The following is a 72,089-nucleotide window of genomic DNA, read 5'->3' on the forward strand; positions in this document are numbered from 1 at the left end:
ATTGACTGTAGAAGAAAAAGTGGCACTGCGGTGCTGTCGAATGCGCGCGAATGCTGGCATGTGGGTAACTATTTAAAGGTATGCTGTGCAGCTAAAGGAAGTAACACGGAATGTGTCGGAAATGGGCGCAGCTTCACCGATTGTTTAATTTCGGGTGCCATCGGCTTCAGCCGGGTTGAGTGGTGGGGCAAATTTGAAGGAAAGCAAGCCTCTCTCTCTCGTTGCAGTAGCGGCGCTGATCTCTAGATAATGGTATTCATGGGAAAAAGCTTCTTATAAAGACACAGTGATAGCGTTTTTTTTGCGAGTAGGCTACAAGATAAATATGTAGCAGAGGACATCAATTGAGTATAACAGAAACCCACATATCCTCTAATGCTGCATGTGGCAGCACATGTGCTAGAGTAATTTTTTTTTCGTTTTTGTAATGATTCACTTCGTGGAGATGCGCGGATTTTTTATTGCGATAGCAATTATATGAACACTCAAAAGCAGATTTCTGCCGTCGCCGTCGCCGTCGCCGTGAGGTTCCGTATGACGTCAATGGAGATGAAATCGTCGCCGCGTGCCGCCGAACGCTGTATGTGCGAGTGAAAGGGCGCGAGGGACGCGCGCTTTCACGGGGAGTGAACGCACGGCGTAGAACAAACGCGCGTTCTGTGCCGTGCTCCCTTAAGGGCTGCAGAAGTAGGCGTCTCTTTCCTCCTTTACAATCACCATATATGTAGAGCAAACGCGTCTTCTTCTGACGCACGAAAGGCCGTGGCGGGGGGGGGGGGAGGGGGAGGGAAGGGAGCGGACGTTTAGCTGCGGCACCAAGTGCCTATTTATTCAGAGGCTCCGTCAACAGTCACCAACGCCGCACGCATTTTGTGCGAACGCGGGCAAAACGCCGACGGCGTCGATTTGTCTGCACCTATGAAAACTGCCCAGGTTTCTCGGCCACTACATTACCTTTTAAATCTCTGTGGTCGGATAGCATAGGGTAGGGATTTGACTGGTCATAGAAGTGGAACATAGCAAATTTTCAAGCTCATTAAAGACAGCGTTCTGGGTCATCGCGAACTCATTAAAGCTCAAACAACTCTGAGTGAGTTCGTGAATACAATATTTTTTTTTTCGTTTTTAAGCGACGCGTTATATGCTCACAAGTGTCGGCGGTGGTGGTGGTGGTGGCCAACGTTTATAGATATAAACGTTGGTGCTGGCGGCGGCGGTTTCACACTGAAAAGTGGGCCGATCCTGGCGATAGTGCAGAAAGGGTCCAAGCTCAATGGCACATACCAGGGACCAAAAAGAAGAGGGTAAGGGAGAAAGAGAGAAAGAGAGCAAGAAAGAGAAAGGGAGAGACAGAGAAAAAGAAATAGAGAGAGAAGGAGAGAGAAGAGAGAACGAAAAGAGAGACAAAAAGAGAGAAAGCGAAAGAAAGAGATAGTAAAAGAGAGAGAAAAAGAGAGAAGGAAAGAAATAGAGAGAGAAAGATAAATAGAGAGAGAGAGGAAGAAAGAAAGAGAGAACGAGAGAGAGAGAGAGACAGAGAAAGAAAATCATCACGAAGGTCAGATACACACACGGCAAGCTTCGCTTACCCCATTTTCTAGACAGGGAAAGGGCTGTTGACTTATTTAAGGCCACAGCCTTATATCCCCACGAAGTGGAAAATTCGGTGAACATCCGGCGTTAACATCCGATGGCAAGAAAGCCAACATGACCAAGTGATGACGTCACGTTACCGACGCTGGACCTGCTACGGCTCGCACTGTGAAATACCACGATGAACAGCCACGGCGTCGGACGCACGCCGTGGTCCACACCCCGAAAAATTGAATTTGCCTAATTCGAACATTGAGTTGACCGGCGCTGAGCCGTGCTCCCTCAAGGGCTGCAGAAGATAGCGCCAACCTTTCCCTTTCCCTCAAGAACCACTTATCATCCACTTTCAAAACCGAACAGACCCACTCCCAAAATTGACTTGGCCTACCCCCAAAATTTGGGTAACCCACACTGAGAAAGTTGACTGCGCAATTCGAAAATTGTGCTGACGCTATCAATCCGACGCTATCACACCTGTAGGTTGGGGTTAAGTCGTACTTTACGATTTTTCTGACGGTTTTTACTTTGAGAAATTCCCTAACACCTTGCGTCAAGCAGAGGGCCTGTGTGGGCGGGGTGGTTCGGCATGATTATTACCGCCAGACGCCGATTCTTAACGCCGACGCAGGATTTTCTGCAACACGGGGCCATTAACGCTATCATGTTAAAACTTCGCGTTCATGGACAGACATGAAGGATGAGTTCTGCACATTTTAGAGCGAAAGCTCTACTAGTCTACGTCTCGCAAGGTCATTCATCGTGTCGCAATGACCTTGATCCGCCGGAGCGCGAGCCGCCGGAGCGCAAGTGTGGCAGGTGTGACGTCACGTCACGTGATCCGCTGCGGAGAAGCGTCGCGGCTGCGCTCGCTCGGAGCCTCGCCTCTGCGGTACCACGTGACTAGGCGAGGTTTTAACGACTGCTTCGCCGGCGCTTGGTCGCTCAGTCTCGCCATGGATGGCAGCGGACAAAATTGATGTAATATACGTGGCTCTCATACACGCCACTAATATGTGAGTAAAACTTTTGCAAAACCCTTGTAAACTTTGTAACTAATTCACGTAAAGTACAAATTGAGATGTCAAATTTTTTCCGCTTGAGGCGCTCCAACGGATGCAGGTTACAGAACTGCAATTCCTGTTTTTTGGGGCAGGGTTACGGGTTCGTAAACTTCGTGATTCATTTTGTTGCGATAGCAATTATATGGACACTCAAAAGCAGATTTCTGCCGTCGGCGTCGCCGTCGCCGTTGCCGTGAGGTTCCGTATGACGTCAATGGAGATGAAATCGTCGCCGCGCGCCGCCTAACGCTGTATGTGCGAGTGAAAGGGCGCGAGGGGCGCGCGCTTTCACGGGGAGTGAACGCACGGCGGAGAACAAACGCGCGTTCTGCGCCGTGCTCCCTTGAGGGCTGCAGAAGTAGGCGTCTCTTTCCTCCTTTACAATCACCATATATGTAGAGCAAACGTGCCTTCTTCCGACGCGCGAGAGGCCGTGGGGGAGGGGGGGAGGCGACGTTTAGCTGAGGCACCAAGTGCCTATTTATATCAGAGGCTCCGGCAACAGTCACCAACGCCGCACGCATTTTGAGCGAACGCGGGCAAAACGCCGACGGTGTCGACAACAGTTCTGCGTGTTGCCGGTGCTGCTCTATGTCCAAGTTTATACAGCTGATAAAGCTAATATCATTACTCTGTATAGCTCTCTACAAATTTGCTATCGCAATTGGTGCTTCGCCTTTTAGGTGAAACTGCGACAACTTTTTTTTTTCATACTTACCAATTTTCAGCAATTTTTGTAAAAATATTCAGGCCCTAAATGAAAATTTACGCCTCCAGTAATCACTAAAATTTAACACACTCTCTCAATGCAATAGTTTTCATTATATCTGCCAATGAGGTACCTCAAAAAAGTTGTCGCAGTTTCACCTGAAAGGCGAAGCATCAATTGCGATAGCAAATTTGTAGAGAGCTATACGGAGTAATGATATTGGCTTTATCAGCTGTATAAACTTGGACATGCAGCAGCACTGGCAACGCGCAGAACTGTTGTCGACGCCGTCGGCGTTTTGCCCGCGTTCGCTCAAAATGCGTGCGGCGTTGGTGACTGTTGCCGGAGCCTCTGATATAAATAGGCACTTGGTGCAGCAGCTAAACGTCGCCTCCCTTCCTTCCCCCTCCCCCCTCCCCCCCTCCCCCACGGCCTCTCGCGCGTCGGAAGAAGGCGCGTTTGCTCTACATATATGGCGATTGTAAAGGAGGAAAGAGACGCCTACTTCTGCAGCCCTTAAGCGAGCACGGCGCAGAACGCGCGTTTGTTCTCCGCCGTGCGTTCATTCCCCGTGAAAGCGCGCGCCCCTCGCGCCCTTTCACTCGCACATACAGCGTTCGGCGGCGATAGCGCCAACCTTTCCCTTTCCCTCAAGAACCACTTACCACCGCGCGGCGACGATTTCATCTCCATTGACGTCATACGGAACCTCACGGCAACGGCGACAGCGACGGCGACGCCGACGGCAGAAATCTGCTTTGGAGTGTCCATATAATTGCTATCGCAATAAAAAAGTATTTCTGTGTTTTACATGTATTTGAATAGACGGCATCGAGGTTGGGCCCGAGCTAAGGCTTCCTCTTAACTTCAATATTTGGAATGTAAGAGATTGAGCACCAAATTATTCATTTGCTTTTTCCCCTCTCTTATCACTCAACTTTTCTTTTTAAATATTATTCAGCGCTGACATTACCTTTTTCTATTTGTGCTGTTCTGTTGATGTATTGTATAGTTCCATTGGCTATGCGGCTACCTATGTATTCGCTCCGAAATACTTTTTAGAGTGCGCCTACTAATGCCCGTAATGTACTCCACAGCTTACTTCGTTTTAAAAATGAATGAATGAATGATGGAATGAACAAACGCCCTAGTCTGTTTACTGAGAAGCTTGCGCACATGACCCATGCATTCCACATAATCATGAGCTTTAATATAGGGGACCCAAGCTTAGCGGATATTATTAGTCATGTGCATAGAAGAATGTAAAACGCGTACAAAGAAGTTCGAGTTTTTGGGTACGCAGAATCGGTTGGGGTCGCTAGTTCTAAAACTGCCGATTTTTCTTATATATTTTTCGTATTGTTCACACGGAACTCAGCTACAATCTGCATACAGGTATTTCTCACCATTTCCATATATATATATATATATATATATATATATATATAGAGAGAGAGAGAGAGAGAGAGAAACTTTATTTGACTGGAAAATATTTTAAGGAGCGGTGGTCGGAGCCCGTCAGTCCAGGGCCCCACTGGCCTCTGCCGCCTGCCTGACCTGGCTAATTAAAGGCTTTTGTCCTGCCAAGTCGGAACGGGCGAGCTGTGCCTCCCACTGCTGCGTTGTGATATTATTAGTTGGCCTATGAGGGTGCTTAGTACACTCCCAGGTTACATGTATTAGTGTAGGTATGCCACCGCACCAAGGGCGCGTGGCCCTATAGCGGGTGGGATACATGGCGTTTAGCAGTTTTAGATGGGGGCGTACCGCGTTCTGTATTTTGCGCCAATCGCACCATTTCCATTAGATTTCTGAGACGAAGGTGCGAAAGTGTTGCACCGGTTAAAAATTTTTCAGTTTGGATATGTACGTTTTCTTTTTTTTAATATAAATTGTAAGGAGACTCCTATGAAAGGAGACGCTGGCGTCTCGTAGAGGCACCGCCCACTCATCTGCTTCAACATGCAGTAAAAAGAAAAAAAAAACACCGCCCAAGCACTCCGTACAGATGGTTAACTAGCGAAGCTGGAACGTGCTTCCCGGTGTTTCGCAGTGGGTTAATCCCGACACTGTATTGAAACGTTTCTCAATTATTGGTTACACATTTGTGTTTCTAGTGGAAAGCAAACTCCAATGGCGGGTGGATGCTGCTAACCACGACGCCGAGCTAACTCGATATCGAACGCATGCGAAAACGGCGAGCCGAGGAGCCGGCGTTGCGGGATGAGCAGGTACGACGCAGAGAACGAGGTCACTATAGCGGCGCTGCCAATGGCATGCGCGCTTGGGTGCGACGTAGAGAACGACCTAACTGACGGCGCAGCCAATGAAGACGTTTAGAGAAACATGGGACGAACGGTTTTTAGTTTCGCCGAGCCATATACACCTTCCGCTGTAAAAAGAGAAACACTCTGACTATAGCAAATCCATCGCGATAGAAAAAGCACCGAAGAACGAGTTCCTGCGAAATGGTCACAAGTCCTGACACGTAAGACGAAAGTTGGCAATCCCGGTTAACAACCTAGAACTTTCCTTCCCTTTTCATTCACTGCCTTTGAGAGCGCTGCACGCTACTTCTGCAAAATATCGCCGCAGGAGCGCACTGCCTACGTTGTGCACGGAACACGCGTCAAGTTCAGCGCGCGCGCGCGCGCGCTATTACGGCGCGTATCCTGAAAGGTAGGCGGCGCCGCCATACGAACCAGTTCGAAGTGTCAGGAGGGGCGGCGGACCGATCCGGCGATCTCGCGAGATGCTTCCACAAGATGCGAGTCAGAAAGCTACGAATATCCGTATCATCGACGAACAGTACGGCCAAGTTCCACGGGTGCGCCATTTTCTGTCCAAGGCGTTGTTGTGCGTGGAAGCGATCGCCGGAGGACACACACACACACACACACACACACACACACACACACACACACACACATATATATATATATATATATATATATATATATATATATATATATATATATCGTCCTGAGACCCGAATACAGCCGTGGGACGTAATCGCTCTTCAAGGTGGTTTTTAGTGTCTACTGTTGTGATACGAAGGTGAAAAACAATTTAAAAAATTAATATACCCCGGTTCAATGCCACAAGCTGCGTCTCCATGTGCGTGAGAACAAAAATAACAATCTCTATCATCTCCTTATGTTTGCTATGGTAAAAATGCATTTCATTGCCTAAACGCAGAGATGAAGATGTAACTACGTGTCATGTTGCTGCCGCGTCCAGTATTTTCTAGCAATCTCAGTGAATTCGAAACACACCTCAAGCTTGCTTTCGGCCGTCTGAGACGACACAGACGTCTAGATCAACTAAGTGTCAAATTTCTAGAAAACGGATGACAAGAATATCAGTAAACTACATCTTTATAGTTACACATGCACCGTACTTCATACCCAGAATGAATATGTTTCCGAGTGAATCTCGAAATAACATTGAAGTCAATGTGCAATGTACTTGTACAAGAGGTCTTAGGAGGATGTGCATGTGCGTGTGTGCATGAGTGCGTGCGTGCATGAGTGCGTGCGTGCGTGCGTTCGCGCGCACGCGCGCAGTAGACCCGAAACCTTTACGAGGCACGGACTTTCCGACAAAGCTTAATTCCCGCAAAGCGTCGTCCCGCTGCTTGCCCGTGTCTGCAGCCGTGTCTGTCGCCAGCAGGGAAAAACAACTTCCCAATATCCACACTTCCACCTTGCTAGTAATTACATATAGTTTCAAAGAAGAATTTGCATCCCCGGGTGTCGTTCGTCCTACTTGTATTGTTTATTCGTTAGTTCGCCGTTATCTCTCTCGTATACTTAGCTAGTTCATTCGTTCGTGCATTGGTTTGTTTGTTCGTTCATCATTTGGTTGATTTGTTCATTCGTTTGCTTGTTTGCTTGTTTGCTTGTTTCCTTGCTTGTTTGTTGAGAGAACCGGAAAAGCAAGGTGCCGTAGTAGCCTAGGAAGGTTCCTAAAGGTCTGCCGGCTGAATGCCTGGCAAGGCGTCAACCCCCTTTTTCTTTCCGTCAGGTGCAGTCGAGCAACCATAATCTGATATCACTGAACTGCGGGAAAAAGCTTCCTACTAGATTGGTAATCTGGGTGGATGCTGATTTGGCCGCTGCATGCTGCACTCAAGCTGCCCGTTTTAAGCGAGCTCCGTGAGTTTCGCGTACCGCGGGGAAACGATCAACTTTCCCAATCAGTAAGTACCCAGTCATTAAGTAAGTGGTAGAGAGGGTATCGCTGTTGGCTTCTACGAGTTTCTTTCTTTGTAAATTCGTAATCGAGTGGCAGTTTGAGAGAACGTTGATGGCGATGACTCCGACATATGTAGCGGAGACGCACACGTTATCGTCCCTAAAGAAATCCTGTTCGGCGATCTGCAGAAAGCCTCGAGGCATTTTGGATGCAGTCTAACATGTCGTACCTAAGTGAAGTGCGTTCGAAATGCGAGCTAAGGTTGAGATCTGTCTCTCTCTCTCTTCTTGTCACACAGTTCGCCCCTTTTTCATGCCATGTTTTCATCGCCTCATTGTTTAATAGCAGTACGAGGCAGTATCGAAGATACATGTATCATATATACCGTCTTAGATACACTTAGGGTATCTTGTATCTGTGTCATGATCCGTCTGGCAAGACCTGTATCAGTATCTGTATTTCCGATACATGAAACAATGTATCGTGTATCTTAAGGCACAAGATACAGCTATGGCAACATAACATTGGCTGAGCTCCGCTTCTCAAGTTGATATTGATGCCACTAAGCCACTTTAAGAAAACTAAAGGTAGTGACATTCTTTTATCTTTGCGTCAGGGCCCTCCGGCGAGGGCAGGTGATGAGGTCTGCGCGTCCCTATTGGTGGAGCAGAGTCACGTGGCGACGCTCGCGCCGGCTCGACAAAAGTAAGCGCGCGAACGTCTGCGCGCAGCCGACCTTTTGCTTTCTTGTTTTTTTTTGTGTTTTTTTTTTGTTTTTAGTTGCGTCGGTGCCAAGACACATGTTATAGCCACCATAATGTGGATGCAGTCGGCATGCATTGGCGTACGCCCATGCATGTCGCGTCCTTCGCGTAAATTCTGATGCCGCTATATATAGTGTCGTTATCGAAGTTTCTATAAAGAGAGTACATGTTAAGCAGCTAAAGCAACCCCAATGAATTGTTTCAGAATGAACATAATATACTTCGAGCAAGAAAGGCAAATTTTGAGATGCTAACAGACATTTCTTCAAATAAAAAAAGGTTGGTCGGAGCTAAGAAATTTCCAAGCAAAGCAATTTTGTGCATTCGCGTTTGCTGCTAAATTATATAGATCTGTCATAACAAATTTGCGACTGCATCGAACTGTATTAAGATGCAAATTGAAAGTATATCGCATCGGATACAATAATTGCGGTAGTATTTTGTATCTGTATCTCAAATACTTGTTGCCGGAGTATCTTGTATCGTATCGTGATACAATTGCAAAGTGTCTTTGCCCAGCCCTGCTTAATAGTTAACATGACATTGTCGGATAAAATCACTTGTTCGGATTGGTTACGCTTATGTGTGTCCTTCGATATGCTCGTAGTCCTCAATTTTAATTCGTGCAGCGCTAGAATGCGCTTGCAGCCTGTTGCCTTGAAGCCTTGAAAGTTATATCTGGTGTAGTTTCAGCACTATAAAAAAACACACATTTGTAGGCGTATCAGCAACAAAAAGAACAAAAGAATCAGGCTTAGCCTATAACGACTGTTTGTAGATATTCTACAGATTTTTATCGACAAAACGACAATTCTAAAGGGAGGCAGATCAGTAGATGAGAAATCTATGAAGAGTATTAGGACAGTCTATTTTTTTATAAATGCGAAAGGAAGAAAAAATGAAAGAAAAGATAACAGACAGAGACAGCATGAAAAGATATGAACAGAAGAGGAGAAACTTAGAGCAAAGGCAAAGTTATTTTTGGTGATGATGTGATGGTGTTGTTTTTGTTGTTTGTTTAACTGTACAAGTGCTGAGACACTTATTCAAGACGGTTTAGCACGATCATGCCGCACATGGTGGAGATGAATATCGCGAAACAAGTGCTAGACCCGGGGTACTCATTAAGTGATCATGCTATTACCATATGCGGACTAGCTTCACTTCCGAAATTGCGATGTCAACTGCTGAATTTTAGCCAAAAACGATTATTGAACAATTCGTAATCCCTGGTGCTGCTAATACCGTCTCGCAGAAAGGACAAGCGTTTGATTTTTGTCGCACTGCCTTAAAGCAAAGAAAAGTACAGAATAATTGTTAAAACACCTACAATAAAGGTAAAGGTTGTTATAGCCTTTAGTTTAACAAGACACGCTGTCGTCTGATCCCCGGTGCAATACTTCACATGAAAACCAGAAGTGGTCATGTGAAAAACAACAACAAATGAATCAATTAATTTCACAAAAGACCCTTTTTTAATGGTATAACGTATTAAGAGTGGATGGCGCCTTTGGTGGCATCGGGAGCCTACTCCTCCTCACATGGCAAACAAAAGGAAATCACTAAATGTGTTGTAAGAAAGCTGAATACAGTCACATAGCATGAACACAAAATTCTGCTCATACGTCTGTATGAAGCGACAGAAGATGAACATGTAGTACACTTGCCCAAGCAAATACAAGTACTTCGAATTGTCCCAGAACACACACGGAAGTTCACATTTTCGCAGAGTGCGCGAAACGCTGCCTAACTTTACGTCGAAGTTGAAATGGGGGTCCAATATATGGAAGCACGCCGTAGAATAGAAGTTGTAGACGCAGGGGTTTACTAAAGTGCCTCAGGCAGGATGTCCGACGTTTCGATAGGTAGAACTATCTCTGTCAAAGGCGGCCTTGTCATCCTTCTTTATTTGGCGTGTTAGTTTTAACGATTTAATAGGGAGACGAGAGGGTGGCGATATGGGCTTGTTGGTCGGTCATCATGGAATGGTATCTGGATAGCCCAGCAAAGCACGGAGACAAGAACACAAGAAGGAACGAAGATGGAGACAAGCACTTGCCTTTGTCTTCGTCTCTTCTTGTGCCCGTGTTTTGCTGCGCTGTCCAGATACAATTACACCCTTACAGAAAGCATTTTAAACTTTCTATTGCGTTTCTATTGACATTATGTTGCCTTCAATAGAAAGTCTATTGAAATTATGTTGAACAACGTGCATTATTTTTGCAAGGGCATGGTAGGGAGACGTCACGTGGCGTCGCTCTTGGTGGCGGCCGCCAGTAAGACGTTCAACAATTTAGACTAGCCTGACTCATACTGTTGTCTGTAGCATTGCTACTGTTTCATTAGAGGCCACTGAAATTTTACACAAATCAACTATATTGGTATTTTCTAAAGACACTTTTAAAAACGACGGGTGCCTTTCTCCTACAACACCGCTGCATGCAGCCGCGGGCCAATTCGTCGTGCCTGACGCAGCGGCAGTTAGAGTTCAAAACTGCCATCTCATGTCGGTTTAATTGCGGCATTATGAACGTTAACTGCACGTAGTTAGCTTGTGCGCCACAACCTAATTGTTAGGGGCGCCCTTGTATACCACACTTTACCGGACCCGAGGTAGTTACATAAAGCACTCGAGCGTAGTACGTGTATAGCTCTCACGTCTAGTCTTGCGCGCGCAAAGTGCCCGAAATTGCTCTAGCGAAATATTAAGGAGAAGCTGGGCCACAGCTTTGAGAGTATGGACTCCTGCGCACCTTGAGAGTGACGTTTATGACCGGTAAGCTTTGCCGCTGCCCGCGTATGTAAGTATATAATTTTCAGTCTGTAGTTAGTGAGCGAATGCGCGTTTGTGCGGTCGTTGCACGTTTCTACTCGCCATTTGTTGTTGCCGTTGTTGTTGCGGCTGCTGCAGCGGCTGTTTTCTTTGATATTTATTTTAAATGCACGAAAGTGCCCAAGTAGAATTTCAAATATCCTACTCAGGCAAGCACAGATGGCGAAAAAGAAAGCAAAAAAAAAAGCGACACAAGCATTTTATAAGTGTTACGGAAGGGCACGGACACCACAATTACGGTCGAACACCTAGCACAGTAACTTATCACACTATGCGGGGTGATCATATTTAACTTTTGAAGAATTAAAAAGAATAGCCTGTGGGATAAAGCCTACTTCTTGACCTTGAGGTGGCTTATTCGAAGAGCGGACATTACTAGCATGAGAAATCGAAACACATATTCAAATAAATTAACAAATTCACTAATTAACTTCTTAATTAATTATTTTACGGTCCATAATGCAATTTACGAATTCTATCCGGAAAGCTTGCAAGACGTATCCTCTTGGAATGAATTTCCAGGATGACACCTGATTCGAGATATAATTTCCCAAAGTATGGGACGAAATACGCAGGCGTTCTAGTTACTTTTGTGCTTCAATGCAAAAAAGGGCTTTTTGTTTTTTAAGTGGCACAACCGTGCATTTTTAAGGTGACTTTGATGACGCATATAACCAAACTGGTGCCATTATGGAAATTCATTCAAAGTGGATACGCCTTGCAAACTCACCGACTACAATTCGTAAATTTCCATAGGTGCCTTAAAGTAATTATTTAAGAAGTTAATTAGTGAATTTATGTTAATTAGTTGAATATGTGTTTCGATTTTTCGTGCGAGTAATGTCCGCCCCTCTGAATAATCCAGCTCAAGTACTAGAACTATGTTATCTGCAACAGGCGATTTTTTTTAAATCCGCAAAACTTAAGAATGATCACCTTCTATCACGGAGCAAATAATCTTCTTCCATGCCTTCTATATAGGATAACAGCGCATAGGACAAAGTAGCTGGAACGAACGGACGTCTCTTCGTTCTTTGATTCGGTTTGCCTTTTTCCGTACGCTAGCTGTTAATCTGTTTAGCTATGACGTGTGCCAAGGAGCCAATGTTATCCCTCTATTACTCATCAAACAATTAAATAACACAAATAAATAAATAAATAAAGGGACTGTAATAGATTGAAGAGAGAAGAATCTAAGATTTGTCGACACGGGCCGACACACCGTGCATTCAAGAGATAAGCAAGTCATGGCATTACCTGATTCCTTACAAATCATGACATTACCTGATTTGTCGACAGGTAAATTACGCATTGTCCCTCAAAGGCACTTCAAGAAATTACTGTCGTCGAAGTACGAATACCACAGTAAGCAGTGCGGAAGCGTATAAGAATTGCGGGAAACAGCCAGGAGACGGCAGTTCGAACTTCGACGATTTCTGCGCCCGACTTCGACAGTCAGACAGTTAATTAAAATCAACTGTCTCGAAGAATTCGCTCGAGAGAAGGAAATGCGGAATATGTCACCCTCCAGGAGTATTTATTTCATGGCATAACTGGGTACGTTCGCCTAATAGTGCCTTGAATGTTTCATTAACGCTTCATTCACCATCTAGTCACAGGTTCTTGGGAATCGTAATTGACAGAGACCTGTCTTGGACTCCGCACGTGAATTACGTGAAAAAGCGACTGTCTGCTATCTGTCACCTGTTCAGGTTCCTTGCAGGAAAAAGTTGGGGAGTATCCATACACGGTATGTTACAGCTGTACATGGTGCTGTTCGTTGGATTCCTTCGGTACAGCCTGCCTGCAATATCCAACACCTGCAAGACTAACCTCCGCATGATTCAAAGCATTCAAGCCCAAGCCCTTAAGATATGTCTTGGCCTACCACGCAGTGCGTCAACGGCTGAAACCATTGCCATTGCCCAGGATTACCCAATCACGACGCACATTGCCGTTGAGACAATGCGTACGCATCTCAGACACTATGCTAGGACCCCTTCCCACCACCTGGCGAGCCTCACTGCTGAAAGGACCTGCTCGACATTTAGCGCTACTGTCAGTGCACATCGTGCATCGTTTACTTCAGGGTACGCACCTGCGGCCAAGCCAGTGCTTCCTCCGTGGTGTTTGAGCCGTCCACAAGTACATATAACGATTCCAGGACTACAGAAGAAATCAGATGTACCGGCCCCTGCTCTAAAACAACTGAGCTTACTCCTCTTGCATGAAAAGTACAGCAACCACGTGCACATCTATACCGATGGATCGACTACGTCGTCCAGTTCTGGTGGTGCGGTGGTTATACCAACGCGAGGAATAACACTGCGGTTCAAGACATCGCATGTCACGACCTCAACGGCAGCAGAACTAACGGCTCTGCGTCGTGCACTAGAATTCATTGACTCTGAAAGACCTACAAAATGGGCTGTGTTTTCAGACTCAAAACCGGCATTACAGTGCGTGCAGTCAGTTCTCCGACGCGGCTGTCATGAACAGTTGACATACGAAACAGTGAAACTTCACCATCACGTCCAACAAAAAGGCCACGAGGTTGTATTTCAATGGGTACCTGGTCATTGTGGAATCAGTGGCAATGATTCCGCAGACAACGCTGCTCGCACATCACACCAAGAAGAGCTCCGCGTTCCAATTCCACTTTCGAGGACAGACGCCGCAAGGCAGCTTCGACACCTGGCACGCAGTCTCTCACTGACCGAGTGGAACTCGCCAAACTTACGATTAACACGACTGCATCAATTAAACCCGTCACTGCAACTCCGACCTCCATTCGGACTTCCTCGACGTGAAGCTTCGCTTCTCTGTCGCCTTTGGTTAGGAGTTGCCTTCACAAAGGCATACTCTACATTAATTGGAGTGACCGACAGTGCAGCATGCGAGGTCTGCGGCACCGACGAAACTATTGACCACCTGCTGTGCCACTGTCCACGATATGCTCAAGAAAGACAAGATCTTGCTAACGCGCTAAAAAAACTGGACGATCGGACGCTTTCCGTGCAGGTGCTGCTGGAACACCGCCCCCATCGCTCGTCGGCCCATAAAGCGGTGAAGGCACTTTTGTGCTTCTTGAGGACGACGGGCTTGTGTCAACGTCTGTGACTATTAGTGCACTAACACACGCGTCAGCGAACTAACCGCTCATTTCTCTTCTTTCCTTCCCTCCTCTCTCTCCCTGTCATCTTTGTGTTCCCTCTTCCCATTCCCCCGGTGTAGGGTAGCCAACCGGACGTTATCCTGGTTAACCTCCCTGCCTTCTGCCTTTCTCTTATTTCCTCCTCCCTCATTCACCATCTCATTCGCGTGCCTTGGTGTCGTAAACATCCCATAATTCGTACGAGCGGCAGCATGTTTAATGTATGAAGTTCAAAAAAAAATAAACGGTAAGCGACCCTAACCTTTGCCTTAGGTGTCTTTCAGTGGCACATGCACCTCGGCTTTGGTGCTCTGTGCATTGGTGTGCGGTTATCGTTGATTTATAATTAATTACACTTCAGCAACTGAACTTGTAACTAAACTTAAGCTCTGATATCACATCTATACTGAAACCCATTAATTTTGTACAACAGCAAGTCATGCCCATTGCCAAGCAATATAAATACCTGGCTGTATACATAAATGAAGGAACGAGATAATCGAGCATCGACCAAGATAATATAAAAATGAAGGGGAAGTCGAATGCATTAGTAATGAAACACAGAGCACTGTGGGGCCACAATAAGTATGAGGTGGTGCGTGGAATCTGGAAATGAGTCATGGTGCCAGCGCTGACTTTCGCAAATGCCATTCTGTCCCCTAAAACCGGATATATTGTCGGGGTCGGAAGTTAACGAAAGGTTGGTGGGCTGGTTGACTTTGGGGGCGCACAATAAACCACAAATGAGGCATTGCAGGGTGACATGGGTTGGGCCTATTTTGATGTCATAGAAGCGCAGAGCAAGATTTGTTTTGAAGAAATACTTATAAACACGGATGAAAATAAATGGGCGGCTAAAGTGCACAAGTGTCTTTACCTGAAAAGCGTGGACACAGATTGGAGGAAGAAGTCAAGAAAGTTGGCAACCGAGTACAGGGTAATTGAGAGTGTAAATAGAGATACGGGAGTCATCGAAAAAAAAAAGTGAGAAAAACAGAGACTGTAAATTGGATGCAAAGGATTTAGTGGAAAAGAAAGTAGATCAAATAAAGATAAGCACAATGCTGGAATGATATGCATGTATATAATACTGATTAGCTCAAGCACGTTAGGTGACTATTTGTCCCAGCACCGTTTCGAAGGGGATTCCAATCGAAATAATCATAATCATCTTCTCGATCACCTTCATCATGAGAACGGGACGTCACAAAGAAGCGGTGGCGCTGCCGTCATTTTCAAGAGAAAAAAGAAAAAAATAGTAAAACAACGCTATATAATGGCGCTAATTCTCTCTGAAGCACATATCAATACGCGTGGCCAAGGTTAAAAAATTGTGGATAATGGTCGAACAACGGACATCTCTGCAGCCAGCGTTTCAACATCGTCTTCGTCCGAAGCAAGTTTCTGTCCTTCAAGTTGCAACAGTTACGCGTTAAAGATTGTATTTCAAAGCGGTCATCTAAAAAAAAAAGCGTAAAAATACCTGTCTCCTCATTTCGCGCGCACAACGCTGTTTGTCTAAAAAACTGTCGCTTGTTTATAGATACCGTCAGCTTTTACAAGGGGCTATACGTCAGAGCCTTATCATTCCTACTGCCGACAGGGTCATTGCTTTCCGCTAGCGGCGCCTCGAAAAGCGCTTGCTTGTTTTGCCAGCCATCTTCCTAAAATCACTGATGTTTTCTTCGAACAAGTATCAAACTCAGTGCCTGGCCTGAACCAGGTGCTCCAGATGCTTGTTGGCACATGTGCTTTTTATAAAGGGTGTCCCAACTATCATGCACCAAGATTTAAAAGTATGCAAATGCCACGTAGCTGGACAGAGCCAAGGTAATGTTGTTTGCCGTCGCTTTGAGATACTGAGATTATTTTTTTTTGCATTCCGACTAGTCACATAATTAGTCTTAATTGATCAACCACCTTCTGAAATATTATTATTAGATGAAAAGTGTCAGTAAGAAAATTGTAGAGCAGCATGAAGAACTCCCGATATAGCTTTTGTTTCTCAGTACGTGGTACATAAAAGTGCTTTTTTTTAGCGTGAAAGAAGCCCGCGAATACACGCAAAATTGCCGCACGACTGGCTTCATCATCAAGCCTGGTCTCATCAAGTTTTTGCGATTGTAAAACTTCCTAGCGTGTCGATACTGAGCTTTGAGCTTCGATATATCCGCCGTATCGAATGGCGGCGCACCTAGAGGCTCTGCCACAACTCTGCCCGCGATTGAAGTATAGGAGGCGAGTCAAGTATGAACATTGTCAATGCGTAACATACGTGCAACGTATTATTATTGTATGTCTAGTCTGGAGCTCTATTAAAGTATCACTCAGGTGACAACAATCAGACGTGTCTCCGTGTGTGATGCAGGTCCGCCGCAATAGCGCACATCCAATCCAAGTAACTAGCGAAGCTACGAGGAAACACGTCTCGCTAGCATTCGGGTTCCCAAACTTTTCGCGGTACGATTTTCTAAGCACTGTTTACCTGACACCCGGGCATCAAGCTCTACGAGATAAAGAACTGTAAAATAGCACGACCGGAAGGGCCGTTAACATGGAGTGCTCGACAAAATGACGGGGTGACAGTGGCCGCGAATATGCCGCTATAAACCGTACGCACGCGACGCGTTGGAAGGATATGCTCCCTCTTAGGTCTCGAGTGGTGCCTGTGCAAGGGCCTCTCACCGACTCGAGATATCTGCAAAACTAAATACTACAGCAACGTTGTTTTCTGTCGTATTTCAGCGCGTCATGCTTGGGCGTCGGCCAGACAGCTTGATGGCGAGATTCAGAAGCATGGCAGAGTCCATGTGAACTATAGGGGTGGCCGGCGCATGGTAGGCATGGCTTTGGTTACCGAAAGAAGTAGAACACACCTCCATTTTCTTCGTCGGTACGTACTGTTGTTATGATACGTCGCCGGTCAACATCCACCAGAATGTTGGTTGCTAAGCATGATAATCTTAGAACACGTTTGAACAGAATAACTTCTAATGTGCCTGCACGAAGAAATAGCTGACTTAGTCCATTCGCTCTAGTTGTCTAGGGAGGCGGCTATGCCACCTTTCTTTGCTCTACCATGCATTACCACGCTTTATAAAACAATGCATGGTTAGATTTTCCATACTCACTGAAGGGATTTACTTCATCCTGTAGCGATGCCTTCCTGGGGTAACCTAACGTGTATTAACCTGACCTTGAGAGAATTCCACCCATTTTGTCATCTGCAGGATCATCGCCATACATCCGAGCACCGAAATTCACAATTTGAATGCTTAGGCAACTGTATGAAAGTTCTATAATCGTGTCTTCGTTCGCCGCAAGAGTGTGGCCAAGTTAAGGATAGTTACCAAGTTAGTGGGACAATTGCAAAACCCTCGTAGGCATTGTGACACTTTCATGTAAGCTGTAAACTAATGTATACCTCTGTCCGCCATATTAGGGGTTCTTACAGATGCAGTTCACAGAACTGCGACATCCGGTTTTGGCGCAGTTAGGGCCGTAAGTTTGTGCTTCAGTGCTTTTTAAGCTTATAGATTTTCGGCAATTTGTTAAAAAAGAATGATGGCCTAAACTAAAATTTTGCTGCCTGTACAGTCGGCAGAATTTAGCTTTCTCTATTACACGCAACAAATGTTTCCTTCAAATCGCGTGGGTGGTTCTCGAAATAAAGCATTTCTGTCTTATAAACATGCACTTCAATAGAAACATCGCAGTTCGCCCCCAGCTAGATCTCCCTCATAAAAGTGGGCCATACTTAGCGTTCAATGCTTATGGATTAATACGCTAAAATTGGCAAAACACTCCCCGATAAATAAAAATAATTGGCGATTCGGATTTATCCGAAATACTCCGAATTTCGGAGCCCTCGGTTGTGACCGCGTGACCGTACCGTGATTCCATTCGCGGAAAGGAGTTTGAGTAGATGAAGGCTCTCCTCATGACAACAAGCCCCTCGCACAATCTCCTCAACAACCTCTGCGCCGACTTCGAGAGGCGAAAAGTACTATAGCGCCATAACAGCGCTGTCTCACAAAATTAGAGCGTCGCGGTGGCGTTGCGTTGCTAAGCGCGAGGTCGTTGGTTCGATTCCTGGCCACGGCGGCCCCATTTTGAGGTGAGGAGGGGGGGGGGGGGGGCGAAATGCGAAAAGGCTCGTGTACTTATAGATTTAGGTGCCCGTTAAACAAAACCCAGGTGGTCATAATTATTCCGCTGTTCCCCATTACGGCGTGCATCATAATCAGTGTCGTGATTTCGGCACGTCGTCGAAGGAGGAATAAGCTTTATTGAATGACCAGGGCTTTTGTCTTCTTAGCCCGAAACTGCGGGCTTCGTCATTCTAGGAAACAATGGTCATCCGCTGCCTGTCTTGACGGGGTTACCAGCCTGAGTTGGTCGTTGGGATCTTGGCTCGGCAGCAGGGCCTCCCACTGGTCTTCGACTGGCGGTGGGTCTTGAGGAATTCCTGGCTGGTTCTTTCATCCCCATACCACGTGGTGTTAGCAATGTGCGGGCAGTACTTTCTAGGATACGGCAGCAGTTTCTAGGATACGTGCTTGGATATATCGCATGTAGCAACGTGCCATGGAAGTGGGTTCGCTTTGAAGCTTTTTTCCACTTTATAAACGGCTTGTTCTCTTGCAGGCTTCTTATGGGGACCTGGGTGGTATTTTCGTCCTTTCCTATAGTGATCTACTATATCCCTATATTTGCGTGGAATAACTGCCTCTTCATCCTCGGGGGCGGGGGAAGGGTTGTGATCCTGCTCGAATGCCCGGTGTGCGTGTTCTCGGGCTGCGACGTGTGCCGCGAGGTTCCCCTGTAGAGTTGCGTACCCCAGCGTCCACAGTATGTGGACGTCTGGTATGGGCTTGTTAATCCCGAGAATTTAATTGTTACAGTTTAACATTGATGACAACACTTTGCAATGTCGTGAGCGCGGTTTGAATCATGGATTCGGTACCTCAGTGAGGTGCCGACCTAATGCTCACGAATTTCTCTCGGAGTTATAAGGCTAAATCACCACTGAATTTCTTTTAACGCGATAGAGTTAAGGGCCCCACTGTCGCAGAAAATCCGGTTTCGGCATCGGCGTACGGCGCCGGCGTCCAGTGAGCGAAAATTCCCTAATATATTTGGGTATATGTATATGCCACATCTTGTTATATGGCATGCGGTACATGCTGGTTATATTGCCAGACCATTATATCCCCAAGGTTGCTCACACTTTGTCTTGTATTCTTGACGAAGTTATTCCTCGAAAGTTTGAGAATGACATCCCACAAACAAATGTCGTGAAACAAAACACCGACAGTGCATGCCTTTTATGTTGCATCTTCTCAGACTGAAATATCAAAAGTGCGAAACAATAACAGATAGCTGAAAATTATGTAACTATTTTCGCGCGGCTGTGCACTACCTCCAGGGTCGGCCCACGCAAGAGGCCGCGTTTCTACCAGACAGCTCGCCTTCGTGCATAGCGTTCGCCGCCAGCGTTTCCCGGTAAACATTACGGTTACATAAGCTGCAGTTTACGGGCAGCCTGAGAAGCAGTCAGGGATGCTATCACGTTTAACTCTTAAAGGCGAAGCTTAAGCGTCCTCCCAATTTTAAACGCGTAAGCATTTCTATGGTTACCCAACGAGAAAACTGTCCGTGCGTCCGTCGTTCGCCTAAGACGATCGCTTTCAAGATAGAGCCAGCAGCAAAGTTTTCGCCAGCTGTGGAAGAAGACGACGACGAACGCGCGAGCAGTGGCCCGAGCGTGTCTCTGTGACCACGTGACGCGTGCAACCATGCACGCACTAGGTACACCTTTAGTAAGCCAGAACTGTGGAGCAGCCGCGACTTCGGATCGGAACGTCATCAGCGCTCCTAGCTGGTGCCGCCACCTACCGTAGTTTGCTTGCTTCACCAGTTCACGTTGCGCCGCCTTCCGCAGCAGTTCGCCTCGCCGCAGCGCTGTCGCATTTACCGTAATGGCGCCAAGACGACCGCAGCCGCTGAGTAGTGCTAGGGTTACCAGCAGTGTTGAGTGTGAGCACTCCACACCACGTCGTTACTACGAAAAGCTTACGCATCATTCAGATAACTCCCTGTCGAGATTCTACGTAATTTGTTTACTTAGCTGTTGTTAAAACGCATGGCTGGAAGCTTTCTAGGCGTCAAGAAGAGATTGCTGTGCTCAGGAAAAGTTTATTCCAACAAAAGACGATACGAAGACTGAGTCATCATGACGCCATGGCGAAACAGAGAGGATTGCTTGTTCTGTCAGCGATTAAGTATCCGAGTTCTTACTTGCGCTATCATGGAACCTCCGTGGTGGCACAAAGTGCGCTTATAACTCGTGACGTAATACGCCAGCGAATATCGCGGCAATCGCGCAGCACAGAAAACCGTTATGCGGAGCTTTGTTCAAAGCACATGTTCTTTAGCCTAAATGCTGCCGTTGCTTGAACCCTCACCAGCATGTTTGAATCACTGCCACTAGAATTCAGTGCACATTTAACGCTTCCACAAACTATCGACTAGGGAGCTTACACGCAACGCTAAACTGCGTTGCATGTAGGCTGCTTACTATCGACCGTTTTATCGGCGAGGAGGAACGTAGCATTGAACCACGAAGCGCGGCGACTCCGTGAACACCACGTTGCAAACAAGCGTCCGCTTATGATTGTCAGCATAAACAGAAATGATTTGACGCCATCAGCTCCGGGTAGTGTTCACATAAGGACAGACTAATACCCGAGCCACACGGGCAAAGTAAAGTGCACTTTTAGCGAGTGCACTTCACCGCGCTGAGTGTCACTTTGGCGGTGCGCTGCTACACGAGAAAGAAAAGTGTTCTTTCAAATTGATGGCCATGGCAACCGGGAGTCAGACGGGAAAGCATACATTTACTAATATAAAAATGTGTGCATGAAAACAGTTTATTATTGTTAGAAACAACATTTATAATCCACCTTTATAAGCGCCGGCAACGACTACAACTTGACCAGCGACAGTCAAAACGACTCGATCCGCCAAACAAGTTACAACTGCGCAGTCATTATCCGGCGTGGTCGTGAACAGCCCGAGAGCGAGAGTAGCTTTTTTGCTGTTCTTGTTATTTTTTTGCGGTGTGGCACATTTTATTACCTTGTAATGTTGGCAATTTAAAACAATATTATTCAAAATTACTCCTGACACTTCTTTCAATATCACTTTGTGTATCTTCTAAGCATTGCAAACGAGGCTACACACTTCACCGCCGCGAAGTGAGTTCGCCGAACACACTCGCCGGCGAGTGCATTCTGCAGTCAGTGTCACTAAGCGTTCCCGTGTGGCCGCCTGCGAGTGACACTAGCCGCGAAGTGCACTCGCTCAAAGTGCACTTGCCCATGTGGCACGGGTATAAGGGGGGTCCCAACTATTTTTAGTTTTCAGCGAAGTTTTTATATGAGGCAACGAAATATCTCGGTAGAAAGGACTCAACCTTCGTTTTGCGACACTTAGCACAGATTTCCAAAAAAAAATCGCATTTCACTAAAGATGGAAAAGAGCGTTTTAACGACTTGCATATTTCACTCATTTGAAGGCCTATCACTCTAAAATTAACGCATTGTACCCCGTCCAAAATTTCCATAGCGGCCCATAGCGGACGCTTGTTTGCAACTGCAGCGGCGGAGTCCACGGAGTCGCCGCGTTTGAAGAGGCACATCACATTCACGTCCGAAATTTATTTTTGCAGCCGAACATAGAACAGTTGTAACCCACTAACCTCGAGTCATCTGACATCAGACAGACGGAACACGTTAGAATCGCGATAATTTGCAATGACACCGCTACCGTTCAAGCTGCCGCTGGGAGAAACTGCGATCCGCACATACCAGTGCAAGGAGAGCGGCGCGGCGCGCTGGTTCGAGGCTAGGTTCTTCCTCGCCGATAAAACGGTCCATAGTTTGTGGTATCTACACTGAATTCGCGTGGCAGTGATTCAAACAAGCTCGTGAGGGCTCAAGCTACGGCGGTATTTAGGATAAAGGACATGCGCTTTGAATAAAGCTCTGCATAACTGTTTCCTATGCTTCGCTTGCCGCAATATTTGTTGGCGTATTACGTCACGAGGTATAAGTGCGCCTTGTGCGACCACGGGGGCTCCATGATAACACAGGTAAGAACTCGGATAACGGAATGACGGTCATAGTTTATAGACGGTTTTACAACAGTCGCATGAACTGCGTTAAACGTAAGCACCTTTGTGGGACGTTACGATGCGCGTCCTTTCAAGACTTTTAGATGCGAGAGCATCTTATGCTCGGGGCAGTGTCCGTTCTGCGGCGTCCGCACCCGTACTGCGCATGCGCAACTCTCCCTCATTCTCCTCTCCTACGCAGTTGTGCGCTCTCCTCCTCCCCTCTCCCCCTCTCCGCCACAGGTGTGGCGCACTAAATCATGGCATATAACTCTCTCTCTCACTCTCTCCCTCTCTCTCTAAGGGTACGCCGGTAGGCGGCGCAAGTGTCGCGGTGCAGTATAAAGCGCGCGTTTCGCGCGCACCGACGCTAGGAGTCACGTACGATCTCTAATAAAGACGCAACAACCCCGTACAAACGTCTCCTCTCTGTACATTCTCTCACTCTAACTTTCATTGGGTTGTATTGCCAAGTGAAACGAAACGGAAACTCGATGCGCACCCTCCGCTATGCTTTCGCATCCCACCATGGTTGCCCGTAGGGTGAGATGATTTGTTTTTTTAGTTTATCGTACGGGAACGCAGACGTAAGGAAGGCGTTATAAAACAGGGTGTCGTCTGGTGCCTTGTGCCAGACGTATAAAAGCCAAGACAATCCATTAGCAACCACCCTGTTGCTATGCGGACGCGTCTCGTTAGGCCTACGGCCGCTGGAATCGCCGAATGATCTCGGAAATTGGACGCGCTATATGCACTCATAACTAACGTTTCAGGTGAGTTTAGTGAAAGAGAAAGCTTATTTCAATAGTTGCTGGTGATCAACGCCAGTGAGATCGTAGCCATCACGAGGATTCGCGCTGAAGCGGGAGCCATGGGTCCGCCATGCTCGACAACGCTATTTCTTAGCGTCCGTAAACATTACGAACGTTAAACTGGCCAAATAACGTACGTTATCATAGCGTACGTCAACCAGAGCAACCCAATAATGTTCGGTGCATGCGCAGTAAGGACGACGCTATTTCGTTACGTACGTAATGCGTTTACGTCTGATTGCAAACGCTAAACTAAAACTGTCCTATGTGTAACTGTGCATTCACGTGGGTCTATGTGGTTATATGTTAGTGAGTGTTGACTCGGACATCTCTACGAAAACATACCGTGTGTACAGTGCTCCGTACTTTGTATATGTTATCATTCTTGTGGAACTGTGCCGTCAATGTGACTCAGTGTTCGTATTGTCTTTTGTTGAAATAAACTTTTTCTAAACACAGCAGGCCACTGCTCCTTTATTGGCCGGGCCATTACCAGTCGACAGTTTGTGCCGAGAAGTGCAAGCAACTTGTTTCCCGACAGCGTTAACGCCAGCACCGCAATATGCAGCGGCTGCGCGCTTACAAAGCCAGCGTGTACAACTAAAAAATGTGTGGCGGCCTCACGGTCACACAGCAGCAGCCAGACACCCTCTCACATCTTTGACTCGGTAAAATCTTATCGCGTTGTGTGCGGGAAAGGGAAGTGGTGCGAGGGTGCGCAACCGAGCCCTAGAGGCTATACATTTAGAAAATAAAGTTAGTTGTTGCTTGTTCTTCAGGGACGCATTACTCGCTTCTGTCTGCTGATTTCCAGCCACGCTCGCGTCCCACACAACAAATGCAAAGTGGCGTGCGACACCAATTTTAGGGCTTTGTGAAATGTTGTGTGAGACAGATGGTACCTCCAGGCACAACTACTACACAAACATGGAAAGCCGTGCTTTCACCTGATTTGCCGCCTCAATTGAAGGATTTTTATTGGCCAATATCAGTGGGGCATTCTACCTACAAGAGACAGGCTTGAACGCTGGAATATGGTACAGCGAACGATAAATGCATACATTGCGCACAAACAGAGACGGATGTAGTAACGGGTGTAGTAAAGGAGTGCGTTGTAGCAGGCACCTTCTGGAAGCTAGTTGAAAGAATGTTTGGAATATCCATCGTGCGGGCACCACGGCGGCAAGATCAGTTTGCGAGTCTCGTCTACTACAGCGTTCGCTACGTTTTGTGGTGCTTCCGCACCATTGTAGAACGATCTTGGCAGTCAGATAGAGCAATGTACCCCAGAGTGCACAAACTACGGGTGATAATATGGGGTCATCTTGAAGCGCAGCTGTTCTTCGCCGCTGGTCTACACGGTACCTAACCGTCTCTCGGGGTAAGTTTTCCTACAGCCAGAATGGTGCCCAAATTCTGTTTGCCTGAGTAGAGACTCTGTACTTGTGTGTGCCTCGGGTGTCATTCGTGAATTCGAGGCTGACAATAATGCTTTTGCATGTACACTGCAATAGTAGTTTATGATGTGTGGCAAAGCCAGCGTCAAGCAGACACTGCTTACTATTTTGTTTGCTCATCAGTTTTGTTTATATCAAGTACGATGCATTGCATGTAGGGCACGCTATATTGCACTCTACGTTCATACCACAGTTGTACGCGTGCCTACGGGTGAATAAATTTTCTTGTCGTCTCCGCATTAGCGTGTTCATGACCTCTAAAAACTTCCAGTCATGCAAATTAGACAGCTAAACAAAAATTCCGTGGCAAATTAGTATTAACTCAGATAGAAATGCGTTGACATTAAAGGGAAGCTTTAACTCGGGCCCAACAAGTCCGAGATAGCAGAACAGGTCGCCATCACACTCGCGCTCACAGACCCGACCACCACCCACGTCTACAGCGATTCACGCACGGCCGTCAAAGCCTTTCATAAAGGCGCCGTTGCAAGACAAGCACTACAAATAATCAATACATCCGCACCACTGCAGCATCATACCATCTACTGGTTCCCGGCACACCTCGAAGAGATCGAGGATGCACCTCCCAATCTCAATGAGATGGCTCACAGGAGCGCGCGAGACCTAACCCTCCGCGACGCCACCTATTCTGGTCGTGACGATCCCCGCGAGAATCGGCACCCTCCCTCCATATACAACGAGGTCACAAAGCACTTTTATCTAGACCGCAGAATATACAGCACACCTCACAATAAGCTCACCCGGCCTCAAGCCATCACCTTCAGAATGCTTCAAACCAACACGTACCCCACGCAGGACAGACTACGTCACTACATGCCTGAGCTATACACAACATCATACGGCGAAAATTGCCTTAGAACACTGGACGTACATCACTTGCTCTGGCCGTGTGGTCGGACCCACGCAAACAAGAATCCAGACTCCGCCAGGCTACAAGAAGCACTACGCCGCACGGACCTGGCGGAACAGCTCTGGGCCGTCCAGCGAGCCCACGATGCGGCCAGGGGGCTAAAACTGCCGGTCCCAACGTGGGAGTAGCCCGCTCTATGGGGCCTTGCGCCCCGTAGCCCGCAGGACCTTGCAATAAAGTTATCCCATCTCATCGCAACTCCGATGCCGCGTGTTCAAATACATGTAAAACGTTGAAACGCTTTTCTGAGATAACCCCTGGACCTAATTTTAGTGAAATTTGTTGTATTGAAGAGAGAAAGGTAAATTCTAGTGATTGTTAGAAGCGAAATTTCGATTTAAGGTCCTAATTGATTAAAAGAAATTTTCAAAAATTGGTTAAGTTTAAAAAATAGAAGCACGACGTTTACAATTTCGTAGCTATGCACAAAGAGCAGTTATCGCAGTTCTGTCAGCTACATCCGTTAGAGCATCCAAAGCGGACAAATGTTATATGTCAATTTATATCTTACGCAATTTGTTACATTGTTTCGAAAGTCCTACTCACACATTGGTGGTCTACTTGAAAGCCATTTGTAAAAACATCACTTTTGCCTGCTTTAGATGTACTATTAAATGCACTTTACAGATTTGCTATATCGTTCATCATTACTGAGTTGCAAAGTCGCAAACTTGATAGTTTCGTTTCCTGAAGATTTGCGATTTTCAACAATTTTTATTAAAGGAATACCCGCGAATACACGCAAAGTGCCTGAACCGGCCAGTCGCGCGTCAATTTTGCGTGTACTCGCGGGCTTCTTTCACGCTCGGAAAAACACTTTTATGTAGCGCGTATTGAGCACCAGAAAGCTGTATCAGGAGTTTTTCATGTTGCTCTACAATCTTGCCATTGCCACTTTTCATCTACACATAATATTTGAGAAGTTGATTAAATAATTAAGACTAATTATGTAATTAGGCGGAATGCAATAAATAATCAAAGTATCACCAAGCGACTGCAAACAACATTACCTTTGTTCTGTCCAGCTACGTGCCATTTGCATATTTTAAAATCTTGGTGCATGATAGTTGGGACACCCTGTGTATATCCAAGCACATATCCATGAAACTGCAAGTACTGCCCGGACATTGCTAACGCCACGTGGTATGGGAATGAAAGTACCAGCCAGGAATTCCTCAAGACACACCGCCAATCAAAGACCAATGGGAGGCCCTGCTGACGAGTCATGATCCCAACGACCAGCTTAGGCTGGTAACCCGGGCCACACAGGCAGCGGATGACCACGGTTTCCTAGAATGAATAAACCAGCAGTCTCGGGCCAAGAAGACAAAAGTCTGGTCATTCAATAAAGTTTACTCCTCCTCGGAGTACGTGCCAAAATCACGATATGATTATAATGCACGCCATAGTGGGGAACAGCGTAATAAGTTTAACCACCTAGGTTTTGTTTAACAGGCACCTAAATCTAAGTACACGAGCCTTATAGCATTTCGCCCCCATCAAAATGTGGCCGCCGTGGCCAGGAATGAAACCGACGACCTCGTGCTTAGCAACACCACGTCATAGCCGCTAAACCACCGCCACGGGTCGGCTCTACTTTTCTACGACAGCGCCATAGCACTTATCTAGAGTAAAAACATGCCTCAAAATGATTTGATTGACGTCACATTTCTCAGGGAGGCTTCCTGCAAACAAAGTAAATTAGTGTCCTTGAACAGAATTATTGGTAGCCCTCGGCCTGGGTGGGAATCGAACCCGGGCCTGCGCGGTGCGAGACGAGCATGCTTCCCTGAAGCCACGCCTTCGTGGCTTACTAAATGTGTGCCTAGTGCGTGCCTCATTGCACACGTCACGTGGTCACAGAGTCACGTGGTCGCTCGTGCCCCTACTCACGCGTTCGTTGTCGTCGTCTTGCACAGCTGGCTCCGATGCCGCTGATCATGTCAGCGTTCCCATACTGCCCCTCGTGCTCGTGCCACTGCTCGCGCGTTCGTCGTCGTCGTCTTCTACAGCTTACATGCTTTCGCATTCACGTTTTACAAACGTGTAACACTTGCTTACGTGTTTTTTAGATGCGAAGCAGCTTATGGCGGGGGCTTTGTCCGTCCCTTCCGCGGCGTCCCACACCCCCACAGCGCATGCGCGTCCCCTCCCCCTCTCTCTCCTCTCCTACGCTCCCCCCTTTCTCTCCTCTAGGAATCCGGAGCGGCGCGCACGACAGGTGGTGCGACTGCTGCAAACTCCGCAGGGGGCGCCACGGTAGTTCCGCAGTATGAAAATGACGGAGCGCGCACGCCTCATTCTCTCTCCTGTGCAGCGCCGCGATGAGCGCTCAGGCCGCTGCCGCGCTCAAGCTAACCATCTCCCCGCTGCTTCGCATCCACACATAGTTCCCTTTAGCGAGAGATGGATTAATGGAATAATTTTTTTCTTACCGGCGAGCGTTTTGCGAATTTTAGCGTATTAATCCATAAACACTGAACCCTGAGTATAGCCCACTTTTAAGAGGGATATTTAGCTGGGGGCCAACTGCGATGCTTCTATAGAAATGCATGTTATAAGGCAGAAATTCTTGATTTCGAGAACCGCTCACGCAATTTGAAGGAAGCTTGTCGCATTTAAGAGAGAAAACTAAGTTCTACCCACTGTACAGGCAGGAAAATGTATATTTAGGTCATAATTTTTTCCATAACTTGCCAAAAACCGATAAGCTTAAAAAACCATCATTGTTTTCTTTAATCCCTCAGCAATTTGGCCATTACGCCTTTCTTACTGATTTAGTTTTTATTAGTTATTACAGTTAGCACGAGTTAAGTAGTAGGCTTGGTTTGAGCGGTGACTTAAATTTTATGCATAAGTGTCAAACGACTCATTGAGCGAAATGCAGCTCCACTAACGTGAAACCTGTGGAGGTGCGAAGCATGCAGTGATGCACCACTAATGGGCTCATACTGCCTTAAGCAATGGCTCATAACCCCGCAAACACGGCCTCCCCATTACGACGACAGTAGATAAGTGAAATTCTACGCTGGAATGATGGGCGACAACGCAGCCAGCTGTGGAAGACGATGACGAAGACGACGAATGCTGGAGCAGTGGCACGAGCGCGTGCCGAGCGCGAGCACGTGCCGCTTCCTTACCGTGACGACGATGACTACAGGAGACGCCGACAGCCCGGGCGCATAAGGTGCATGATGCAACAGTTATGATGCATCAGTCAGGTGCATGATGCACAGTTATGGCCGTAAGTGCACCAAAACCAAGAATCGTAGTTCCGTAAACTGCATCTGTAAGAACCCCTCTTATGGTGGACAAAGTTACCCATGTATTTCTTTACAGCTTGCATGAAAGTGTCACAACGCCTACGAACGTTTTGCAATTGTCCCACTAGCTTAGCAACTATCTTTTACTTGGCTAGAATACACTCTTGCGGCGGACGAAGACACGCTTGTCGAATTTTCATACAGCAGCCCCACTGGTCAAATTACAAATTTCAATGCTCGGTGTGGTCATGGCGATGCTCATGCAGAGGACAAAATGCGTGGCATTCTCTCAATGTCAGGTTAATACGCGTTAGGTTCCCCCAGGAAGGTATTACTGCAGGGCGATCAGTAAACTCTTCAGTAAGTATGTAAAATGTAACCATGCATTATTTTATAAAGCGTGGTAATGCACGGTAGCCCAATGAAAGGTGGCATTACCGCCACCTGACATCGCGTTTGCATAGCGAGTCCTTTCGATACTGATTTATAAATTAGTAATGACTGAATAGCTGAAGGAAGGTGGCGTTAACGCCACTTTGGTTTGCGTTTGAAGAAGAAAATCGACAGAACCCATCTCGCAATGACTGTCGTCGACAATGCGTTAAGCATCGTCGAAACAAGTTATGTATGAAGCGTGTACTGCAGCGGCAGTCGGCAGGCTTCCCTAAGAACAGCCGGCGTCATCTAGCGGCGCCGCCGCGAAGCCTGCGCGTGGCCTCCGAAATGCATGGTGCTTGCGAATACATGTACATATACATACCGAACGCGTGTACATACGTGCCGCTCACCAACGAACCTTGTTCGCACCGACACGGGTCAATGCAGATACGGGACAGGCTAGGTGCCGTTGTTCGAAGGATCTCTTTGACGCCGACTAGGAGCACTGCAACTTTCCACATGGAATATGCCACTCTGCAATGACGAAAAAGATCCTTCACGTTTCTCCGATGCTGAGTGGAATCGAAGCCCCATCGCAAGGCATCCTCGAGGATAGCAACCCGACGTTTTAGCAGGCTGCGCCCGGAAGTAAGTTTGCCTCTCCAATGTAACCATGCCCCCTGTTCCGTTCCTCCAACCTCTCGACCTCGTACTCATCCCTAAAGAAGCAGCCCTCGTCAAGAAGGCACGGACGTCGGCGTGGGCCCGCTAAGCTTCCGTTGTTCTTTTGGGGGTGCAGCATGCATTACGAAGAAGCGAGAGGTGGCAGGATGAGACGAGGTGGTAGGGAGACGCGACGCGGTCAGGCGAAGTCAAGATGAAAGGACGTCGCCAGGACGCGAACTGGCAGGGAACGGTAATGTCTGGAACGAGCTGGTGGAATGTCAGGCCTCTTGTTGTTCCTGGATAGCCCGGATAGCTTGGAGGGCGCCACCCCCTCGAGTGCGGCTCAAAAGTATGAGCGCTTCGTAAGAAAATCGGAACGATAGACAAAAGAAAAGGTTCTATCGAAACAAACGTTTTCTTTTAATTGTTTATTTTTGAGCGTTTGAGAAGTTCCGCTATTTGAGACCAGTTTTTTTCAGTAACTAAATTATAAGCTTTGTTTAGGTTTTAGTTTGAGAAGCCTTGACATTTGAAAGATGTGCTTTGCTTAAAGCTTTAGTTTCGCGAAGTGTTCATTAATGAGAAGTTAGGCTTTCTTTTTTGTGAGTAACTTCAAACTTCAAGGTCATTTATGTGTATCACTTAACCTTCGTTAAAAGTGTAAGTTTTTCTGTTAAAGTCAGTGCACAATTTGCACTGAGAAGCATTGGTGCCGTTCCATTAGTGCGTGCTGTGTAGACGCAAGGAGTGTTAGTGACTGTTATATAGTGAATGCAGCGTTCTGTGTTTTCTGTGAAGCGTGCGTGGTAGTATATAGTGAATGCAGCGTTCTGTGTTTTCTGTGAAGCGTGCGTGGTAGTGCTTAAGAGTAGATGCGTTTATAAAAAATTGAGTGCGTAAGTTACGCAAGTTTAGTTTTTCAGTTCCCTTAAACCGTGTCCTGCATGGACAAAAGGAAGGAACGTGAGTAAGCGTTAGGAAACGTAAGTATGCTTTGTGAATTGTGACCGCGAAATTGGCGCGATCTTGATTATTTATCGGCAGAGTTGAAGCTGTTCAGTGGCACACTGTGCGATAAGTGTTCATCTGTGATAGAGTATGAAGAGGCTGTTCGTGAAGTTAGGCTGCATAAGGTGTATTGAAGCGTTGGTTATTTAGAGCCTTTTGTTTAGTTCTCGTGCAGCGCGACAGTCAGGTTTCGTTGAGCTCAAAGGAACGTGAGCGCTCGCTTTGGTGGCACAAAATTTAGGGTTCGAAAGCAGCTCATAATAAAAATTTAGAATGAAGATTGGTGGGTTAACAGCTGATTCCGGGCGTTTAAGCGGTGTGTGGTAGTATTGCCGGGATAGACTCTTCCGTTCCGGAATTTGTGAGATGGTTGGAAGCATTCCAAGTTTGCAGTTGTTTCAGAAGGCCAAGACGCCTTCTTGGTCACCAACCATTCTCAACCTGCCCAGCGGTTGTCCGCGCTGGCCAGTCGAGGTTTTCCGGGGCCGCAGAGGAGCTGTTAGGTTTGGCGTTTTCGCCGAAGCGCGGAAGCCGGGGTCATTGCGGTACCGACGTCAAACAGCATTCCACCGAATCGACGTGGACACTGAAATGCTGAAAGATACGGCATTCCTACCAGGTGGTGCGTCTTTCAGTGACAGCTGATTGGTAGATTTCGGCGTGGGAACCAGACGGCGGAGGATTTCCCAGAACTTCAGCGATAGACGCGAGGACCTGGAGTGGCTTTACCTTCTGGCGAGCTTGAGCCCTTGACCTCTCCCCGGTCGTCTCTGAAACACTGAGTCTGGTACGTTCCCCATTTCCAGGATCAACTTGCGCGTGTGCTTTGTGTCATCATTGTCCTCCTCGGAGGCTGTGTGCTGCGCCCATACGAACAACGGGGCCGGTTTATCTGGACATCACCCGTTTCTATAGTGAGTTTTCTAGGGACGACGCAGTGGTCTTAAGAGACATCCTCAGCCTGTGGAGGGTGCTCTGTGGTCCATGGTCCTGCCAGTAGCAGTATGACCTTTCTCTGTAAATAAGTTTGTTTCTCTCATGTAAATAAACATCCTGTTCCGTTCCGCCAACCTCTCGACCTCGTACTCATCACTAAAGAAGCAACTCTCATCAAGAAGGGTCAGACGACGGCGTAGGCACGCTAATTGTGTGACGCCCCGGTAGCGTAGGCCAGCTACCCGTTTCGAGACGCACCGGCGGCGTAAGCTAGCGCGCGACCCTCAGTGTGACACCGGACTCCGAGACCACGAGTCCCAAATTCAACAGCGTCTTCATGCACCTAATCTGTCAGCTGGTATTCTATTTCAGATTCGAGTGTATACCTTTTGTCTAAACTACGGGCTTCTGCATTAATGTAAATTATTGGTTAGTTTGCATGCATGAAGTGACTACCAGACGGTACGGAAAGCGAATCTCTCATTGGGATGCGGCTTGTCGGCCCCTTCCATGCGCACTGCACCAACCGCAGTGGGGCCTTGTCTTGGCCGGTAGTATAGCCTTTGCTATCTCCGTCAATGCGTGACGGGGATTGGGAGTAGGCTAATCTAAAGGAAGATGTATTCACACTATATCTACAGTGACAAGCTAAAGCTAAGATGGCGGATCACCAACAAAGAGAACGCTGTGACGATAATCATTTTCATCACCTTGCTGGGCCAGCATTCAGTGTGAGGAAATGACCCGTAACAATGGTATCTCGAAACTTTTCACACAGAATATGCGAACAAAGCAGGACGAGCGTTTGACAGCAGTTCTTCTGGTCTACGAGACCCCGTGTCACATGCCTCACGCGCACCCACCTTTATTTATGAGAAACTAATCTTGCAATTACGGCCGGTCTACGGCATCGCTCTGTACCGTGAGACCATACATTCTCAGGGCCCAAGAACGGGAGGTGGTGGTAGGCACGCGGCGCCAGGAGCCGCTGAAGCTGTAAACGTCGGCCCATTCAACCGCCTCTGTCCCAGCTTTCAACGCCGCTTCTAACGCGCGCTTCGCGAAGTCTATTCAAACGTTCCGACATTCTTCCACGCGGAATAACCCTGTCACCTGACCTCTGGCGTCAGTTCTTGTTCCTTTAGAACTCCTGCACCAACTCTTCTACAATACGTGATGGCGACAGACCTAAGTGCTGGACTACCGTAACGCAGTGCACATGCATAACTCGAACTCTTGTCTTCCCTATGTTTCAATTCCCCATACCAAAGTTTGGGGTAGCAATCTGGACAAAGTATATTTACCCTCTCTATCTGCTATTCCTGCTTTCTCACTCCCCCCCGCCCCTCCGCCCGGCACTTGGAACTTACGCTACCTGCAGCAGTCGCGCAGTACGAGTTGGAACTTACGTTAGAGTGTTGACTTTACCTCTAGATTGTCCTAGTTTCAAACGATGACGCCCATCGCGCACGTTGTAGCGCTAGAATAAATAGCGCGTCCTCGTTCAAGGTAGCCAATTCCAATTTCGTTCGCCTGTCACAATTACTGCTAGCCTTCGTCAACTTGCCAACGTCTTAATCTGCGACCGTGGTGGATGGACGAATGAAGCAGTGACGTATCAGCACCATGTTATAAAGACAGAAGTGCGACGGTGGAACTAGTTGGTTCTACATATGGCTTTTGGCAGTAAAACAGCGCAAGAAGCGTAGACAGACAGAAAGGAATGAGCACACGCCACAATGTACCTAGTTGTTAGTCTGCGCTTTGTGGTGTGTGTTCATTCCATTCTATCCGTCGTTATTTCGTGCGATGTTTTACTGTCAAAAGCCATGTTGATAAACGCAGCTCGCTCAATGAGCCTACTCGCGAAATGCGTCTCGCACAGTTCGTTCAACGCTGATTGCTTCTCTTTTTCTTAAGTTACCTTCCAGACGACGCAAAGCGATTAGCCCTACCAGGCCCATACGGCACTCGCCGCTAGGTCCTATTTGTACTGACACAACAAGAAAAGAACGTCCCTACTAGCAAGCTGTAAAAACATAGTAAAAAACGCTTCTTCTTGGGCAGAGGGACATGTCTAGCAACGAAAACCGTAACTTTCTCGCCCGTGACAGGGGCCTCGCCTATTAAAGGCGGAAGGGGGCAGCCGTCAAGCACTCGCCGTTCCCAGCTGGTCATCCCGCCGGAGGACTGACCGAGCAAAAACGCCACTTATACGTATAGCTTCGGCATTCTGACGGAAACCGACGCGTTCAGCACGACACGGCCGATGGCCCCCCTCTCACGCAAAATAACCCCTTTTCTTTGCGAGACCGATCCCACCGGGTTCTTCGATCGGGACGTCCCGTCCGTGACTTAGCGCATCTCGGTAGGGCCAGCCCTTCTCGCGCCACGCCAAGCCGATCCCCACACTGCCGGCGCTGAAACGCCGACACCGCGAGAGAAGACGACGGAGAACCGGTCAGACCCGAAAGGCAAGCGAGCGAGGAGGAACGGCCGTCCACGTGGCTCCTAGCAGCGGCAGGAACAGCAGCAGCTACGCGAGGTCAGCCGCCGCCGACTGGCCTGGCACGCTCGCCGACGCCGCCGACGCCAGCGGCGGCCGAGAAAGGGTCAACGCTCCGGCGAGCGCGCGAGCGCGAGCGAGCGATGCCCAAGAGAGCGGGCGAGGCCGGCTCGGTCCACTCGGCCGCTGGACGCCGTTGAGCGCACCACCACCGCAAGGCGCTGCTGCCGCCCTCCTCTCTCTCTTGCCTAAAGTTGCATGGCCCCGGCAGCCGTGCCCGGACAGGTCTCTGGCCGCTGCTTGTTGCATGGGAAAAGAAGCGGCGGCGGCGGGACGCCAGCCTCCACCGCCAGGGGTGGTGGGGGGGAAGCAGCTCCTTCGAGAAGGCTTCCAGAAGCCGACGACCTCCGTGGGTTTAGCCGACCGACCGAACGGCCGGCCGGCGGGCCGGCAAGCCGGTCCGGTGGCGAACCGTACGCCCACCTGCTACTTCTGTCGGGCTACCGTCGTCTCTGGTGTCCTCTTCCGGCTTCCAGAAGAAGGACTCCGCCGGCTTCGAGGTGAGTTGAAACATTCCTTTGCATTGGGCAGTGGTGGCGAGATCTCTGGAGCACTGAGCAGGAGCAGAACGGAACGCGGTGTTCCAGCGCACTACACGGCACAATAAGGTTGAATACATCATCCGGATACTTAATCTTACAGGACAAGTTTTGTGTCCGAGAACTTGAGAGGTTAGTCCAGTCCGCTGCACTCCAGGGCAACAGTAACAGATGCGTGTTTCTGAATTTTATAATGGTGTTTCCACGGTGCTACATTGCTGGGAAGTATACTCGTGCGTGAAATACGAACGCAGGGAAAGACGGCTTGATTGACAACATTATGGCTGGTACCTCGCAAACGACTCAAAGCGATTCACACTTGGCCTTGTTTGTGGAATCTTGTCATTTTCTACAGCGCATGAATACCTTCAGTGAAGATAGCGGCACGATAAAGACAGGAAGAAATCTTGACCATACGCAACCTTGTAGTCGCTGAATGTGGAATCGGGAACTATGTGTAACGCTCCAGTTTGTTATTCTTTCTCGAAAGCATACTTCTTACATCGTTTTCACTATAGCTCAAAGGGACCCTTGCTCCGGGACACAAGTATCACGTCCGGACTGACAGGCAGAGGGTCAGCTCGTAGCCCAACAACAAGTCAGAACTGCCTATGGCACCTAGTAAAGTCAGGATTAAAAAAATAATGGTCTGCTCGATACATATGATCGTTGCAACGCTGCAAACTGGACCACACGGTATAGATCTCTCTTATCTCTCTCATAATCAGTTCCTCTCAAAAGCGACGTCTAAGTTTGTTGTAGACAACGCATGACTCGATTCCTGTATTTACTAGCACCGACCAATGACAGACCGCAGACAAAAGCTTTGCTAAGGCATATGGCTTCCGGTGCCAAGTGGCCTGCTTTGACGGCTGCTCATTAAGTTAGGTGCGCCAGCACGGCACTCAACAGGGAAAACAAAGTCGCTGACAGCTAGGTGAACTAGTGATCAGAGTTAAACGCCCGGCAAACCCAATGCAAGCTATGATTAGTAGCGGCCTGGATAGTAATCTTGCAGGTCGGATAGCCAGAGGTAAATGCCACTACAAGGTCAATGCCCGCCGGTGCGAGTCCAATGCCCGCACAGGTTCAACACGAGAGCCATTGTGGCAGCTTGCGAGCTCACACTCCTTTAAGTCTTTAACTGTTGGGGAGGAGGCCTAGCAAGTAAAGATTATTATTCTTTACGCTATAGATAGCACCGTTCGCATTCGGGTGCGGTTTGTGTTGCCTTAAACGGGACAAGACCGACCAGTGAGTTCTATTCCTGGAACGCGATGTTATCGGTCGCGATCAATGACCCGGATAGAACAATCGCCACGCTATAATAAGGTGCTTACCATTGCTCTCATAACGCTTGTGCGCGTTTTTGTTACACGCGGATACTTTCTTTAAAGCAGACACTTTGTAAAATATTTCGTGTTATAGCAAATATGACCCCTTTCAATTATATATCTCGCGTCATAAAGCTGCCCACGTTGATCCTTATCGACTAGTCAACTGTCTTCCATGTCAACATCGTTTCTTTGTTTCTTTTTTACAAATTCACAAATACTAGACGCTACCTTAAACTTTAAAATGCTGTGCAATTTTATCTAACCAATAAAGCAGAGAAAGTTCAAATTCCTCTAAAAAGGCTATACGAACCTAGGCCAGGTCAGCGACCTAAACAACACGGATTTTCCTGAACGCGAAAGCGCAGGCTATTCTTCTCAGTGTAAGTCTTCCTTGGTAACTGCATGGTAAACCGAGCTCGCAGACATCGATATATTCAGCAGTGCAGTATATTTCGGTCCATGAAATTTAGTCGCTTACTTAGGACGAAACATGGATGCCAATTGAGATGCTACGATTAAACGGACAAACAATCGTCTGAAGTGTAATACATGTTTCGGTCCACAAATTTTTAACACAAGCTTAGTGACAAAACATAGGTGCCACATTGGACGATGTGGTCACGCGGACAGCTAAATACTCTGCAGTGTCATCTCGGCACAAGAAATTGTGTACGAATGCATCATTTTCGACAGCCTAGGGAATGAAGAAAGTGCCAGGAATGTTTCAAGGCCATTCGCGAGGTCTGAAAGTCAAATTAGCACCACCATCTCCAAGGCAGGAATAATGCATTGATTCTATTGCGACAATATTCATTTTCGCACTTCGTCAGGCATTCGAGGGGCACTCTCCGCATACGTTATTACCGGTTTCGACCGGCTGCGAATGCTGGTGGCTAAGAGAGGAGTATGATGAAACGCGAGAAATTATTGCAATACACTGGCCGTACACGCCACTTCGGCGGGTCTGTTTCACGCGTTATCATTTTGGCGTGCGTTGCGGTCATACTTAGCAGATTTAATGACTTAACAGTTACTGCCCTTTCCGTAGCTTTTCCCATAAATTTAGCTTCAAAGTATTGACGGTGACTAATCATGCATTCTACAAAATGAGCGTTACCCCCGTATTCTCACGAAACCACATACAATGCGACGAAAGTGTAACTTTAAGGTCGCAGGTTCTTCTCACAAGATTGTACAAATGCGTCATTTTCGACAGCTTAGGAAATGAAGAAGGTGCCAGGATGGTTTCAAGGGGATTTGCAAGGCCTGACAGTCAAATTACCGCCGTCATCTGAAACGGAAATTGCATCCGTGCGTCTGAGTTGCAAGGCTTATGAACGGTCCACCAGGAAGACATCAGCTTTTGGTAGAAAGCGCTCAGTTCGTGACGACGGCATTCAGTGGCTCGCAGCTAACGACCTTCAGTGGCTCGCAGCCAACTCACTTCTTGTTTTAACTGCCTAATTACCTGAGAAGGTGTGACCTGCGATCTGACGACAGAGTTTGAGAATACGCACCGCGTTCGCGAATATTTTCATTAGTAAGAAATTTTAACGTTGGTCGGTATCGTCAACAACGTCATGCAAGGATCTTTTGGTGGAACGCCTTCGTGGTCTGGTGTGGCTGATTACACCTAATTGCGAGAGCAATTATAAAGACACTCCAAGCGAATGTTGGCCGTCGTCGTCGGACCCCCCATATATTTAGGCCTATGTATGTTACATGCTTATGCAGGTCGTGTATGCAGGTTATATTGCTACACTATTCAATCGCGAAAGTTGTTCATACAAGGTCTCAAGTTCTTGACTAAGTTATTCCTCAGAATTTTGAAAATGGTAGCCCAAAAACAAATGTCATGAAACATAACATTCACAGCGCATGCCTTTTATCCTAAATCTTCTCAGACTATGAATTACTGAAAGTGTAAAACAATATCAGTGCTAAAATCGAGAGTGATGTAATTTTACTGCCGCGGCTCTTTACGGGCAGCGTAGTGGTGCCTGTGCGATGTCACTACAAGCCCTACATGACGTGATAAATTTTCAATGGGGCCAGAAAATGTTCAGCAGCGAAATTTCCGCCAAGGTTGCACTGGTTTGCGCATTTGTTTTGTCATTCTTGCAAATCTTGGATAACTCGACCGTGTGTATTTGAAACGACGTTGATGACGACGCGCTTAAGCCGTGTCCCACTAGTTACCAATACTTTTTAACAGTCACAAGTGTTGCCGTCTTCCGGCGGGCGTTCTATGCTCTTTTTACGCACATACTTGTTCGCCTTGGTTCTTACGAACGTTCAGTATAATGTTTCTTTGGCCTGTTTGTGTTTGTGCGTGTGGGCGTGTGTGTGTGTGTGTGTGTGTGTGTGAAGAACGGGGCTATCATAGTATTTGTACGCCAGCTTTTATTTGTACCTTTGTATTTCGGGTAGACGGGAGCCAGTCGAGTGGTGTGTATAGTTTTTTTTAAATCTTTAATCGTTATTGTGAAAATAAAAGAACTGATATTATAGTGCAGCTATTATCGTTACCAAAAGCTATTGTCAGTAGTTATTGGAGCTTAACTATTGTCACTGTGGATTGCAGGTACATTATAGTGCAAATGCTCACGTTAAAATTGCGCTACAACCGGAATGTAATGGCATACTATTCTGAGGTATCTGACACTGAACTGAAAATAGCCGAGCGGCACCAGAGCCGGAATTTTCGCAGCCGAGATACCCTGAAAGTAGCCACATTGGAGCGAGGTAACCAAAGCAAACTCGGCAACCTTGAGCAGCCTCATCCTTCACCGAGAGGCGGCTGCGGTCGATAGCCCGTTCCCTCTATCGAAGGCATAGTAGGAGGACTGGTCGCGATATACGGCCGGCTAGTATGCAGCTAGCGAGGCCAAACAACATGCCAGTATGCGTCCGTTCTAGTTACCTATAGACACGCCCATGATTAGCCTGCTTGCAAGTGGGTCGTGTCGCAAGGTCATTTCACATTCCTTTATCTGTGTGTCTTCTCGCTTCTGCGTGCCAGAATCTCAATACTGTTTCTTTATGGGCATTGTCGCATAGCGTGTGTATGTAACAGCGATTTAGGTTTGTGACATGAACTGCTCAGAGAATATGGCGTGAATGTGTAGGCTTCTACGACTTCCCGGCTTATGCGACTTCGTTACGATTGGTTCGGAATGCAAAAGCGTTCACGTGTCGATATTTAGGCAGACAGATTCCGCCGATCAAAATTGTTTCAGAGGAAAGCACGAGCAATCAACATAAGGGAAAATCTGCACCTGCAGTTTTATGGTCTCGTGTCAAAGGCTCTCCTTCCCCACCAGTTTTCTTCTCCCAGGCTTCGTACTCGACCGGGTATGCTTCAAGGTCACCGCTGAGCTTCCATTCAATTTATTCTATAATTTGGCTCTTTATTTGATGACATTGGAAATGGCGGTAATTTCCGTCGCCGACTTTTCCCAAGGTTTGATTATCAAGTGAACGCATAGAAAGGACGCAAGGAAATCAAGAAAGAAACACGGACATCCACGCACAGGCAGTGGCGAGCATTTTAGCGTGTACCATCGATAACCAATGCTATGGACGCAACAACACCCTTGGTACAATGTGCATCTATATGCACAGCAGATTACTGACAAGCAATCGAAGAAAACGATAAGAAATACATATAAAAATAAAACAGGAATCTAGCACAAATGTAGGGACTGTTGCGACACTTCCACAATGACGCCATGAAAGGTAAGCTAAGGACAAGGCGTAAATAGTTGTAAATACCTACAAAGGAACAGTGCAAACAATTAATTGCATTCCACAGCCATGAAAGGCCGAAAAGGACGTGAAAACCCACAGCCATGATTGCTATCAGCGTATCTTTCGATCGCTCCGCTCAACAACAAAAAATATTAATTACAAAGCTTGACCACACGCACGTGGCAGCCGTCAATATCCCGCAGAACGACACGTCGAGGCTGCGATATCTGGAGCGAATACGCGCGCAAGGATTTTCTGTCGCTTTCGTCGCCTTCGAGCTGCGGACAAGAGTAGATAGCGAAGCGACATCAAGGATTCCTACGCTTCTACATTGCAGTTTGCGCGTGAGACTGCCGCCGAAACGTGTCCTCGAATTCGCCGACTCCGCCAGACTTTGTCACGCGCTATGTAGGCCACAGCGTAGAGGTGCCGGTCTCTCGAAGGGTACGCCGGCGAGAAGGAGAGAGAGGGGGAGAGTGGGCGAGGGAGGACAGCTAGCAATTATGAAGTGAGCAAAGGAGGACCACCGAGAACAGCCCACTCGGTCTCTGGCAGCGATGACCTCCAAACGGCGAGCAAGTCGAAAGCCAGCTTCTCAAGGAAAAAAAACAAACAAAAGATATAGGACAGCGCTTTTCGACAACCCCCACCGGTTCGCAGTTCTTTCCACCTTCTTATTTCTTTCGCCCTCTTTCTTCTCCCAATTTATAGCCCGGCTTACCAAATCTGTGCAGTATTGCTTGGGCTACCAATATAGAGATAGATTTAGTCAGTCTACGCTTGAATACTACTTCGCGTTCCTATAGTTTCGAATTCCTTTTCGTATGTGTCAGATCTATAACATTTTACGCACAGCGGTAGATCGAAATTGTCAGGTCGTAAGTCCGGGAACAAAGTAGGATGTATAGCTTTATGTGGACTTGCACTCCGTATGTGCATGTGGAAGGTCTACTGACCATGGCCTAGTTTCGCTTATATGATGTACGGACATTCCACGAACAAAAGTTCTTAACTTCGTTGTCAGTATTGACACGTGTTAACGTGGCAGTATGTAGATAGTCTTGGACCTATGGTTTTATATGAACTTGCACTGTTACACTAAACTTAGGTGCTCCGTAGAACAGAGAATAAGTACTGTTAACAGACATCACCGATAAGTTTACAGATGATGTAGATAACTTATCAAATTAAAGTCTCTTCAGGTTTATAACCATTCTGAAAAAATTCCGAAACCACAGCATTCGCCGACCAGTCAGCAGCTCTTATATCATAACGGTTCGCGATTGGCCTGATGCCATCGTGCACCGGCCACACACCGGAGGAATCGATGTGACAACCATTTGCTGCAGCCAATCAGAAAGCACACTGACGTGATATGGGCTTTTGTGTACTCGTCTTCTCACTGGCCTGAGGCAGCTCTACTGTAGCTTCCCCCCAAAGGCTGCTGCTCTGTTTTTAGTGACAACAGCGGGTAAAATGGACGGTCAGTTTGTCGTACGTCTCTGAGGTTTTCGTGAAAGTCCACACCGGGCACCGCGAAGAAATCGGGGCAGAACGAGGCGACGCGTCCGCGACAAACGCAACGTCGGTGCGTGTGGTTAGCTGCGCGCACCAATGCATTCAGAGCCGGCCTACACACGCGTGATCCGCTAGACGCAAGTCTCTGCAGCGTACTCTGTACAACGCCCCCGTTAGGTCCGCCACGCTTCGGCCCCGTCGCCCACCCTCTCCTGTCCGTTGGCCCGTCCTTCATTAGACAGCCCGGCAAGGCCGTTCGAGGGACGACGCTTTTCTGAGCCCCGGAGAGTAGGACCAAAATATGAAGACAGTGAGAGAGAGAGAGGGACGTTTGGTGAGAAGGAAAGAAAAACCAGGATGTGCCGCGGGAGTCTGTGTTTCTCCACCGAGCTGGACGACATAGCGGTCGACGTTGTCCATCTGGTTTATGAAACACGCATAGCGAGGACTGACTTCGTTAGTGCATCGTGAACGCGGACTTGAGTTCTCAGTGTCCGTGGACGTCTCCGAGAAGACTGCAACAATACCGCGGACTTATACTGTAACTTGACCAGAGGAAGACTGTGAGGTCGTGTGTGGCTGCTGGGACTTCCTGTGTCCGTGTGCTTTGAGCATCGAGAAGTGACACGTAAGTGGACATCAACGTTCCGCCCCAAAGGATATTGAAAGAGCCTAGAGAGAATTCTGCGAGCCTGTGTGCTCCTGCTGTTGCATCAATGTCGTTCTACTCATATTTTGTATTCTCAGTATTCCACTTAGAAAACTGAGCGGCCATGCACTCATATTGTGTCCTGTGGAGCTACGAAACGTCTGCAGGGCTGCGGCAACAGGTCTTGACCACGTGACTGTTCACTCGGAAAGTGGTTCCGAAACTTTTGAAAAAGTGCATACGTAAACGTTTACAGTGAGCTATGCCTCCGAGCCAATGCAACTGAAACCCTCGTTTCCAGGCAATACACTTTTTCTCATCGTTTTGGCCGGTCTACATTTTTGAGTAGCCGCCTTAATCGTTGCCGTCATAGCCCACGTGACAAAATAAAATAGAGATGATAACAAGGGCAGGTAAGGGGGGGGGGGAGGAGGAATGTGGGCAGGAGTAGATTAATTCCATTTCTCTCGGCTCGACGTTTCTCCACGTGGAGTCTGCCACGGCAATGTCGTGGCCTTGACTGTCTCGATCTGCACAGCATTATTACGCCTGCTAGAATTGCTCCGCTGAATTCCGAGTGCACAGGTACGCATGAGAGTGGTTGCGTAACTGGCCTCGTCACCGTCACTGCCAGGGATGAAGGCCTAGAGGTCAGATCGTCTAGGAAAGAAAAGATACTAGCGAAGAAACCAGAAGGCAAAACGTGATCTTCGCGAGTTGTCGATGAGTGTGGACGTGCGTGGACTGCGCTAAGCGCGTGAATCACATCGCCGGATTACCTCGAAAAGCGTGGTATACCAGTGCTGACAACGCCGGGCAGGATACTAACGAGGCATTATGATGCACATTGTCTCCGTTATCCAGACGCGGTCGTTCGGTGGCTGTAAGCGTTCTTCTGCCTAGCACGAGGCCGTGGGTTTGTTTCCATGACGTGTGCGACCTCGTTCGGTTGAGATCGAAATACGGTACAACCACTCGAGGACTTATATGTGTTCCTTGAAAAAGACTGGGCGATCAAGGATAATGCGTACTCGACCCACTGCTTTCTATGCATTCCTTGCAAAAATAATGCATTATCAGCTGATTGATCTTTAACAGAATCTCTATTCGTACCTCCCGATTGGGTGCAGTGAAATATTACTCCACCGTGGAGGAGAAAAACACTTCAAAATGTGGGTAAATGTGGGATTAATTTGGTTCTTACCCTATCACAAGAACACGAGGACAGACGCACGAAGGAACTAGATTAAACGAGCGAAGCGCAGTCTTGTTCCTCAGTACTAATACTTCCTGTCCCTGTCGTTGTGTTCTCACGTATAGCGCAAGAACCAAGAAATCTCGCCCATTAGACACAGTTTCAAGCATGGGACGAACCGTTACACTACCACACGAGGGCGCTGCGAGCGCAATGGTAGGTGGTAAATGGGTTTCACCAAGCTTTCAGGAAATCCATCGCACGTATCCAACATTTTCTTCGCAGAAGTAACCTCCATTTGTGCCCAGCCAGACCTCGATTTCCATTCTGAAATGTGATGCGCATCGTGCCACCGTCGTGTCGTCCTTATCGCCGTTCGTCTTTGTCGTCGCGGCCCCATTGGCCTCGTCAGGCTCGACACAGCTATTTCGTGTGGTACCTACGGCCTGCCTGCGATTTTTCAAACAGTGTACTATCTCTAAAGGTACTTGCCCCCGTCGTGCACTTCGTCCTTTGTCTGAAGAGTACATTCATTCATACACTTTGAACGAACGAATACCCGACCTCTGAATGGATAGCTTTTATGAGCAGCGTCTTAGAAACAAGCCGGTGCCCCCAAGCACGATGTCTTGTTACCTATCCGCTGCGTTTATTATCGGCTTTTAATATCCGTGCTAAGGATCTGTGGAGCTCTCCTTTGCAGGTGACAGGCGGCCACGTTTATTGGAAGCGGCGTAACGGCCCCGGCGTGCCAACCGTATTGGCTGCTTGCTTGATGACTAATGATGATGATGATGATGGTGATGATGGCCTTAAAGCCAGCGGCACCTACCCACTCGGGGGGATTGGCCAAGAATCGGGTGGTTTTTAGAATTATGTTAGAGGTATAAATTTAGAAATCTGTACTTATTATAAATAGGTGAAAGCGAGTAGAATACATATCTTTTCTTGAACAGTCAATCTGATAGAACGCAAAAAAAAGAAATAAATATAATGTAAAAGTGATTATGAGCGAAGAATCAAATGACCGATAATGTTAACAATTAAATCGATTGGCTGGGCGATATTTTCAGCTCCAGGCTTGTTTCCTTCTTCCTTGTCCTCCGGTGCTGCGGCCGATAGAGGCGCCGCTACAATTTGGTCGAATGTTTAAAAAAATTCCTGCCCTAAAAAGATTGTCTTTCCATTCTGTGTGTTTACTATCATTACGCCAGCAGTACTGCGTCCGTATTTTATTATTCTCCACCTTATATTCATACGTCGTTCTTTTGTGACCTTGAGATTTAAAGCCCGAGGCAGCACCTTCATCTTAAAGCCTAAGGCAAGATAACTGCGTCCTCACTCACTTCGGAACAGATATACTGAGACATGCGAAGAAAGAAATCGAAATGATCGCTTATTCCGGCGCTACTGCTACGCGCCACGCATCAATAGCCGTCATCGGCAAATTTTCAACCACGACATCACGTTCTTATACGAACACCAGGAGGCCACCTGGTAGCAAGCACCAGGCGACGCCAACTTTCTCGCAGGAGAGCCTCTACGTGGTCGGCCTGCTTGATGAAGAAGCATGCCGCGCGGTCAGCCTTGCAAGCAGCTTCGAAAGTATTCTTTTAGAAACCGAAGACGACAAAGAGAGGGAAAGATAAAGAGAGAAAAACCGAGAAACGCCGGGAGTCTGGAGAACCAGGCCTAGATGAGGAAGGGGGCAAGAAGGTCCGGTGTGTATAAAGGCTGGCCGCGGTGGCCGTAGTCGGCCGTCGATGCACACACACATAAGCACGGCGCTCTGGGAGCAGCAGGATGTGCACGAGTGCGAGAGAAGGAAGGTGCGCCAGGAACGTGCACGAACCGTGGACGGGACGGGGAGACAGCGATTCCGGTTTGCGGCGCCGACGCCGCCGTGCCGCATCAGAGCGTTCTGCGGCTTCTTTCTTTCCGCATCACGCGTAGAAAAGCGAGAGAGGTAGAGATAGGAGAAGAGATGAAAGAAAGACAAGGTATACGGAAGAAGAAGAGGAAAACGAATGAAGAAGGCGAAAGAATTCACCTATCCCGCATCATTCGCTGAAGCACGGAGAAGGGGACAAGAGAGGAGAAGGATACAGGAGAAAAAGAAAGGAGAGAATGAAAAACAAACGGAAAACAGAGAAAGAGCAGAGTAAGAAGATGCAGAAAGAAGTAAGCATGACAGTTCTCTCGCGGCAGCCATGACAGTGGCGGTTCCGACCATCATGGCATCGGCGAACGGGCAAGGGGTGAAAGACATGCTCTGTGCGGTCAAGGAACCTCATTCACTTTCATCTATTTTCTTCTTCGCTTTGCTGTTGGTCCTCCGCCATTGAGAGATCTAGGAGGGGTCGGGCTTAGGCACGCACCACATTAGTACCGCATGCATTGCAATTGATTCAAATCATCTCAAACTGTGAGGTTTTTTTTAACTTCCCAATGCAGCTGAACGGCGACGACAGATGCCGTAACAAGGAAACTCCCAATTAATTTCGACCAAGCCTGGGCGTTCTCTAACGCGCACGCGAGCGTTCTTGCAATCCGCTTCCCAATCGAAACGCCACCGTCGCAGCGCCTGCCAGGAATCCAACCCACGACATCGAGCTCGGCAGTGCGGCTCCGTATAGCCACTGAGCAACCGCGGCAGGTCCTTGTGCGGAACAGGATTATCAACATGTTGAGCAGATAGTATGGACGAACAGTGTGAGGAACAAATGAGGACCTCAGGGTCGCTGCTGTTCCTCTTGCAAGTTGTTCGTCCAAATTTACTCTCGACACGCTCGCCTTCGTTCAAGACCAAGACCAACCATAGCCCAACTACACTCCCTTTCTGTACGGGTCGTCTCTTACCCGCAGCGGTATCCCAACGGCGTGACCAAGCGGAAACATTTACGTTAAAAAAAGTAGTAGTTCTCGCCTCAGTTTTGCTCAACATGCTGGGAAACATTAGGTTTCGGAGTGTTATACAGAAACACTAAAAATTTGAATAAATTAGTAGTGTATACTGGCAAGGTCAGTATAGCTGCGGCACCACATCCGTCTCACTACGTGATGCGCAGATGCGCCCAATCACTCTTTTCGAGAAGACTTCATTTCAGTGACAACTATATTCAGAACCGTCTTCATTTGTGTAATGGGCGCTCACAGGTGGCAAAGCCCAGAGAACCTTCATACACACGCTCGCTCAAGCGCTGAGTACATAGGCGTCCGTATGGCGGGAGCATGACGCTGCGTTGTGAGGTCAAGAGAGGTCAACGATTCGCTCTTAAAGTTTCACGTGACAAGAGACGCGAAAACAGAGTGTCCTCAAGAGCTACACGTAGAAATGAACATACGACGTACAACGCCCATAGTACACTAAGCAGCCCACAAATGGAAGTTTATTTGGACTTCACAAAACGTAAACACACAAAACCACAAGAACTGAGACTCGGTTTTTCTTCCACCCAACGAAAAATTACGGCAGGGCTCATCTCACGCTGACTGTCGATGGTAATGCGATTAGCATTCAAGCAATGTAGCGACACACGGTATTTCTGGAGTCAAGTTTGTTTACACCTGTAATTAACATCCCGAGAATCCCATTCTTTCGGTTATAAATGGTATATTCCGGTATCCTCCAATGTTGCTATGGCACTCGCTTGCCGTAAAGCGTGGCGGCGCGACGCCGACGCACTAACAACTATGGAACGACAAAGGCGGTATGCGGACAACGGCACGATGACAATGAGATGACCATTCCTAAATGATGACGCTGGTATATAACGACGACAGCGTGACGACGCCGGCATTAGGACAATTCCATGACGACGTGTGTACGATGGCGATGACGTGACAACGATGGTATGACGACAACCGGTCGACGAAGCTAGAATGACGACGATAGAATGACCGCTACGTCATCACGACCAAAGTGTAACGACGACTGTATGACGACGACCAAGTGACGACAATGACGATTACAGTGGTATGGTGACAATCGGATGACGACGAGTCTATAGATGACAATGGCTTAACGACGACTGCATCACGAAGCCTGTATGACAACGATGGCTTGACGCGAGGCGATTGACCTGGAGTGACAATGTCGCAACGACCACGAAGGCATCACCACACGAAAGCATACCTAGTGCCCCGAGCTATTGGACGACTTGGCCTACTATAGGTCGGCGTAGAAGGCGTGACGAGAGACAGGTGGCAAAGCTGAAGTGACAACAATGGAACGGCCATGACGGCATCATGACCGCGAGCACACACCTGGTGGTCGGAGCTATTAGACAACTTGGCCCACCGGGGTCGGCGTAGAAGGCAAGACGACACCGCATGACCAGAGTCAGATGACAAAGTTCGAATGACGGCGATGGAACGACCGTGACGGCATTACTACAAGAGCACATACCTAGGCGCCCAAGCTGATCGACAACTTCGACCACTCCATGGGTCGCCCTAAGAAGCTATATGGACAGGCTCAAAACGCCTGAAGAAGGCAAAGAATGCTAATCGCATTTAAAACAATTATGCCAACACGTTGCTACTAAAGAGCCTGTTTTAAAGCGATAGCTTCAAGCGTCCCGTTAAGCAGAAAATCCGGCGTCGTCGGCGTCGTTCGTGCGTTGGCCGTCAGCGAAAATTCTCTACCAATCACAGAGCCGCGCACGCCGCGTGCGCCACTCGGTTCCCTGCAGCACCACTAGAAGGCGCTCGCCTCCGCGGCAGCGTAGAGTTACTGTATATGCTCCCTTCTGAAGGGAGCCTATACAGTAACTCTGCGGCAGCGTCAGCCATGCGTGCGGGAGGAGGAGGAATAAACGTTTAATTTCAAAAAAGTATCCCGGGTGGGATACTCTAGGTGGGAGGTCTCCTCATTCCGGGAGAACGAAAAAAAAAATTCGAGGGGCCGCAACATTCATATGGGGACAGGTTACCAGCGAAGCTATTTAGGCTGCATACATGGGCTGCATACATTATGAAATCATGCATTTTATTTTTCGTACGGCACCACACTATGCCGACGCAAGCGCCACTGCGGTCACCGCACCTTCCATGCATCTGCCGCGCAACCGCTGCTGCAGCCGTGCCGGCACCTCCGACGCGCGTAACGTTATAACCACAGAAGGGCAGGCCCACGTGCGCATGCGCCGTCGCCACACTCTTTCCCCCTCTCCTCTACACGTCTCCATTCCTGTCCACACGCCGTGATGCGGACATAAGCAGCCCAGGGTACCCCCCTGGGAACGCATGCGGGGCATTCATACGGGGGCTAGAGGTAAATAGCTTCGCTGTAAAAAAGAACGAGACAACTCGCCTTCGTGCATAGCGTTGGCCGCATGCGTTTCCCGGTAAAGATTACGGTTGCATAAGCTGCAGTTGCCGGGAACCGTGAGAAGCAGTCAGGGACCCTTTAATGCTATCGCGTTCCACTTTTTAAAGGTGAAGCTTTGGCGTCACCCAACTTTTTCTTTCAAGCGAAACTTGCATTCGCTAGCCTGCGCCTGGTGATGTAACTCTAAAAAAGCACACTGCTAAAACTGTCTAATAAAGCTATAAACATCGCGAAGATATAAGGCGAAGCTTACCGTATCCAAGCTGAGCAGTGGGGGACGAGAGCAAGATCAACTCGCCGAACGGTGCGGCTGGCCGTCGATTCGTGCACGTTGATGGTATCGCCTGCCGTGATCAAAAAACCACCAGTGGCGAAGAATTTGAGCGCGAGCACCACTTGTTGCTCAACGTTCAAGGCGTGGCTCCGGCGGGTCAAATGTTCAATATCATCATGCAGGAGCACGGCGAGGTACGCGATGCCCGCGCGACCAAACCGGAATCGCCTCTGAAGCTCGTCTTGATCGAACACTTCGAAGATGTTCGTGCGATCCCGGTACACACGTTCGCGGCGCATCAGGAGCTCGGCAATCAGTTCGAGTCGAACCAGCCGCACGGCAGCCATGTTGACGCAGCGCGATAAAGATTGGAACCAAGCCTGCGTATGGGCAGACGATGTTCCAAACTTACTACCCAAGCTTGTCCAAATCTAGCGGGCTGTCTTGCGGTTTCGTGCAAGCGACTTATCGACTAGGGAAGCTTAAGACTCCATAAAGACTGAAATCGCTCTGGAGACTGGACTTAGACTGGACTTAAGAGCTTTGTGCAAGCGGGCCCTGCTCTCAAAGCTGCACAGGTGACTCGTGCTCGGCACGCTCTGGTGCCACTGCTCCCGCGTTCGTCGTCGTCGTCTGCTTCCACAGCTGGCTGCGTTGGCGCTAATCATTCCAGCGTAGAATTTCACTTCTCTTCGGTCGTCGTAATGGGGAGGCCGCGTTTACGGGGGTATGAGCCATTGCTTAAGGGACTATGAACCATTGATTGTCTTACATAAGCGACAGATTTAATTTTGAAGAAATTTCATGGAAATCCATCCAGAATGAACGCGCTCGTGGAAGGGCTCGTCGTCGACGTGCCGATTCTAGTGTGAGGGCTTCCGAAGCCCAGGCAAGAGCCGCGGACCCCGAGTTGAGGGAGCGCGATGTTGAGGCCAAACGTCAGCGAAGAGCCGCCGACCCCGAGTTGCGGGAGCGCGATGCTGAGGCCAAACGTCAGCGTCGTCTAGCCCTCCAGGAGCCCGACAACGGCGGTGCACGCCTCGGCAACGCCAGCGCCAACTTCCCCGGTGTGACGGCCAGGTTTCAACGCCAGTTTCTCAACCGGAACTTCGGAGCCAGCTGCAGTGCGTGTGAGCTGTTGTGGTTCGAGCACAACGTGGTACTCGTCAGTGCACTTCGTTCGGAGGAACACTGAAGAAACACACAGGCTTCGCTTACCCCCATCTCCTCGACAGGGGAGGGGCTACTGAGTTTTTTTTTTTTTTGCGTAGGTTTATTTCTTCTAGAGCCTAGAGTTAAGGGAAGCAGCAATTTGTTAACGTGACTGTTTAGAAAAAGCTTATTTCAACAAAAGACGATACGAACACCGAGTCACAATGACGACACATTTCTACTAGGACGATAACATATGCAATGTACGGAGCAGTGTACACACGGCACTTATTCAAAGAAATGTCCCGAGTCTACATTCACTGACAGTGAAAACAATGGTTATTTACATTTCCAGCGGGAGGGCTTACGAGGCTTACATACCGCTTTTGCTTACATACGGGAGCCTTAAGCTATCTATAAAAACCAGCATTCAATCTCAAGAAAATGTCATCGCTTTTAAAAATTTACTTCTTCAATGATAATCAGAATCGCAACGAGTGAAGGCGGACGAATATTATTTTGTTGCCCAACGTAAGGGCTTTAACCAATCCTGTTTTTTTTTTCTTTTATTTAAAATAGCACGCGCAACAAAATATGTTGTGTAAACGAAAGAGGTCTCGTTGCTACAGCACGTAGTCGAGGTTCCGAGGCAACAATACACGATAAATGCCAGAACAGCCAGAACTGCCCTGCGTTGTTTCGGGTCATCATCATCATCTCTGCGATTGAGTGGTAGCTATAGAGCCACCGAGTGGGACGAGTGGCCGGGGTGGCGCATGCTTTGCAGCGAGGCACCCGACGACGAGAAATACCGTGGCGGCGGTGCGATCGAACTAGATTGGGCCGCATCAAAGTTACAGTGGCTAGATGTATCAAAGTCGCGCTGTTGGAAACTGCTGGCGATAGTGCTCGACCAGGTCGTTCGTACTACTTCGCGCGCTGGTATTTGACCGCTCAAGTCGTGTTCCTAATTACATACGACGAGTATCCTGTATTTATGCCTTAAGAATACATGTATTTCTTTCCTTTTTTTAATGCCGCGCGGTGATTGCGCATGCAGCAATGGCCGCAGTGTCCGCATTCACTCCGCTATGTTACTGTAGTTCGCTTGGTCAACAAAATATTTTGCTTGTTCATCAAGCAGCATGCGCCTCTCGTGTGTATTATTGCGCATATAGTTTGCCGTCAATAATCCTTTCTAAACGCACACGAAAAAAGCACTGTAAGAGAGAGAGAGAGAGAGAAACGAGAAGGGAAAGGTAGGGAGGTTAACCAAGGACGTGCCCGGTTGGCTACCCTACGCTTGGGGAGAGGGAAAGGGGAAGAATAGATAAGGAGCGAGAATACGAAAAAAAAAACACATAAAGAGTCAGTTATTCACACAGTCAGTCGCAGAGGAAGGTCCACTGTCACAAGCGCTCATATAGTCCAGTCTCCTTCAAGAACTGAAGAAGAGCTTTTGTGGCCTTTCGCATGCAGGAATGCGTAAGCCATGGTCCCAGAATCTTTTCCTCTGACAGCACTCTGCTATCTAACATGCTGAGTTGAGTTTGAAGAATCCGTCGTTGAGCGTCAAAAGCTGGGCAATGACACAGAAGGTGCTCTAGCGTCTCATCGCAGCCGCACGAATTGCATGCCGCACTGTTAGTCATTCCTATTAGGAATGAATAGGAATTTGTAAATGCGACGCCCAACCACACGCGACACAGTAAAGTTGCTTCACCACGGGAGAGTCCAGGTGGCAGGCGAAGTCGCAATTTAGGGTCGAGAGAATGCAAGCGTGAGTTGCTGAAACCTGGTGAATTCCATCTTTGAAGTGTGATGTGGCGAGCAAGTGATTGAAGTTGCCGCGCAGCGTCCATTCTTGAGAGTGGTATAGGCACTCGCTGATGTTTTTGATGAGCCGAGCGAGCAGCTTCATCGGCGCTGTCGTTGCCAACAATTCCGCAGTGGCTCGGCAACCACTGAAATACGATGTCGTGTCCTTTCTCAATCGCATGGTGGTGAGCTTGTCTTATTTCGTACACTAGCTGTTCGTGTAACCCGCGACGTAGGGCAAACTGCAGAGTTTGTAGGGCTGCTTTCGAATCGCAGAAAATGGCCCAGCGATTTGGTGGTTGCTGGAGCACGTAATGGATTGCACCTTGAAGAGCCGCAAGTTCTGCTGCTGTCGACGTGGTGTTGTGAGAATACTTAAATTGCAAAGAGACGGCGTCCGATGGAACCACCACTGTAAGCAGCACTGTAAGCTTGCTGCTTGCTTACGGGGGCTAAGCTAAACAGCTTCGGCGTAAAAAGGAACCAGAAAGCTCGCCTTCGTGCATAGCTTTCACCGCAAGCGTTTGCCGGTAACGATTACGGTTGCTGTCCTCCGAGGCAGGTGGCACTGGTATGAGGTTTGTGTGCTTGGTATGAGTATGAGCATTGGTATATATATATATATATATATATATATATATATATACCAATACGTTACGTTTACCTGTCTGATGTGTTACTTCAGTTCTACCGAGACACCCTTTCTGAAGTTAACTGCCATGAGCGAAGCCATGCCACGACACATTTGTTCAATTTCACCGCTCTAGGGGTATGTGCTGTTAAGAAAATTTCAAATATTCGCGGGATGTGCCGTTTAAAACTTTCCGTTTCAAGTCTTTTGAAGTTTTCTATGTTTTTAAATTATGGGGTTTTACGTGCCAAAACCAGTTCTGATTATGAGGCACGCCGTAGTGAGGGACTCCGGAAATTTGGATGGTACGTGCCAAAACCAGTTCTGATTATGAGGCACGCCGTAGTGAGGGACTCCGGAAATTTGGACCACCTGGGGTTCTTTAACGTGCACCTAAATCTAAGTACACGGGTGTTTTCGCATTTCGCCCCCATCGAAATGCGGCCGCCGTGAGTTTTCTATATATTTAAAGTGACACTTATTTAAAATGACTATTTGTGTAAGTGGTGTATGCGTTGCAAATGTGAACCAATTTAGCGTTCAGTGACTAATTAAAACTCTCTCCATGCTTTTATAGTCATGGAGAGAGTGTAGGAGCGATTAATAACGGAACAAGGCAATGAGTTCACGTAGTGTCGTTAGTTACGAGCACTTACTCGAGGAAAAAGTTTCCATATGAAACTTTTTGTGCCCAGTTAAAATACATGTTTCCCAGATGTCTGCTTAAATGAATCAAATAACCTGATTGAGTTTTTATCTTATTTGCCAGCTTCCTTGAAGCAAACGTAAATGACGATGATCCGTAGACGGAGTCGTCTTCGTCTTAACATTTATATACAAATGTCGCTAAGGCGAGCCCCACCCGGACGTGACGCAGTCTATTAGTTTTTGTCACCACAAGCAAATTGTGTTCTTTATTTGATTTAAGGTCACGAATTTCAGTCTGCTCCGCTGATTTATTTATTTATTTATTTATTTATTTATTTATTTATTTATTTATTTATTTATTTATTTATTTATTTATTTATTTATTTATTTATTTATTTACAATAGTGCCAGTCACTACTAAGACCATAGCATTACATTACATTACATTAAGTGTTTATTGTTAACCTACGCGGTTAGGTAACGATACTTTCTTTTCTTCCAAACTAGTTGATTTCCGGCAATTTTTGTAAAAAAAAAACTATAAGGCCCTAAATAGAAATTCTGCTTCCTGCATACAGCTGAATTCACTGTTCCTAAATGCAATAATATTCATTCAAATCGGCTCAGTGGTAGTCTGAAGACAACATAGCTGCGATCCACATGTACTTGAACAGAAAAGTCGGAGTTGACCCCAAGTTACAGCACCCTCTTCTTGGAGCCTTCGTGCACGATGATCAGATAATGAACGTCAAACCATAATAATAACAGTACCATAACGAATATGACGGAAAGCGCTGGAGCGCGTCCGTCTAACTCAAAGCACACGCGGCTTCGACGAACACGAATTGGCTTACTTATAGCGCGGTTTTTCGTAGTTCAGAATTAAATATTCCTTGCACCCGATATTCCCAAGGCGCTTACCGACAGGCCTGCCAATCGCTCTACAGCATGAATTGTACACGATGGTATCAGGTCGTCGCACACGGTAGTTAACTATAGCGTAGCTTAGTTAACTACCTATAGCTAGCTGAGCCTTTACTTGTTACGAGCGACAGACATAAAACAAGAGTACACTGGCACACTTTTCTTTTCTTTTTTTGCCAAGAGCTTCACTATAAACAGCCGAGATTGTCACGACGATATGCAAGGACACTCTGTGTGTACGGGAGAAGGCTCGCGTTATACGCACAGACAGAAATTAATCTTGGCTTTAATCTTGACTGTCTTCCCGGTTGCAAAACGCGCCCCCTCGAACGAACAGGAGGAACTCCACCTTCACGCGTGATAAGTGGAACGGGTTAACCGGTGTTTCAGCGAAGCCATCAGAGCTAGGTTAACTATACGAGAGGAAGCTGCTCGCATTCTGCAAATGTGGCTATACGCCGTTCTCGAAGGTGCAGCCGGGGCCTATCGAATGAGGCAAAAAAGAGTGATAAACGGTTCGATCGAGCTCCGTGTTCCAGATCTGTGACAGGCGCGGCGCTGCCGGCTGCTCTACTTTGACGCGGCTGCGCGGACGTCGATATAAAAAGGAGGTACTTAAATGGCGACGTCCCAGAGCCATACAACGACGTGTATATACGTCGCGCTATCGCGCTAGGTCTAAACTCGTAACGAGAAATCAACATCGGAAGGAAGGCTACGTGCACGATGGTTGCGGCATATGGCCAACCGAACCTCGCAAGAAGAGCGCCATGCGCTTCAAGCGATCACCGAGAGTTTTTCCTCGTGTAGATAGTGCCTTTTGATAGATGGTTCTATGCATACGTATATATATATATATATATATATATATATATATATATATATATATATATATATATATATATATATATATATATATATATATATATATATGGTAAGCCAGAATTGAAGTTCTAAGCACTAAGCGTTGGGGAACGGGAGCAAAAATGGAAAGAGAGAAAAGTGTTCACGATGAGGATAAAAATGGTGGTTTTAATGAACATTGCAGGGGCTTTCGAGATTTCGGGTGATACACACCGAAAGCAAGAAAGAATTACGGGAAACAAACGCTTAATTTTCAGCCTACAGTGATTCTTAATAAAATGGTAAACTTCATCAAACTTAAATGCTGAAAATGTGCATTGTGCATTTAAACAACAATTAAAAACATTATTGAGAGCGTATATATATATATATATATATATATATACGCTCTCAATAATGTTCTTTAATTGTTTAAGAGGCGCTATTTTCTGCAGCCCTTTAGGGACCACGGCTTTGTTCTCATCTTACAGCATGACGTACAGCCTTTGTCGAAAGTCCAGTTTGTCAAGACTATAAATGCTCTCTTGAAAGTTAGATGCTCAAGAGCTCGCGTATCTAACCGAAGTTATACAATCATCGCTGGCTTTTTTTATATCTCGCAGCGTTGACCAAACACGCTATTGCGCGGGCACTGAAGTTCCGCCAATTCCGCCGTCTAAAATTATATCGAGTATTACTGGGAATTTATGCATCATAGAATGCGAACTCATCTCTTGTAATTCCACACCGTATGTGCAAAGCTAATTTAGGATCGAATTACTGATTTATCTTTAAAGCACGAAGCTTAAGAGCGAAATAAATCATTCGATCTTAAACTGGCGTCGTACAAACGGTGTGACGCTAATTTAATATCTAATAATTGATTTACATCTACAGCAGGGCATTGTAAATGTAAATCATTTATTTAAAGGTAGATCAATCAACTAATCGCCACGTGAGCATATCATAGAAGACAATTTGCGGGGATTCTATTCTTGGCAATGTCAAAGTCCACCATATTGAGGTTCTGAGCCAATCAGAGCGCGCGCCTTTCCCCTCTGATCCAGTCAGAGATGACATTGTCCAAGGATACTAGTCTTGACACTGTCAAATTATTGTTTTAGTTGTCAGACAATAAGAGCTGGCGTACCCACCCTCTGATACAATCAGAGATGACAATGCCCAGGGATACTATTCCTGACAATGTCAAATTCCTCCATTCTGAGGTCTCCAGCCAATCAGAGCGGGCGCCTCCTCCAACTGATCATGTCAGAGGCGACAATGTCCAAGCATACTATTCTTCACACTGCCAAATTCCGCCATATTGCGGTTTTCATCCAATCAGAGCAGGTGTCACCGCCTTGTGAGCTAATCAGAGCTTACAAGATGGCGAATTCAATCGTCTTCCGAGTGGACCTTCTGGCTACACCACCCGGTGTAGCCAGAAGGTCCACGCGACTAGCCACAGCTTCGAGCGAAGTCGTCATGCATGCCTCCGTAATGATAAACCCGTTGCCACCCGTTGAGCCATTCTGGACGCTAGACAGTGCACTGGAGGTCCCAGACCAACTGCGCACAACTGTATTTAGCCACGCCCCGCCATAACTGTGCAGCCATAATTATGATTGCAACCGGCGCACTTCTCAGGAACGATCCCGCGCGGCTGTGCGGAAGAAAACCACGAGACGGCTTCGAAAGGCGTCGCCGTGACGCCAACAACGGGTGAGCCCGCAAAGGGGGGCGGGGTGGGGGGCTTCAAATGGCTCACGCCAGGGTGGCTGGAGTTCGACGCCGCTCATCGATGTGAACAACCGGGAAGCGGCGTCGACTCCGGTATCGTGGAGCGAGAGGGGCGAGTGGAATCGATAGAGAGGTTGGGCATCCCAACAAGAGAACACGCCTTTTTCCGTCAACGCACGCTCTCGCGACTTACCCCGGTCAGGTGAGTTCCTCGGCCAGCGTTGGCCGGGACGGACCGCAGCAGTTTGTCCTCTGGTCAGCGCGCGAGAGACGGGAGAGAAGGAGTCTCGGCGGGCAAGGCGGCCGAGGAACCCGTGCTAGGGTCAACGCCCAGCCGTCTTACCAGACAGCGAACGGCCGAGGCGAAGTCCGGCTTTCCAGCGGACGGGGGGAGAGGGGGTCAGCGACAGGTCAAGACGGTCTTCGCTGGCTCCTCCGGAGTGGTGGGCAACGCTCTCAAAGCCCTGTCATAGAAGGCACGATGTAAGGTGGTCAACGAACGAACGAACGAACGAAAAAAAGAAAGGGAAGGAAGAAAGAAACGGAGGTAGGTGGTATAGATGAGGGCACAGCTTCGGCCACCGAAGAATGAGGGGCAGCGTTCGACGTCGGGCCGGCCCAGAAGAGTTCTTCAGGAACGCCTTCGCCGCAGGCTCTTAGGCAAGGCAGTTCCGTATAGTCGACGACGCGCGTTGTGTGGTATAGGAAGTCTTCAGCCCGCTATCACCGGCGCTACAAACACAAGAAGAACGAGAAGTATTGCTCCGAATTTCACCAGACTGGCTTTATTCGAAAGTGATGATGCGGTATAGCAGCCAGTGTATGAATATCAAGTGTCGAATACGAACGAAACAGCTCTTAGAAAGTCTGTGGGTTGATGCTCTCTTTGTTGCAGTTCTTGTTCTCGGCCGTGGTTTCTGTTATGTGCATAGTTATACACAGTCAAGTTTCTGTCACAAGCCATGTGCCTGACAGAGGCGATTACATTTTGCGGAACAGGGGGCGCTTAAATTTGTCCCTCTCTCTCTAAACAGTGAAACTTGTGAGGACTGTTCAAGCGAGAAGGTGCGACCATGAGATTGACTGACGACCATGATTTTCAAGTTGGAGTTGAGTCTGCTTAATTTTTCTGTTTAGTGTTTTAACAGCGAAGCTGTTAAAAGGAATGCCGCAAACTTCCGCGCGGTGGCGCTGAAAGCCGATGGCGATTTTAATGGCGACGTGCGGAGGCTTCGACGGTAAACACCCAACAACGCAGTTTGCATCGGAGCTCCGATTTTGCCTTGAAATGTAAAAATCAAGAGTTATTAAATGAAAGGTGCCTTCGGTATATCTCAATCAAATAAAGAACAGCTTTCTTTCGCGGTTTGATTGAGTCATTTACAGAATGTTTTGTTTGTCGCGTCGCGTTTGAAACTCTCCACGCAGGAGGTCAGCTAAGAGTCAACAAACACTTTGCAGTTATCGCATCTGAACCTTTGTGCTCTTTCTTCTTGTGATTGGTATCTGTTGCTCCGAGGACGTGCGTGGCCGCATACCGTTTGCTTCTCTTGTTGCATAATGATTGCACAGAAGCTCGAGGCGCATTCAAAAGCCTGTTCAGAGGACGTATGTGCCGTACCGTTTGCTTCTCTTGTTGCATAATGATTGCACAGGAGCTCGAGGCGCATTCAAAAACGACGAAGCAAGATGGAGTCTTTGCATGATGCAACGCGAAGATTGTGTTAATCTCGTGTGATCACGTCTATAATATATATATATGGCTGCAAGCCGTCTTTAGAATAGGCTTTGTTGAGAGTCAGCGCTGTATGTGGCTACTTCTGCCCGCCCTGTCTACTTATCGCTGTAATCACAGTCATGTTTGTGTACGGCAAACCTTAATTCAATGTAAAGTGCAAGACAATCGAGCAGGTTATCGTAAAATAAAAGCTGCGTAAGAGCCCTGCAGTAAACTCACCAGCCAACTTCAAAAATATTGATATTGAAGGCACGTCAACGACCAGCACCAACAATGAGATGATTACGCACGTACATATCGTGATCCCGCGCGTCAAAGCTTACTTGCGCACTGATTTCGTAAGTATACACAATGCCGCCACTTAGCCGAATGTTTCTACGCAACCAGGATGCTGCCACTCAGTGACTTTGAAGCTGTGAAGTTTCTTTTGAGAAAGACGTCAAACACGTTCTCACCCTTTCTTTTACAGAAACGAATAGGAGACCACTGCAGTCGGCAGGAAGCGTCACAAACCTCCCAGCCCAAGCAACTACGTTAACAAAAGCTAATTAAATTATGGGACTTTAAGTGTCAGAACCACAACCTGATTATGAGGGACGCCGTAGTGGGTAGTTCGGAATAATTATGACCACCTAGGGTTCTTCAACGTGCACCTAAGTACACGAGCATTGTTGCGTATCGCGCTCATCCAAATGCGGCCGCCACAACCGACATCGCACCACAACCGAGATCGCAATCTCAAGCTCAGCAGCGCCACGCCGTAGCCAATAGTATACTACCACGGCGGGTAGCAACCGCATGGAGCAAACATACAATGAGCCCAAGGAAAAACATCGGGGAGGCTAACTGTTCGTTTAATTGGAATGTAGCAATAATACGGAGACGGAAACAGCGGCAACTGCCTCACCCGAACACGTTCTGGGGTATTTGCGCTTGTATATATACTAGATCTAGCACTGGGAGTGATAAACAGCGTCGCTACCGTACATAGTTAACGGCACCAACCAACGGTGACACCAAAGCTGACTCCAGCGAAGCTCGACCTCACCGAGACAGTCCTGAGCCCCGAGGTTTCCATGGCGCATCCGCCCTGCACAGTTCTGTCGGCAATGCCCATGGAAACCCCGAAGTTCTCGGCCAAGCCTACCAGAACATCGACCACCACCACGAGGCGCCAGGACTCGACCCCGCAAGGTGTCGCCTATTTATTTTTACCATGGCAAGACGACGAGGGCCATTGAAGACGGGAAGATCGGTCACACACGATGCGACGGCCTCACGGAAAAATAAAGTTGAATTTAATTGAATTGGCAGTGTCTGTGATGGGCAGTGACGGAAGGAGGGTGGCTATTGCAATTGATGCCACTTCCGGAGCAAGAAAGAGAGAGAAAGAGAAACGAAGAGGGAAAGGTAGGGAGGTTACCCAAGGACGTGCACGGTTGGCTACCCTACACTTGGCGAGGGGGAAAGGGGAAGAATAGATAAGGAGAGAAAAGAAATGGAGTGAATCGAAGTATGCGTTAGTACTACACAGTGCAATACAGACTTTTGAGAGGTGACCACTGCGGGATTATACAAGCCTCGGGAGTGCATGGAAACGGAGAAATAGTTGTGCCGCGTACTCAAAGAACCAATTTTGATTAGGTCTGTTGCATTTCAAAGAAATGAGTTCTCAACAATATATAGTGAGGTTTGTTATATACAGCATAAACGTTTAAAGAAAATTTCCGAAGGTCACAACGTTTTTATAAAATCAGGCATGTTTGGCCTTCTGTGACTCAGCAACAAGAACAAAAAAACTATATCACATTTATGAATAGTACTTGTAGTGTGACATAAAAAAGCGGTGAACATTTATGATTTTTCACAGCACTCTCACAAGAGACGCGAATTGTGCAGTAGAAATTTCGCAGAACTCACAGAAACGGTGCAAGAATTTTACGTATGTCATACCGGTATATAAAGGTTCGTGTGCTTCGGACGATGTTACAGGGATTTTATAACGTGGTTCAGGTGCGTAATTGTAAACTTAAACAACGTGCTTCAATTATTCTTACAGCACCAATTTGTCATGTTTTACGATCTAGGCCTTCAATTAAAACCAAATCTTATGAGTCCGTAAAGCCCATAGCTTTTTTTTAACATTTCTTCAATTGTAGAATCAATTCAATGAAATGTGATTCTGAAGAAACGATTTGTTATGTATACCGGTCTAGCATGCGAATTTTCCATAAACAGAGCAGCCCCCATAAGTTGTTGTTGTCTCAAAACATGGCTACAACTAGTGAAAGGGCGCGTCACCTAAAAGTGACTGCTCCACCAGAGCTCTGCAATTGCGGTGAAGAAACGTTGCGTTAAAGAGTTTCTCTCCTAGACCACAAAATGGCTTTAACGCATCAGACAGAGCATAAAGATATAAAATTACTCCTTCCGAGGTTCAAATTCAACTTTAACATTACCCAGGAGCTTAACTGAGCAAGTAGCGACCTCCTCGTCGACTTCTCACATCTCGAAAAAAACAAAACAAAAAATGTTCGTAACCTTATTGCGCCCCACAATATGATTTTATTGGTTCATAGTAGCATAAAACATAAATTCTTTCTTTATTTTCTATTTATTGTACTCAAAAGTGCTCAACAGCAGAATAAACTACGAACATTGCGCCTCGTCGTCTTCGCCCCTCCAGTCATCCATCGCCCAAGACCGTGCGACTTCCAGGTAAGTGAGGCATATCAAGAAAAGCGCATCACACATATTGGATCCTTCTCAAAACTGCTCATTTCATTCAAAAATATTGTATACCGCCAAATTTACCTCAATGCCATTAATTGTTGTTCGCTTCTCACTTCACATTAGTTGGGTTCCAACCAACAGTGATCCTTCACCACCATCTGCCCGTAAAGAGAGAGAGAGATGCGGTGTATTTCACTTTCCTACAAGATCGCAAAATTGTTTCAACAGGTCACTTTTAAGGAATCAGAAATATAACATCAATATTGTGATAGAAATTGAACCTGAAAATTATTGCGATACTCACCTCCAAGCTCCCGCGTAACTGAAACGCACGCACACCGTATGCCTCCATTCAACACGAGGCACCAGCACCAAATTTGCGGCCGTCACAATCCCGCTTATATTTTCAGTTGTCGACGTGCATATATTTAGAGGTGTTGCTCCTAACTCGAGCACATGGCGCGCCGGTGAGCTCTTTTACCATGTCACCGATAGCCTATTGCTGTCAGTTCGGATCAATTTTGCCGCTTGCAAGGACATGAAGTGACAGTTTCTTTGTAGTGCACAGTGTGACGTTCAAGGAAAGGTCAATCTTGAGCTTACCTTTTATGTAGACGTTCGTTCGGTAGTGTAACTGCACGAGTTTGGTAGGTCGTGTGAAGGGTGTGTTTCAGTTGAGCTGCTTGCCACAGTAACTGACGCGATCATTCTGAATCTCATTTTTTTTTTACAATCGTGTAACCCGCTCAACCAAGAAGCACTTGAACACTTCATTTCATAATCGAGAGGACTGTAGCTTGATTTATTGGTTACCTTGTTTTGTGTTTTACGGTACGCCGCTCCATTCAGACCATAAGCGATCAGTGGTTAACAGTAATCTAATCCCCGCACTCATAACCTTGCGGAATACCAATGCGCCAGAAGAAACTCGAATATATTTCGTGAGTCAATGTTCATATTTTGATCAAGATAACACTGAGGGTAGCCATCTTGACGGATATACTTGCACGCCTTACTTGATTACAGCATGCATTATGCGCGACTCATCGAAGATGGAAATGCAACATCACAAGCAGATGCGCTTTTGTATAGGCGCCGGTAGAAAATACGAAGACAATGTGATAAGATTACAAAATGGTATGAAACAGCGCGTCTAAACTATACGTAATGTTTCTTGAGAATCAATAGACAGCGGCGCACAAGACAATAGCTCGTTATCTTTCTTGGAGCTAGCTTAAAATCATGCTGTTTGAGTCAGGTTTGTCACAACTTCTAATTCCTTAAAACAGGCGGGGTTTTCTACGGCTCCTTTTCTGGGCAGGTACAAACGAATTTAGGGGGTCCAGTCACCGTAGCAGGCCTTCGCTTTGACATTGGGAAACACGAACAAACCCATCGACCAAGCTGGCAGACTGATAATGGTGTACCGCAGTTCTTCTGGCTTAGGGTCTGGGGGATTTGTTCCGTCACCGCCGGACCAGGACAGCGGCTCGCCATTCAGGTGCACTTCGGAGCCTTCGAGATCCGAGGCCGGCGTGAGAATCCAGCGCAGCTGATTCTCCCACAGCCTCCGCGATCCAGTTTTCTTCAACTTGGCACCCGTGTCGGCGAGGCGGACGCCGTAGAAGGCCAGCCCGCCCGGATAGTTGCGGGCGCAGTGGACGTAGATTCGAGTGGCCGGGTCCTTGAGCTTCGGCTCTTCGATGGTCAGCACCTTCTGGCCCACGTGTTTGGCCAGCAGGAGCGTCACCCAGTAGTCGGCCGTCGGCTTGACTCCTTCGCCGGTTTGGTCCTTTGCCACGATCAAGGATTCGGCCGTGGCTCCGAGAAGCGAGTCGCGCAGCACCGCGGCCACGCCCCTCTTGGAGGCCGCGCCGAAGGCCTCGGTCCAGGCCAGCATGGCGGCGAACGTTCCCGAGACGCCGTCGACGAAACCGGGCGTCGTGGACAGGGACGTCAGCCAGATCCTCGTGATCCGGGGCGCCGCCGTTTCGACCAGGGCCTGCACGCTCTGCAGCTGGGAGTCGAAGCGTTCTATGACGGCGGGGTCCAGGAGGTCCTTGACGGTGACGTTGGAGGCGTCGTGAAGGACATGCCTCAGGGACACCACGTCGACGAACCGGCCGCGGCCCTTGATGAAGCGCTCCAGGTAGCGCAGCCCGGGACTGCGCAGGGTCGACACGCCGGGCCCAACCAAGGGTGCCGGGTAGAAGGAGACCAGGTCGCGGAGCGCCTCGTACTCGCAAGCGAGCGCGTAAGGGCTGGGACCGGGGCCGGGCCAGTTCTCGGCCGTGGCCTCGCCCAGCTGCCACATGAGCCTCGAGGTGAGGTTGTGGCGCTCGCTGAAGCGCATGAGCAGAGCGGCGTCTCGAAGGTCCCAGCGGCCGAAGACGGGAGACGAAGGCTCGACGTCCTCGAGCCGGTGAGCGTTGAGGCTGAAGAGGAGCCGCCAGTTGCAGCGCTCGACGAAGTGGTTCAGGGCGACCCACTCGGAACCCATGAGAGGGAAGCGCTCGCGGTTGTTTGTGCTGGCAGCGCGGAGTCGGCTGCGCTGAACGACTGAACGGTAGGCTGCCTCGAGTAGACAAAGGAACGGCAAATATTACACGGCAGGAAGCGACAGACGAGAAAAAAAGTTCACCGACAATTACGATGCTTACTAATGCGAAATTCGAGCACAGCTCTATACGTGTTTTCAGTTGGCGATATCTGGCGGGATATTGACTGGCGCGGACAATCTGTCTCGTACGGCAAGTTGCAAACGGAGCGAAGTGTGGCGCGACTGCCTCGCTAATCGGGAGATCGCGAGAGGCGGTGCAGCAGACAGACCTCTGCTCATGCAGCGCTTTGTTTCCATATATGGTATCGGTGGGCAGCGCTCGCCGCATGCTTTATCGTTGGCGTCATCCGCGAACTGGCGACACGCGCTACCCTGGCGCCATCTCGTAACCATCGTCGCCGCAGAGCCCGTAATGCGCAGCACTGCTCTTTTCTTCTCACGCTTTCGCCATACCCTCCTCCTCCACTATCCTCCTCGCGCTCTCTTCGCTATCACCGTCTTTCATACCCCACTGCGTTCCGCGTTCGCTCTTTCATCCTTCGATGTGCTCGTACGCTCGGTTACGCCGAGGACGCCGACGCTTGCCGCAGGAACTGGCGCCTAAGAGTTGCGCTCGAAAAGAGTGCTAAAGCGTGGGGTGGAAACAGCGAGTATGGTATCCGACAATTGCGCATCCAGTATAGGGACTCTCAGAGAGAGAGAGCTCTTTACTGAAATGCAGGGAATTCTGCCGACGCATATGTAAGCGCATGCATGCTACTCTGCATAGGCAAGGAAAACGGTAACCGAAACACCTTAAGAGGAGGAGGAGGAGGAGGAGGAGGAGGTATGCGGAAAAAGGGAGAAAAGACGGCAAGAAAATATATGACCATGGCAGGTACAGGTGAGACAAAGGTTGTGGTATTGATGTAAACAGTCTAGAGATTGTCAATTAAGTCTGCTTCTCAGGAATGGAAACAAAGTATATGAAGCTTGACGTTGCCTTGAGGAGTAAGGATAGGACATAGTATGTTTCCCATATCTAGTGATTCTTGGGAAGCAGACCCGATTCTGCTGGAATAAGATGTCTTTTCGCCTCTGTAAGATGGACATTCCAACATAGTGTCTTTCTGACCAGTACAATGGATGTTCAACACTTGCAGTACATCCAATGTTTTTGATATTTGCAAGAATCGATCTGACAATGTCTCCGCGGACTGTTTACACTCAATATATTATGGGGATACGCATGTTTGGTTGATTTCCACAGTATATGTTTCTACTGCTCGTGTCATTCTGTTGCATACCTACTCTTGCAATAGACATAGAGAGGGCTGCACAGTATGCTGAAACAAATAAATACATAAATGGACAACATTGCCACACGTACTGCTCGGCGGCATCGCCGAGCAGTAAGTACATTCTCTGCATCACCATTTCGTATTTGATGAACCAAACACAAACAGTCATCATGATAAAAATTCCAACTCTATCCTCATCAGTTCTTCCCTGGTGGACAAATGACTACCGTACTAGTAATATATCAGAGAAAGCCGTGACAGAGTCGAGTGAGATTTGAACAATTAAGTGCAAGGCCAACGCGTTGTTCTGCATTATTCCCGGTCGCATTGCTATCATGGTGCTACCCTGGGTCATTCCTCTGCATTCCTGCTTAGCTGATATGCAATGATATAAAGAAGATATATGAGTCGACTTACCGGTCACCCACTACCAGGCCGGCAAGCTCTGCTTCCACCATATAATATAGCTTCCGTCTTAACTGTCTCTTTACCGTACTTTCTTTTTTCACGTTTTCGCACTGGGCAAAATACAGCAGCACGAATAAAAACGCTCAATGGAACGACAGTGCATTTAATGGCACGTTTTGAGTTTTTCTCGCTCAAAACTGTCCAAAGCACAATTTCTATAGGAAAAGCGTATGCTTTCATTACTGACTCCGGCTCTGCAATCAATACACGCCCCTTCAAGTCACCAAAGAAAAAGCATTTTTTTAATTTATTTAATTAATAACCTTATTGAGCAACTATCGCGAAAATTCTGGTGTCCGGCCCCCTCTGCAGCGAAACATGTTTCATGTTGCCTCGAATCCCCTCGTTTCAAACATCCGAGGCAGTTGCCGGCAGAAACACGTGGTTGCTATACATCGTTTTCACGGCGATTCTATGGGCGCCGCCATGTTTGATCACGTGGTGACGCGTCCGTTACTTGCCTCAACTGCCACCGTCGCCTCCATGTTTGCAATGGATGTGCATGATGCTGGTGCGGCTTAGCAAACCTCTGTTTCAGTGGATATCGTACGCTGTGATTTGGAGGACGACACAAAACTTTAGTAACAGCTTCAGAAGACATGTAAGAGCTTTCGGAGCTCATTACGCCTTGTCCAAACGGCGCGAGCAGCGTATACGGTGCTTGTACTACAAGCGCGGGTGGATATGTATTCCAGGCTGTCGAAATTATTAATTAAATCAGGATCAGTGTTTAGCTTTTGTTCTTTATTTGGCAAACACTTTAAAGCAGCGGCTTGTCATGTTTCTGACTCAGCAATGTTCCTCGGTGCGGTCACTCTCCGACTGTTTATTTTCGGCCTAATCGCTTGCGGGTGTGCTCAGTTGCGATATATTTGTTCTTGCGGCGCACCAGGCTTGGAACGTAGATGTCCTGTAGTTTGTAATAGATTGCAGCAATGACGTATTATCGCTACTCACTCGCTTACTCTCGGGACCGTCACAAAACATTCAGCTTCGAAAATTCGTGTGCTGTCTGTGTAGTTGCCGTCACGTATGCTTCGGCGCATTTATTCAAGAGTACGCCCATTCACTTATTACATACACGTTGGCGATAAAGTGGGCGTAAACTCGCGTATGAGTTAGGGTGGATGTGTGTAGATAACGTGCTAGGAACTTCCTGTAGCAGGAAACGGCGCTACTCCCTCTGTCACTGTGTAACGAGCGGTACTCAATCTTGTCGACGTTCCGGGGTCAAAGTCCTTTCTTTGGAGGTTAGCGATACAACGCTCGCGGATGAGTGAAATTTTTACAGCGTAAGCTGTTAGGGGCTCATTCCAAAAGCCGTTTCGGTTCGCGATGGTGTCCGCAGCCGCAGCCGCCGGTGGTGACTGTAATAACCGCTATCGCCGGAAATGCGAAAAAAAGTACCCGGTTCCCGCCGGGATCGAGCCCAGGCCCGTTGCGCGGGAGTCGGATACTTTACCACTGCGCCACGCAAGCGCTTACTACCAGGAAGCGGAAAAATGCCTTATAAACGCGCCCTAGGCAGGCGCGCAGGCACAGACGACCCGAGCCTCCGCCAGTGTGGTGGCGCCATCTATTTAAAGTACCTGCAAACGCAGCGTGCCCGACATGTAAGTTCCTATAGCAATTGCATGCTGCATGTAACTGGACCCGGTTCACTCAAGCAGGCAAGGTGACTATTTGTCACCAGCCCTATTTGAAGATCCCAATAAACAATCATGATCATCATCATCAACAACAACAACAACAACGTGCTGTGCCACGGGTCAAGGGTTGCGAGATGTGCGCTACGTATTCTGGATACCTCTTCGGTACACGTTATAGCGTCTCCTCGCAAGGTACGAACCACTGCTGAAGAAGCGGATCGTAGGGCTACGTGCGCGGCTACAACCAGGCTTGATTGGGCTCAGCAGACTGCTGTGCAGAGAGCATTACAAGCCGCAGCTCCCCGTCGACGCCGGGCGGACAGTTCAGATCGTTCTCGTCAAAACGAGGCGAAGAGACTTTGCTTGAAGACCCTGTTGTGCGTGGTGCCGAAATTGGAGCTACTCTTGAGCCGCTCGAGCAGCTTACGCTGTGGCTGTGCTGCGTGGGCCGCGCAGGCCTGTGACTTTTTAATCCTCGAGGAAAGCCGGGCACCGCGAAGGGCCGGCAACACAGGCAGTCCAGTCCTTATGTAGCATCGGTCCGTGAACTTGGCCATACATACTCATTGAATTCCTTAATATGCCAGTCACTATTTTCTGCAGGCAGCTACTGCACACGTCATCTCTTTAACGTTCCACGTTTTGCAGCATGAATGGGGCACAGTGTGTTAGCGAACACCGAGTAGCATTTCCGACAGCTGATAGCACAGCAGCAAGGTGCATAGAACGGGTAAAGTTTTCGTATTCTTGCGCTTTCTCTGAGGCAACGTGCGGCGCACCGCCGAAAGCGCCATCTCGTTCATCTAGAGCAAACTACTCCGCGAAAAGGATGTATAGGCCGAAGGGTATTACAAATTATTACATATTACGTCTAGCCTATTACAATTTGCCTCGGAATACACAGACAGTCGAATATTGCTAGTAGAAGCTGTGAACATAAACAAAACGTCGGTGTGGTTCGTACTCTTAGCATTGCCTTCAACGCCGTGGGTACTGGAGACAACAGTAAGATAGAGAGAGACAGAAAAACAAGAAAGATAACACAAAATGGCACAGGAAAGAAGTCAAAATTGAGACGGGAAGTTCTGCCCGACCTGCGATATGTTAGTATTTGCTAAGCCATCGAAGGGCAGGGCGGAGCAGATCATGTTCACCAGTACCTTCGGAAACGCGTTTTGAAATCATTCGCCGAGTTGAATACTTAATGCGAAAAGGCTCCCTGTCGCCCGTCACCGGGGCAGTAAGCGCTACGGCCTACGTGAGCAAACTTCGACACCGACCGGGCATCGGATGCTCAGGAGGAAAACGGATTGCTTTTTTCCTCCCGTTGCTTTTCAATTTGTTCTTATCAAAAAGCCATTCCCGAGAAGAACGTCCTGGTACCGAGGATAAGAAAAGATGAACTACAACGGCACCAAGAAATGCGTCAAGAGCCAAAGAAAAAAAAATGTCTGTTCGGCGCAATGCAACTGAGCAGCAAGTTCCGTGCACGCTGCAGTGAACGCTGGAACAGCGCGTCCGATATTGAATTCGAAGTTTATTGGAACAACATAAAAAACAGTCGTCGGGAGTCTTGACATAAAGAGAAATGAATGCCTGACAATGTCAAGACCCTTTGATACAAAATGGCGCAGCAAATATGGTGAACTAGGAACGTACCGTCTGAAGGCGCATTTTGACAGCGCAGCAAGAAGTTACGTACAGTAGAGTGAATGCTGCAGATTCGCGGCCAACTTCTTGAGCTGAGAGATAGCTTACCACTGTGCCGCCGACGTGAATTAAAACGTGAACAAGCCACATTAAACATCAATGATGTATGCTGTTTAACGCCCTATGGGAGCGTACGGACTACGAAAGACGCCGTTGTGTAGACCTAATGTAACTTGATCCCCTGTGGTTATTTACTGTGCACCCGCTCAGCTGTGCACAAGCATATTCTTGTAATTATTACTTTTTCTTTACATTTAGTTTCCGCTGCAATGCGGCCACCTTGACAAGGCATCGAATTTTCTGCTCAGCAGCAGAATGCAAACATCATCATCAGCTTATATTTATGTCCTCTGCAGGACCAAGGCCTGTCCCTGTGATTACCAATTACCCCTGCCTTGCGCTAGCTGATTCCATAGGTAGTGTTTAAAACATGGCGGCCGTGCCGTGTAGGCTTCGCAATCACTTCTGGCGCATTCAGCTCGTAAAATCACAGCCGTTGAGATCTGTTTGTGTCATTTAGGGGCAACCGTCGCTGCGGCGTGGATTTGAACACCACCTATAGTTGCTTCCTCAGTTACAGAGAAAATGACACTGTCAAATTGAACGCTCGAACAAAAAAGTTGTCGCAGTTTCACCTGAAAGGCGAAGCATCAATTGCGATAGCAAACTTGTAGAGAGCTATACGGAGTAATGATATTAGCTTTATCAGCTGTATAAACTTGGACATGCAGCAGCATCGGCAACACGCACAACTGTTGTCGACGCCATCGGCGTTTTGCCCGCGTTCGCTCAAAATGCGTGCGGCGTTGGTGACTGTTGCCGGAGCCTGTGATATAAATAGGCACTTGGTGCCGCAGCTAAACGTCGCCTCCCTTCCCTCCCCCTCCCCCACGGCTTCTCGCGCGTCGGAAGAAGGTGCGTTTGCTCTACATATATGGTGATTGTAAAGGAGAAAAATGTCACAGTTTCGCCCTAAGGGCGAAGCAATGAATGCGATAGCAACACAGCAATGTCATACGAAGTAAGGTGAGCGGCTTTGGTAGCAACAACACGCAGAACTGTTGTCGACGCCATCGGCGTTTTGCCCGCGTTAGCTCAAAATGCGTGCGGCGTTGGTGACTGTTGCTGGAGCCTCTGATATAAATAGGCACTTGGTGCCGCAGCTAAACGTCGCCTCCCTTCCCTCCCCCTCCCCCACGGCCTCTCGCGTGTCCGAAGAAGGCGCGTTTGCTCTACATATATGGTGATTGTAAAGGAGAAAAGAGACGCCTACTTCTGCAGCCCTTAAGCGAGCACGGCGCAGAACGCGCGTTTGTTCTCCGCCGTGCGTTCACTCCCCGTGAAAGACGCGCCCCTCGCGCCCTTTCACTCGCACATACAGCGTTCGGCGCGCGGCGACGATTTCATCTCCAAATGACGTCATACGGAACCTCACGGCGACGGCGACGGCGACGGCGACGCCGACGGCAGAAATCTGCTTTTGAGTGTCCATATAATTGCTATCGCAATAAAAGAGACGCCTACTTTTGCAGCCCTTAAGCGAGCACGGCGCAGAACGCGCGTTTGTTCTCCGCCGTGCGTTCACTCCCCGTGAAAGACGCGCCCCTCGCGCCCTTTCACTCGCACATACAGCGTTCGGCGCGCGGCGACGATTTCTTCTCCAAATGACGTCATACGGAACCTCACGGCGACGGCGACGGCGACGCCGACGGCAGAAATCTGCTTTTGAGTGTCCATATAATTGCTATCGCAATAAAACAATGTAATCGTCCTCGCAGCGCAAAATATTTATTACGCGGTCACTCAAAGAGCGGTCTAACTCATCGTAAACCTTATTTAACTGAATATCGCTCAGTAAAACTTAGTGAAGGGAAAGGTGGGGGGTTAAGATTCGCGAAAGAATTTCCTGAGCATAATATAATACAATTTCCAGACATTGCCTACTGACCTTTTAGAATAAACATGTGGATCCGCCATGGTGTTGCGCTGCCAATCACGAGGTCGCGGGATCAAATCCCGGCCGCGGCGGCGGCCTTTCGATGGGGGCGAAATGCAATAACGCCCGTGTCCCGCACATTGGGGGCACGTTAAAAATCCGCTGGTGGTCAAAATTAATCAGGAGTCCCCCACTATGGCGTGCTTCATAATGAAATCGTGGTCTTGGCACGTAAAATCCTAGAATTCAAATAAATTCAATCAGAATAAACATCTGTTGGAATACTGTCCGAGCCTCATCAATACCATTGCTAAACTATTCGTCGAAGTACTATAAAGTTGGAAAGAAATGGAATAGCCATGCCTTGCCATAAGTCCTCTCTCACCAAATCATGTCTGCCCGAAATGAACGTGAGCTTTAACGCCCAATTTACGCGCTAATTAGCAACAGGTTATCCACGCGTTGCAGTAGCCAATGTTTCGTAATGCTTGAAGACTTTCATAATTTCCTCCAGTTGGTACGTGGAAAGTAATGAGAATAGTAAGAGAGACGTTGTTATTCCCTACATCCATTCCTTGTCACATAAAGAACGTAAGGAGTACATATTTCCTACTTTATATGGGGTTAAAGTTGTATTTACGGCTGCCAATAAGTTAGCGCAGTTAAGCGCGCCCCGTGCAGAGAAAGAAAGAACAAGTGAACGGCAAAAGAAAGTACCACGGGTGTTATGTAAAAAAAAAAAAAATGCAGCCAGTTCCCCGAAGTGAAATCTGTCGAAACAGCGGAGCCGTTGTCGTTCTGTTTCTGCGAATGTCGCGTGTGTTTATTTTTTTCGCTGCGGTAGTCTTCGTTTTAGATCGAAGGAACGACCACATCTCCGCTGTTTCAACAGATTTCACTTCGCGAAACTGGCTGCATTTCATTAGTGAGACATGAACATCAAGGTAGGGTAGGAAACGCTCTTATTCACCGTTTAATCCCTCCCATATTTTGCTTGCGTTTTCGCAGGGTGTCACGTCGGGTGTTTTTTTTTTTTTTTTTACCCTTTACAAGCACGGCCTTGTGATCGCTGTGGTCTCGGTCAGTGGCGCGAGCCTGCGTCCGTCGGGCGAAGAGCGCGCGGCGCAAACCCCGGTGCCTCTTCCCCTTCTCCCTGGCGGG

The 72,089-nt window shown here is 47.9% G+C and overlaps 2 protein-coding genes across 3 annotated transcripts; one reads left to right on the forward strand and one right to left on the reverse strand.

Annotated features, from left to right (window-relative positions):
• Positions 1–34,721: 34,721 nt before the first annotated feature.
• Positions 34,722–59,298, forward strand: LOC125945354 (uncharacterized). Of its 2 annotated transcripts, none has more exons than XM_049667115.1 (2): positions 34,722–35,004; positions 59,062–59,298. In XM_049667115.1, the coding sequence occupies exons 1-2, from the start codon at positions 34,752–34,754 to the stop codon at positions 59,142–59,144; spliced, it is 336 nt and encodes a 111-aa protein (XP_049523072.1). In that variant the 5' UTR covers positions 34,722–34,751; the 3' UTR covers positions 59,145–59,298. The 2 variants fall into 2 exon arrangements, 1 of the variants encoding a protein (XP_049523072.1); XR_007466842.1 differs by lacking the exon at positions 34,722–35,004 and adding an exon at positions 42,068–42,276.
• Positions 59,299–62,233: 2,935 nt separating this feature from the next.
• Positions 62,234–63,879, reverse strand: LOC119452400 (heparanase). Its single transcript, XM_037714581.2, has one exon. It carries the CDS (start codon positions 63,823–63,825, stop codon positions 62,659–62,661), a length of 1,167 nt encoding a protein of 388 aa, XP_037570509.1. The 5' UTR covers positions 63,826–63,879; the 3' UTR covers positions 62,234–62,658.
• Positions 63,880–72,089: the final 8,210 nt, after the last annotated feature.

Source organism: Dermacentor silvarum, chromosome 5 (assembly GCF_013339745.2).
Source record: "Dermacentor silvarum isolate Dsil-2018 chromosome 5, BIME_Dsil_1.4, whole genome shotgun sequence".
In the NCBI taxonomy this organism is placed as follows: Eukaryota; Metazoa; Arthropoda; class Arachnida; order Ixodida; family Ixodidae; genus Dermacentor; species Dermacentor silvarum.

Bases quoted from the DNA above. Each gene is read 5' to 3' on its own strand.
- LOC125945354 (XM_049667115.1), top strand. From the start codon at position 34,752: ATGGGAAAAGAAGCGGCGGCGGCGGGACGCCAGCCTCCACCGCCAGGG. The intron at 35,005-59,061 runs GTGAGTTGAAAC...TTTCTTTTACAG, and splicing joins AGGACTCCGCCGGCTTCGAG to AAACGAATAGGAGACCACTG.
- LOC119452400 (XM_037714581.2), bottom strand. From the start codon at position 63,825: ATGGGTTCCGAGTGGGTCGCCCTGAACCACTTCGTCGAGCGCTGCAAC.